This window comes from Ips typographus, linkage group LG1 (genome assembly GCF_016097725.1).
Source record: "Ips typographus isolate SLU linkage group LG1, UJ_Ityp_2.0, whole genome shotgun sequence".
NCBI lineage: Eukaryota > Metazoa > Arthropoda > Insecta > Coleoptera > Curculionidae > Ips > Ips typographus.
The window spans coordinates 13080323-13152411 of record NC_138422.1 but is presented as its reverse complement, the minus strand read 5'-3'; the positions used below and the strand labels follow the sequence as shown (position 1 = coordinate 13152411).

The 72089-nt window shown below is 33.1% G+C and overlaps 3 protein-coding genes and 2 long non-coding RNA genes across 8 annotated transcripts; 2 read left to right on the top strand and 3 right to left on the bottom strand.

The window, feature by feature from the left end:
• Positions 1–3861: 3861 nt before the first annotated feature.
• On the top strand, positions 3862–12192 carry LOC145740040 (uncharacterized). Its single transcript, XM_081995362.1, has 4 exons — positions 3862–3919; positions 9846–10182; positions 10294–11920; positions 12037–12192. Exons 1-4 carry the CDS (start codon positions 3862–3864, stop codon positions 12190–12192), a joined length of 2178 nt encoding a protein of 725 aa, XP_081851488.1.
• Positions 12193–19619: 7427 nt separating this feature from the next.
• On the bottom strand, positions 19620–26749 carry LOC145725453 (cytochrome P450 6a2-like). 3 transcript variants are annotated; one of them, XM_081974229.1, is made up of 4 exons: positions 26605–26749; positions 20200–21269; positions 19898–20143; positions 19620–19844 (listed from the first exon to the last, which is right to left on the bottom strand). In XM_081974229.1, exons 2-4 carry the CDS (start codon positions 21248–21250, stop codon positions 19681–19683), a joined length of 1461 nt encoding a protein of 486 aa, XP_081830355.1. In that variant the 5' UTR covers positions 21251–21269; positions 26605–26749; the 3' UTR covers positions 19620–19680. The 3 variants fall into 3 exon arrangements, with proteins under 3 accessions (XP_081830355.1, XP_081830346.1, XP_081830364.1); XM_081974220.1 differs by lacking the exon at positions 26605–26749 and adding an exon at positions 23001–23155; XM_081974238.1 differs by lacking the exon at positions 26605–26749 and adding an exon at positions 23001–23105 and having other exon boundaries at positions 20200–21264.
• An 18352-nt stretch (positions 26750–45101) lies between these two features.
• Positions 45102–50950, bottom strand: LOC145728401 (uncharacterized). The gene is made up of 2 exons (XR_014178082.1): positions 50707–50950; positions 45102–45241 (listed from the first exon to the last, which is right to left on the bottom strand). It is a non-coding gene; the product is annotated as an uncharacterized LOC145728401 (long non-coding RNA).
• On the top strand, positions 45324–48141 carry LOC145728393 (uncharacterized). Of its 2 annotated transcripts, none has more exons than XM_081978610.1 (5): positions 45324–45853; positions 45913–46142; positions 46326–46416; positions 46471–46733; positions 46898–48141. In XM_081978610.1, exons 1-5 carry the CDS (start codon positions 45726–45728, stop codon positions 47557–47559), a joined length of 1374 nt encoding a protein of 457 aa, XP_081834736.1. In that variant the 5' UTR covers positions 45324–45725; the 3' UTR covers positions 47560–48141. The 2 variants fall into 2 exon arrangements, with proteins under 2 accessions (XP_081834736.1, XP_081834725.1); XM_081978599.1 differs by having other exon boundaries at positions 46886–48141.
• A 698-nt stretch (positions 50951–51648) lies between the features above and the next one.
• On the bottom strand, positions 51649–52266 carry LOC145738974 (uncharacterized). Its single transcript, XR_014180891.1, has 2 exons — positions 52001–52266; positions 51649–51925 (listed from the first exon to the last, which is right to left on the bottom strand). It is a non-coding gene; the product is annotated as an uncharacterized LOC145738974 (long non-coding RNA).
• Between the last annotated feature and the right edge of the window lie 19823 nt (positions 52267–72089).

Below are 72089 nucleotides of genomic sequence, written 5' to 3'. Positions count from 1 at the left end.
TCACTGACAGAAAATAAAATTTGTCATTAATAAATAAATCGTTGCTATAGACACACTACTCGTTTCTTTTTTTTCTTCGGGTTGCCATAGTATATCTAGTATCATGGATATCTATGTTTATTATTAAGCGCACGGAAAGAGGGATCGGGAAAAAATTTCCGTGCGCTGTTCCGAAAATGTCATATTTACTGTATTTTATAAACAGTTGAAAATGTAGTATTTTCTGTTAAGTATAATAAAAAATTATTTTTGATGTATACATTTGTGTAAAAACTTAGCGCCAATAGGCCAATAACCAAATTATAAAGAACACAGTTGTCCACAATACAATTTATTTAGCTTTAGCAAGAAATGATCAACGTTTCGGGCTTAAGAACCGATCATCAGGAGCAAGAAGATTAAACCTAATACTTAAAACATGTGCTTAAATTGTGCTGAAGAAATTGAGTGTCAAAAAAACGTTATCTATCTTTATACACAGAGAAGACAAATAGACCCGTGTTAAGTATGAAAATGACCATTGCAGATTGCAGGTAATACTAAAATTAAATAATTACTGTTACTCTTTGTACTTATGAAGGAGCAGGAATATTCCGCTCTAGTGGGAGGATACCGGTTAAACCTTAAACTTCAAGAGTTGACAGTAAAATCTAAGTAACACAGATGACAAGTGAAGTCAGTTGACACACCGTACGTTTTGGTTTACATTAAAATTCTTACAAACATTCCTTTGAAGTTTTCACCTATTATTACATTTTCTGGTTTTGTCTCCTCTATCAATGTTTCTCTGTCAGTTACACGGTTTTCCTATAGCCGGTTTAAGCTTTACCACACCAGTATTTTAAATGTGTCAAATAAGGAAGGAAGCACATACAGAACATTTACCTTTCTAAGGTTAAAGTGTATAATCCTCTACAAATCACTGGCAAAACAAAAATATAAAACCTGAAATCACTCAAATTTCTTATAAATTACATAAAAAATGAATAACTCAAGTAGTCGTTGATAATACGTATTAGCCATATATCGGTTAGCATTAGTACATGTTTATTAATGCTGTATTCCATTTAGATTCTACTTTATTATTCAATAATTTGAGTAAATCAGTCGACTAAATTACTCTTGATAACAGAATAGGTCCTCATCAACCGATCATATAGACGTTAGCTGTTTGGTTCAGTTAATTTCTGTTTTTGTCTCAGTTTGGTTTTAATTACACCAGTTCATTACCAAATCGCAGATTTAATTCAAGACGAAATACGTACAAACTTTTTCTAATATGGTAGCTTTAAGGCTTTTCATTGATTCATTTGTATTGCTGAATGTGAAAAATATGATTAAAGTAATCCGAGCTGAAACAATAGAGCTTGTTGCAGAAAAAAAAACCATAAAGCAATGGAAAATGCCAACCGTTACTCGTGCAAACTTTACGATTCGTTATCATTACTCGTCGAACTATCGCCGCGAAGAATAAACAACTTTTTAATTATAGTAACTTTGATGAACAATTGAAAATAATGCATATTGTTGCTTTTTAGTCGAGGGCCCCTCGGGGCTGAGCCACCTACTACAAACATTGTTGATGTGTTTAGGGCGTTGGGCGCACAAAATAAAAGGAGAGGCGAGGCACAAAACAAAAAGAGATCGTGCCGATTTGTTCACGCGTGCATGTAAATAAGGCGATGTTCTTTGGAATTAGTTTCGAATAGATAAACGACGTGAAAGTTGCCTTGCAATTACCTACGTTTTCGCCAAAAGGGCAACCGGAAGTTTCAGCTGATTACTTAAAAATGATCATTTTAGATGAATACAGTTAGTGGACAAATCTGCTATGAAGAACAGGAATCAAGGATATCTACTGCTGACAAAATGTATTATTATTGCTTTTGTTTAAAACGTTTATACAGAGTGCCCCAAGAAGCTATTTTAGAAAACTATTCATCGTGGGATTCAAATTTAGGTTTCAAGAACTGAACGGGAAAGTGTGTCCACTTACAGGAAAAGGACTAGAAAAAGGTTACTTAATTTTCTTAAAATTAGTCAATATGTCATTAACTGGCTCAAAATGCGTATAAAAAAGCTCTCAAGTTTGCAACTGCAGTCTCTCACAAATACGCAATCAGTAATTCAGTCATCAATTAATCTTCAGGAACAATACATATAACTAGGAAAACATCTAAAAATCCTCTACAACAAAATTTTAGAAACATCGGAAATATCTACAGAATGGCACAAAAGTATAACTGTTCCTATAGGTATTCAAGAAAGGACAGAAGACGCACCCAGACAACTACAGCGGCATAACTCTGCTGAATACAAGCATGAAACTCTTTACCGGCATTTTGAAGGAAAGGCTTGAAACACAAATAACAAACAGGGAAGAACAACAAGGCTTCAGACGAAACAGATCCACGACCGACGACATATTCATTATCAAACAACTAAAAGAAAAATCAATCGAATTTAATACACCAGCATATGTCTGCTTCATCAATTTGTACTGAAAGCGAAAAAACGCCAGACACCATCCTAAGAGCAGTCCGCAATTCTCAATTTGAACAACATGACTAAAGTAAAGGCAGGAGACACATATACGGAAGAGATACTGACACCAGGAGGCATCAGACAAGGTGACAGCCTTAACCACCGCCCTGCCCTCTGTACAAGAAAGCCAAGAAGGTGCATGCCAAAAATTCCAATATGGCCGAAATACTCGTTTGACAGTTTGCATTTGTTTGTATTGTGGAAATTGAGTTTTTCGATGATTAAATTAATTTTTAAGGTTTAAAGTCAAGACTTGGGATTACTTGCCAAAGTAATTTTTGTTCGCTATTATATATTGTTGTTTATATGTTTATTGTTCTAGTGAAAGTGTAGTTTGTGTTCATTTTATTGTGTTATCACTATTGTTATTGTTCCTTCATTGTTCTATAATTTGTGGTTGGTTTTTTAACTTAAATTCTATTGCCTCTACAATATGCCGTCCACTGGTTGTTTGCCAAATTTCTAAAAGCAATTTGATGAAAGGCCCAAAAGTGTCAGTCTTTTACTTTCCAAAAGACCCTGCTCGAACCCAACAGTGGTTGAAAGCTTTGAACTGGAATGATTTTACTCCAACACAATACTCAGTGGTAAGTACAATATGCTTTCTCATTCAGTAAACTTATTGCCTCTTACATACATTGGTATGTGACTTATGTGAGTTACATTTTGAGGCCGCCTGCATTTTGAGAGCAACAAAGGTTTACTCTGAAGAAACAGGACAGCTTTTAGAAGTTCCATTGGCACATTTACATTTTAAAAGAAAGGTCTTGGTAATAATATAAAACCCATTTACCAGTTTTGCTTACCTAGATTTAAGGATTTCCAAATTTTCTTTGATTGAGCAGTTTTTACATTAGTTTGTTGTAACTACTTTCCAAGACAAAGGGTTCTAACCAAACTTGCTTTGGCTGGACTTTATTGGGTATAAAAAGCCATATCTATACATATCTGGATTAGGAATGAAGCGTTCTTTGATTTTTCACTCACAACTTCTAATCAACTACACGAAAAAATAAAAAAAAAACATATTTTCTACTGCATCTCCATAGGTTTGTGTACAAAAAAAAATCCGATAACACCGCCATTAAAAGTGACATTCTAGGCTTTCTTGTACAGAGGGCGGTGCCTTAACCCATTTCTGTTCAATCTCTTAATGGACAAAATTATAGAGGAATTATCATCACTAAATTGGGATACCGAATGGGACAGAATAAAAGAATCAGCATGCTACGCCCATGATGCAGCTATTTACGTGGAAACGGTGACGATCTACAGAGACAACTACACAAATTCTGCCAGGTCAGCCAAGCGATGAACATGACCATATCTATAGAAAAAACGAAACGCAGAACCTTTGCTAAAGATCCCGTAAGATGTAAGCTGGTAGTTCAGGACAAAATCATCGAACAAGTCTAACAATTCAAATATCTGGGTATGGCTCTGTCGAGTTATCACGACCCAGTGAAGGACCTGAGAAGCCAGATCAACAAAGCGACTGCCATGTCGGGCAGCTTAAGGCAGATAATATGGGCGAACGAATACATGCGAAAGGATAGCAAGGTCAGGATTTATAAGACTTATATCAGGCCAATCATGACCTACGGAATAGTAACCAGAGAAAAAACCAACCAAACGAAAAAAATGCTTCGAGTAGCCGAAATGAAAACGCTCAGGACTATACTGGGAAAAACAAGAATAGACCGAATTAGGAACAGTGACATTAGGGAACAATGTGGGGTGCAAGACATCGTAAGATGGGGTAGATAAAGAAAAAGATATTTGTACGCTCACGTGAGAAGAATGGAAGAGGGAAGACTGCCACGCATCGCACTTGAATGGAAACCAATAAGGAAAAGAGCACCCGGAAAACCACCTACGAGATGGAAGAGCAGCTGGCAGTCCACCTCCCAGGAACTGATCCAGAGGAACCTGCAAAACTAACAGATCGCAAGATCTTAAATATGAATAAGAAGAAGAAGAAGAAGACTAGATTCCGGATTTCTAATCATTTTGCTGTTTGTAAATAATAAAACCAACCCATTTTTGACATCTAATGTAGGTGCGTATTCTTGAAACTTGAAAAGGGAAGAGAAAGGCCTGTAGAATGTGACAGGAACCCGTTATTGTCAGATTCTTCTGTCACATTCTATCAACACTTCTCCTGAGATTTCTGTTACCTGCTTTCAAGAATTAGGCCAGTGAACGATTTATGCAAAAACACGTAATTTGACAGATTTGTCATGCTTTTTTCTTCTTTTTGTGCTTATTTTAGTTTTTTTGTATAGTTTTCTTTTGTATATGTTAATTTACAGTTGCAATAGCTCTGTAATTTCTCACTAACAATATAATGAAATCAATCTTGAATCTACTCAGCTGAGTGCACAAAAATATGTATACAGGGTTAGCCACCCAACCGTTCATTAAAAGTTTATCAGGATCAAATATTTATAGAAATTCGATCTTTTGGATGTAAGATATGCTATGCTATATTTTAAAAATATTTCTGTCACTTCCAGTTTAACCGGAAGTAGATGTCAACTTGCTTATTTTAAATGGAACACCCTCTATATTGTATTTTTGAATAGTCCTATCGATATGAAATATTTTTGATGTATCATAACCTATAGCTATCTGTAACGGTTTTGGAAATATTGACGTTTGAAAAATTACATTTTTAGTTTTTGGAGTGTCATATCTCCTAATCTGAATAAGATAGAGCAAATCGGCGTGCATGTTCCTCTTAATTTTTTGAGACACAGACACAGACACTTGTCAAAATTAAAAATATTTCCAAATGACAGATCTCAAAAAGTTAAGAAATCTCATTCTGGTTAGGAGTTATGACACTTGAAAATCTGAAAGTGTCATTTTTCAAACGTCAATATCTCGAAAACCGTAGATATAGGTTATGATACATAAAAATATTTGAAATCGATAGACCTATTCAAATATACAATAATATACAGGGTGTTCCAATTAAAATAAGCAAGTTGACATCAACGAAGTGACAGAAATATGAAAATATTTTTAAAACATAGCACTCATCATATTTCTTTTAATTCCAAAATTTCAAATTTCTATGAATATTGGATCCTAATAAACTTTTAATGATCGGTTTGGGCGGCTAACCCTGTATAAATATCAACACATCAGTTCTTTTGACAGTAATTCCGTTATTTTTTTACGTTATTTGTGAAAAATTTGTTTGCTAACAGTATTAACGTTAACGAATTATGGTATTTAAGGACAGTTCCCGGAATGAATACCGTACCGAAAAGTTACGTCAAAGTTGTCAACTCACTCAAAGTTTGGTTAGTTTACCTGTTTCTGTTTAAGGATAACGTTTAATGTATGATTATTTTTTGTGTGCTCTTATTATCGCTCACTTTGGCTTATACAATATTTGTTAGTCTTCATAGTCTTCATCTGTAAAAATGGAAAATAAAAAAGCACATCAAATTGCCTCAAATTATTATGAAATATACTAAACGTGTTGAATACAGGGTAGGTTAATACTGTATATCTTTTTTTTTACCTACAAACACACAGTTTCTTTGCAGATAGAGATCGCCAATTTAAAAATTAAAAAGTCTGGGTAGTTTCCCTATAAATATTGGTACAAAAATCCAAAATATAATATAGATTTAATACATGAATACATGAATTGAAAGAAACAACTAGAAGCTAGCAAAGAAAATAAATCAAGCAATTATTAGCCAAGAAATGTGCTATTAAAAAAAGAAAGTTAAAAATGTTGCATCTCTGAGAGTTTTGTGCTTTTTAAAGCTTTTTTTCAGATTTTTATGCTTTTTAATCCGGACTCTACATATAACCATTATGATATACTCGCTGAAGAATATACCATTAATAAGGTGATTCTGAAAAAATCCCCACTAGTCAAAAGATTCGAATATTATAATAATTTAAGTATTACTTGACGTAATTCTGTTACTTTTTCACACTTTTCTTTTAGCGCTTCTCCATCAGACGTAATTAGTTCCGCACCTTTTCACGCAATCCATTTGTGAATGAATCAGTCCATTCTTAACCCATGAAGTGAGATGGTAAGTCCACTGTTTTTCAAACCGCATTTCTATATGCCGATTTGCTACACCCGAAACTATATCGACATTTTTGTCACACGTGGACCGAACCCAAATTAGCTAACAGAAAATATATCGCGTTTTTGTTGTAGTTAAGAGAATTAGGGAATTTTGACAGGCCGTACACTTTCTCAGCTCGAACGAAAGTTTTTTTGGTTATAGCAGAAACCAGCTCAGTAGGTATTACAACTACTAAAACAGGAATAAATTAACTTTCTTTAGTATAAACGTGATAAATCTCCACAATGAAATATTGAAAGGAAAAAAGTGTCGGAACCGATTCAAAATAGCAACTTTGTCCTTTTCCCATATCTTTTACATAAATGTGCCGACGTTACGGTAACATTTGCTTCGGTTTGGTGATTAATATTACTTTTGAATATCATCCTGTAATTGAATTAACGACAAGGCGATCTCGTTGGACACGGTACGAGGTTTTGTTGATAAATAACGTTTTTTTTTTTGTTCTGCCAAAACCGTCTTCGATTTTTTCTCAAGCCTGAACAACAATAGGTTTTCTAACTAACTCTAAAAAAACAAACATTCAGATTAACAGTTATTAAAATAAACTTGGGGTAAGATATAAATTGAATTCGTTAATGAGGTAATCGGGGCCCTATGCACCAGATAATGAACCAGGTTTCACGTGATTTAACTTCTCGAATGCGAAGTTAAGTTTGCGATTAAAACTCTCGCCTGCATATCTCTCCTTGGATATTTTTGCGCTCATGCATTAATATTTTGGTAGATGAGAGAAACAAATGGGCTGAAAATAAGGTCTGGGCGAATTAAAACTTCTATACAACGCTGTATAATGTGAAATGGGAATACTTGAATGGTGCATTGTAAGCATTGAAAGTTGATTATTTTTCTTGTAAATTGATGACTTCTAGCTTTTCACATTGAATAAAATAGGAAAGGAAATCTCCTGTCTTTAACATGTTGTGTATATCCGGCCATCCCCTTTGAACACACCCTAATCTGACCATTTATAGGAGAATAATATACTCCACTTATAAGTCAAGCTGTCTGGAATCACTTTTATATTGATATAAATTATAGGCCTCTAACATATAAGGATTTGGAAGGCGGGACTCGGTTTTATCATACCTGCTAATGTATTATTATTATCCGCTTGACGAATGATATGTAAATGCATTATTAAGTTTTTTTGACAAGTTTACCTTTGATTTCACACAAGTTTATAAAGGCATACTGCTTTTCTTGTTTACAGTTAACAGGGAGGTTAACAATGTCGGATTTAGAGGGGTGCTTGTAGGACTAAAAGCACCCAGCGGCAAAGTTTTGAAGGCGGTGTAAAGTGGAAATACACAAATTTACTATAAATAATCAGGAAACAAGCATACAAAAATGCAATAAGTCATATTAATAATATTTCTCATTTAGACCTCATGAGGATGTAAATATATTGAAATAGTATATGAGAAAAACACCAAATGTCAACTCTTAACTAGCTTGTCAAAAAGAATGAGACAACCGCTGTTTCTTCAAATGATGATTCAGTCGATTTTAATATTTTTTTTTTTGAGGATTAAAAGGTATTTTCTTCCTCTTTCTGATGACCTAAATGATCTTTTTAAAAGTTGTCACGAATCCGAGTATACAGGGTGTGACTGAGGTGTAGTCATAACATGAAAAATTCGGTCTAGCGCCAATTCTCGCACATTTTTTGGATTTCACAATAACCTTAAAATCAAGTTTTGTGGTTGTTTGGCGATTAAGGACCGTTTACAAAATTTATTGTAATTTTTTTTAAATGGGGTTTATTTTAATTCTTTTGTTTAAAATTCACCAACCATTATTATCATTATTATCAAGTTGAAGATGAGATTCACCCAAATCCATCTCTTTTCCAACCTGCATGATAATACCATCCTAACTGGCATCAGATTCACTCTGACCATTCATTCTGATGCAGTAAATAAAGAAAATTTAAATAAATAAAAAAATATATATGATGTCAAGCTATTTTTCCGGTAAATAACTAAATATCTAACTTACTTTCTATCTAAAAAAAAACTTGCCTCTAAATATATGATAATACAGCTATTTTTTATAAACAAATTACAAACTTCTTACACCTAATACTCTTTGCCAAAACAGTACATAACACCCCGTCAGTTGACCAAACTTTAAATTTTTCCGCTGAGATGGATGCTCTGCTAACTGCAAAGGGCTGCTCCTTGGTTACAAATTCAACAACTTCTGGAACCGACCTTCTTCAAAATCGGCTTCACTGGACAAAGTGCAATAATTTTGGTACAGGAGCTAGTAGCCCTTGATATTACTCCCAGTAACTCCGGATCCGGAAGGAAATAGCTTTCTAAGATCTCCTGATCTTCAATACTGTGATTTTCCTCGAACTTCTAAAAAATTTACTTTCCAGCCCTCATTTAAAAGTTTCTCTTGACAATCAACAACCAAAAACTTTTATCCCACCTTCTACCTCCACGTACCACCTTTTTTCACATTCTTTAAAGTTTATGAAGTAATACTCGTACTATTAATATACTAATGACTACATATACAACCGTACTAAAATTAACTATAATGGAAAACACTTGACATCCCTACAAACGTTTATCTTTTCTATTAAAAAAACAAATAAATTTTATTTATTTTCTTGAAAAATGGTTATTTTCAAGACAAGATTCTTTCCGAAAGAAGAAAGCGGAATTAGCAAGATTACACGTAAAACTACTCAATTTAAATAAAAAACTTAAAAACTGTTTATTAAAATTACTGAACATGCTAAAATTTATGATAAAACAGTTTAAGTTTTTTACTTAAATTTAGTAGTTTTACGTGTAACCTTGCTAATCCCGTATTTCTTCCAAATAAGATTTAAAGAAATTACTAATTAATACTTATTATTTTGTTATTATTTTGTAAACGGCAGTTAATCGCCACACTCTGTCATCGATCAGTAAAGCTTACTTACTGTTCTTGATACTTCATATACTATTACATTATTATCCTTTTTACTTTTAAACATTGTTACAAAGACAGCGTAACCATTTGAGGTTTTCCTGAAATATAGGGAAATCATTTATGTGCTCTTTAAGTTTTTCCTTAAATTTAAGGAAATCCTCAGATAGTCAACCAGCGTCAAGACCAAGCTGACTCTTATCAGGACAATTATCCAACCACACCTGACATACGCCTGGGGATATGCAGCGAAGACCCACTTGAAGCGCCTTCAAGCAGTGGAAAACATAGCGCAAAGATCAGCCATAGACGTCCCGTGGTATGTCAGAAACAACACCATCACCAGAGATCTCCAATACAAGACAGCGACAGAGAAGATCAAAGAAGTGGGAGTCTTCCTGGATGTGTCAGCTGCTTATGATAACGTAAGCATTCATAAATTGTATGATATTTTGGGAGAAGCTAGCATATCTACCGATATTAAAAATCTTATCTTTAACTTGCTATCTAATCGTGAAATTTACGTAGATTTGCTGGATAATAACATTGTGGGTCCGCGAAAGGTTACCATAGGATTGCCCCAGGGGTCCCCCCTGAGTCCAATTTTATTTAATATTTACACCCGGAAAATTCATAAAATTCCAAAAACCAACATTAGGATAATTCAATATGCTGATGACATTGTTTTATATTGTAGTGGGCCCAATATTCCAGATATTATTAGGGAAATGAATGAGTTTCTGTTGCAGCTGGGTGCCCTCTTTTCCTCATTGAACCTGCATCTGTCCCCTAATAAGTCAAAGGCAATAGTTTTCTCGCCAAGAAAATCATACAACTTTCCAATTGACTGTATTACTTATGAGGGAAGTGTAATCTCATGGGTCAAAGAATATAAATATTTGGGTATCATACTGACTGAAAATTTGAACTGGTCTAAGCAGACTGATCGGATGTGTATTGGGGCTAGGAAGGGCATTAATGTTATGAAGGCTGTTACGCGTGTGTGGTGGGGAGCGGATCCGATCACCTTGCTCTCTATTTATAAGGGTCTAGTTCGGTCTCATCTTGACTTTGGTGGGTTTCTATTGAGTCCCATCACTAAGAAAAACCAGAGCAAATTGGACAGGGTCCAATTTGAAGCCCTGAGGGTTATTACGGGATGCATGAAATCCACTCCAACTAATTTGTTGCTGACTGAATGTGCTGAAATGGCTTTGGAGTACAGAATGGGATTGCTAGCAAAGAAATTTGTGTTGAAAAACTTTATGTATGATAATAATCACATTTTGGATGGTTTGGGGGAAGTCTTGGAGCTGTACAGTTTTAGGGGATATCTGTCTAACAGACCCCGTCCTTACTTGGTGCGTGCGTTTGAGGAGCTAGGTGATTTTGTTGAGTACATTAAGTCTTACTCGGTTTTTCCTGATTTTTGTTATAATCTTGATTATCAAATGATGACGGTCCCGCTTGTCAACATAAACTTGCGGAAGGATGATCCCAGGGTTAGGGAGTCTTTTCTGGAAAAGATTAATGGGAGTTTTTCCGATTATGTCCACATTTACACGGATGCCTCCCTTGACAGGGATGCTGCATCTGCCGGTTTCGGCATTTTTTGTCCCCAGTTGGACTACAGTTTTTCTTCGCGCCTTCCTAGGTTTATTCAAATCTGTACAGCTGAGACGGTTGCCATACACCAGGCGGTTGAAATGTGTCTTAAAAAGAAGGTTAAGAAGGCCATTATATTTAGTGACTCGCAGAGTGCCATTCAGAAGATCTCCAGGACATCATCCAAACACCGTCTGGATCACATTTCCTTTCTTACAAAGCAGATTATTATAGAGGCAAATGAATCCGACACGGTCGTGAAATTATGTTATGTGCCGAGCCACTGTGGCATTGCGGGTAATGAAAGGGCGGACCTCTTGGCCTGCCTGGGTAGGAATTTGAATGTACCCTTGCCCATTCAACTTGACTGGGATGAGTTTTACCCGGAGGTTAAGCGTAGGCATTTTGCTGGGTGGCAAACTGCTTGGAGGCGAACATTTTTGAGCAAGGGTCGTAGATATCTTGGCGAGTCTGATGCGTTTCCCTCTAAGCCTTGGTTCTCTGGACTGACTTATAAAGATAGAAGGCATATTACCACCATTATTCGCATTAGGACAGGGCATTGTTTGGTGCCTCAACATTTGTTTATGTTAGGAAGAGCGGACTCTTCATTATGTCATTGTGGTTCGCAGGGCACGTTGGAGCATATTTTGTTCCAATGTGACCGAATGAATGGAGATTTGTACCAGGAATTGATTAAAAGTGGAGTCCAGGCTCCTGTATGCCTGCGGGGTGTGTTGGGTTCGCCGTCATCCACCATAATTAAACTCATTTGTCATTTTTTGAAAGTTAACAATATTGATTTATGATTTTAACATTATTGGATCATTTCCAGATCTCTGACACCTTCCTTTCCATCCGAGGCTCTTCCAAAAGTGTGTCAGCTCCTCCAGAGCCCGGGAGCGTGAAGAGTTTGAATCCTTTGTTGTGTTGTCTTGCTAACTTCTTAATCAGACCTAAGAGGAGGAGCTTAAGCTCCGACGTGGCGTAGGCCACCCTCGACCTAACCTAACTTGGCCTGGCTGAATACCCTAGTGGTGAAAGCCATAAAGAAAGTTAAAAAAAAAAAAAAAAAAAAAGATCAAAGAACACGCACACAAGTTCTTTGACAGGATGGCGGAACACCAGAATCCACATATCATAAATAACGCCATCGACTACGACCCAGAAATCGAAGCCCCCCATAAACGGCCAAGACATCAGCTGCTGGACGATAGATGACAGCACTGAACACCAGATTATGACCACACCCGGATTTGACAACACCCCATCATGACTTTAACTTCATTTTTGGAGTAAGTTATTACTAATGTTTCCTGTTTTTATGTTTCAGGTAACAGCCAGGACCAATCCAGCCAAGATGAAGAAGACCCCCACCAGACCCCAACGACTTTCCCCCCTCGTGGCGATAATTTATTCTCAAAACTTGGGTAAAACCCAGCCGTAGCTAACTCGGTGCTAATCGGGCTCTGGCTACACCACCCAGATTTCCCCCCGCCTGCCCATATAGGCTACAGGTTACGGAAATCAACCTGCTAACCTCTTGGAACCTCGTTCTTGAATAATTAAATGATTAGCCCACTAACTCTTTTGATCATCCAAAAATATGCCAAGACCTCCAGCATGATGACCAGCTGACGAAGAGAAGAAAACAAGACAAGAAGAGCGCGGAAGAGCCCCCTAGGTCAGCCGGGGCACCCCTCACCCAGGGCAGGGGACGCCGTTGCAACACTGGTAATTTCCGAAAGGGAAACGCCAGTGTCTGTTAACGGAGTCCTTTTTCTGGACCTCTCCTTTTGGTCTACAGCGATGGAAGGGTAAAAAGCAGTAGTCTTGCTTGACCCGCTGATCTGAGGCCACTTTTCCTGTCATGAATAATGCCGCTCAGATAGTCACGTGGTCTTTGTAACAATATACTTGACTAGTGACGAAATGAGCAAAAATAGATAAAGATCTTTCAAACAAATGTCTACAATGCAATTAAAAGTTACTTTTTATAGTGTCTACATATTTTCATATTACATTGTTTTACAAAAGCTTTTGATAATTGCTTGTTGCAATTGTTGAACCAAACCACAATAACAAGTCCTCGCTCGAAAAACAAACTGATGCGATTTCTAAATAACATTAAAGTTAATCGCGCCAACATTGTATGTCTGACATAATAACCATCCTAATTAATAAATAACATCGACTTTCTTTAGAAAAATATCACGCGAAATGGATCAGCCTAACGCCGAACAATTAAAGGTGCGGTTTCGACTATTAAAAGACCTCCTCACGTTTGCCACATATATAAATTTAATTAGTTTTAAATGACTTGCATTACACCGAGATCGGCTAATCATTTTAACCATTTCAATTGTTAAGAATTCAATTATAAAATACAATAAACATGCATGTATGTTGCAACAGGTCCTTCCCCAGTCGAACGGACGAGAAATCGAAAAAAGGACTAAAAAACGAACCAGAGTTTGATTGGCCCCCGACTTTGTTGTTTGCTGTGTAGGCGGCTGTATGATTATTTGAACTAGACAACGCTTGTTTTAACTGTTACTTTTATTTGCAAACTGCTGATTGATAGTCAAAAAGTACAATTATTAGACAGCATTTGCGTAAATTGCAGCACGGTTTACAGTTTGTGATTGGTCAAGAAAAAGCAGTAAGCTGAAAGCTGCTTTTTTTGACCAATCACAAACTACTGCACTGAGATTTACGCCATTGCTTCATCTGTCGACTCAGCAATAGGATCAATGTTGTCGTCTGTTTTCCGACTTATTCGACTTAGAAAGAGACATTTGGCAACATTTCGCCTAAGAACTTTTTTTTAAGTTGGTGTCTTTGTCTCGTGCATGCAATTATCAATGATGCAGTATCTCGATAAAATGAAGAGCTACAGAGGCGAGTTTTAGTTCATTTTGTAGAATTTTTTATCCCTTTTCTAATGGCAATTTAGCGAAATTGATTGGAGTTTAAATAAAAAAGTTACAACCTTTCAAAAATGGAAAAAATTACATTTTTCTAATTTTGGCATATAAAGTGACACTTTTCACAAAACGTTTTAGTAACTAGTTACGAAAAGTATCACTTTATGTAACTAATTATGAAAAGTTCATTTCATGACTCCCTGTTTTTATGCATTTCCGTAGAAACATATGGGCGACATCCATCATAATATGTCGTTGTCACAGTTTATACAAGGTGCTATGAAAGTAAATATTTGTGTTAAATCACTTTAAAAGATGGTTTTTACCGCTTTTTGGTCAAAATTAGAAAAAATTATGTATGCAACACGTTTCGAAAATGTCTTATTGTGTAACTCATTCAAATTGTAGGACCTCGCTGCGCTCGCCCTACAAACATTCATTCGTTACACAAAATCGATCTTTTCGTAACTGGTTCCATAAATAGCTATTTTGGTCAAAAGTGTAAATTTGGCAAATTTTTATTTTGCTCCATAAGGGTTCCATTGCACAGCAAAAGGTATATTTATACCAAAGGACCTTAAATTAGGTAAAATAAGCGCAAAAAAGTACTTAAAATTTTTTATTATTTTTTTTTATTTTTCAAGAAAATTGAAAGAATGGAGTGTAGGGTCTTTTTTACTACTTTTTGAAATTCAATACCTCAGTAACATGAAGAGCTAGAGAGGCCAGTTTTGGTTCATTTTGTAGTATTTTTTATCCTTTTTCTAATGGCGGTTTAGTAAAATCTATAAGAGTTCAAATAAAAAATTTACAACCATTCAAAAATTGAAAAAATGCCATTTTTACAAAACGTACAATTTTGGCAATTTTTTATTTTGCTCCAGGAGGGTTCCAATGCACAGTAACAGGCATATTTATACCAAAGGACCTAAAATTAGGTAAAATAAGTACAAAAAAGCACTTGAAAGAATGGGGGGGGGGTATTAAAGATCTTTTTTAACTAGTTTTGAATATTCAGTATCTCGGTAAAATGAAGAGCTAGAGGCGAGTTTTGGCTCATTTTGTAGTATTTTGTATGCCTTTTCTAATGGCGATTTAGGGAAATTGATTGAAGTTCATATAAAAAAGTTACAACCTTTCAAAAAAAAAATGACATTTTTGGTCAAAAGTGCAAATTTGGCAAATTTTTATTTTGCTCCATAAGGGTCCCAATGCACAGCAAAAGGTATATTTATACCAAAGGATATTAAATTAGGTGAAATAAGCGCAAAAAAAGTACTTTAAAATGTTTTATTTAAATTTATTAAGGGTCTTTTTTAACTACTTTTTGAGAAGCAGTATCTCAGTAAAATGAAGAGCTAGAGAGGCGAGTTTTGGCTCATTTTGTAGTATTTTTTATCCTTTTTCTAATGGCGATTTACCGAAATTGATTGGAGTTCAAATAAATCTAAATCTCTTGGAGTTCAAATAAATCTAATCTCGTCAAAAATTTAAAAAATTATATTTTTGGCAGAAGTGATTTGGCAAATTTTTATTTTGCTCCATAAGGGTTCCAATCCACAGCAAATGGTATATTTATAACAAAGGACCTTAAATTAAGTGAAATAACCACATTGAACTGTCCGTTACACGATTTTTCTATGGTCTGTTTTTCGTTTATCACACCTGTACATTTTGATTATTAATCTGAAGTCAGTTATTTTTATATATGTATGTATGAAATCTAATTTGATATAAAAGATGCAAATAAAAAACATACGAATAAGATATTTTTGATCACCTCTAGTGACTAAACATTTCGTGTCCTGTCAGAAGATCATCCGGTATAATATACCATTTTGCACGGTTTTAACAAAGAAAAATATTAAATTACTCTGACCATCTTGTGTTCCGTCTTAGTATTATTAGATTTCTTTAAGGAAAGCATTAATTATATGACAAACAGGCGGACTGAAATTATAATATTTTCGAGTGGAAAACAAACATAATTAATTCGCAAAATAATACAAAGTGTTCGTTTCTGAGGACGACCGAAAATTAATCACCGAAAAGAACGTTTCCGGGCATACATTTCGTGGAAACACTCATAATTTTCGTTTGATAAGTTGTAAGCCAAAATAATTACATGTAATATTTTACGTCTTTCTTTGTAATTGTGGTATAATTCTAAGCATTAAGAATTTGAAAATCTAAAATCCTTTCTCATTTCGTATTTAATTCGGCTAAACCCCAATGGAAATCAGAATTAAAACGTAGTTTTCTTGCCTAAGTGCATGGACGTTGATTATCCACCAGTGGTTCTCTCAGCTAATAAATTCTGTAGAATTTTTTTTTTGGAACTCACCCACATTGTAATGTTTGTATTTGGGTTTATTCAAGAAAAGTGTTTTCATTTAGTCAGTGTTAAATAATTCAGCAAGTAACAAAATTTAAAAAGTGTACAGGCATTAATCAACATGGTGTCCTGTAGAGAATCGCTGGCGCAAACAGCAGGACTCCATCCTCAGATTTCCCCGTCCGGCTCTTTTTCCTATTTAAATATCTCACTTGTTTTATAATCTATCTCTGTCCCTTATTCTTAAATCTATCACAATTCTGCGTGAGTTTTATCGCAGTCGCTCCAACAAATTACTCCCCAGGTTGCGCGGGGGAGCCGAGCCTCCACTTTCTTCTTATAAGATAGAAGAGTTGGGGTAGAATTTTACGAAATTAATGTTTATAATTGCATTGTTTCTCTCTGCTCGCGGAATAATGGAATACATTGATTAAGTTTCTTAAGTCACTAATGAGTATTTTCTGAAACTAAGATATACAAATTGAATTTCCTGCAGCTCGAGGAAAAGTTTTAAATAATTAAAAATGCCCAGACGATGCAACGATTTTGCATACTTTAATCCGGGACTTTCTAAACCGAAATTCAACTTTTAAAAGGGAACGGGAATTATTCGCAACGCAATTTAATTTAGGTATATTTAGATTGTATTGTCAAGCATTTTAATAGAGCAGTTATCACACTGAAGTGGGAATGTGAATGTGAAATTTAAATTAGTGTTCAATGTAAAGAAAGCAGGAACACTTGGAATTTGAGGAACTATCCTAGTAAATAGTTGTTTTGACCAATAATATTGAAAGTAGCTCATTCTAGCTTCTATTTGGAATCATAAAATAAGTAATTTTGCTTTCTACTAAGAATCCAGCTAAGAACGTACTAACCAAATTTTTTTTTTTTTTTTATTATTTTTTAAATAACCACATTTGTAGTAACGTACCTCCGAGTATAGCTTCTAGAGGGTATCATCGTAAAAACTTTTGTTCGGATCCTTGAATCGGATTAAACTCTATCCATTTGAAAAACATCAATACAAACGCGTAGGACTAAAATTTTGATCGGATTTAAGTAGAATCCTATTTTTCAAGTGAATTGAACCAACGGAGCGGATTGAGGATCGTATTTTTCGTGAGGTTTGACTAATCCGCATTGAAATAACAACAGTGACATGTGACCACCATCAAATAGATCCATTCTGTTCAACCTACAGTCATATGAGTTTTACTAGTTTTAGTCCGTTTTATTAATTTTATTAATAATATTTCAAACAAAAAATTAAAATAATACAAGACTATCTTGATCTTTCTTTATATCAGTTCTTGCCTTTTTCTAACTTAATTTAGAGGGAGGATAATTTTTGAATTCGGTTGAATAACAAATTTGATACGGTATGATATAGACAGGATTTAATCGATTTTTACATGTGGTATGATGGTATGATTTCACGGTCTTTATAAAAATTATCTTTGGAATTAGGAGTACTGGCATTTAGTATTAATATTAGTAAACTCTAAAATAATAGTATTATTTAAAACACTTTTTCAAGAAGATTATTTTTAAGATTAACCTAACACGTGTTAGGGTATTTTTTACTAATTTAATGTTTACAGTAAAACCACTACAATTATTAACAATTCAGTAATTTAAATGGTTGAATGGTTGCATTGTATAATTATTGCTGTTTTTTTCTCTTCAAAATAATTACTCATGTAACAGCTTTATTGTGTGGTTACCACAAACTTATTATGGAGGTTGTTACAAAATATGTATTACAAATTTACATAGGGCATGTACCCCATTTACTTTACGTAAATCTTACAAGCTCTGTTAAGTGAAAGAAAAATGAAAAAATAACTGAACTTGAATATAACAAAATAACACTTACAGTTACGGATATATTGCAGAAAAACAGTCAAAAAGAGTTTTTAATATTTTATATTTCACATATTCATTATCGATACATAATACCTTGGAAACGATGTAGGTTATAGTGTCTGTACAACCTGAGGGCATTATAGGCGGACGTTATCATAATGCCCGCTTATAAAGCCCTCAAACCTTTTTTAATATTTTCAATAGCATTTTCATTGTTGGCAATGACAAACTTTGCATTTCCTATCCTAGGATGCTCTTGACTTTTTAGGTAATAGACTTTCATTAAATTGTGCTGCATTTTCTTTTATATTTTCTAAAATTTAGAATTGAAAGATGTACCCTAAAAGGTACTTTCCTACCCTGAAAGGTATACCCTATCCAGGTCAAAACCTATTCCTCGGGCCATAGACCCTCTGGCTGTTTTGGCCTTCAGGACATTATGTTCTCTCTAACATGACATTCTAAAACAAGTCTGCCAACTGCCAATTTGCCTAAAAACAATGGAAAAATTTACTACAGCACACATTCTGGATATTAGCACTAATTGTATGTTTTTTATAGTTCGAATAAGAATTTTTTCTCTTTTTTGCTTTTTGGAATAGTTTAACAACGTTTGGAAGTAGATTGAGCTTCTGAAATATAACTTTACTTTTTTTTAAATACGATCGGAGCTTAATATAGTAATATTATTGATAAGGGTTGAATTAAATGCTGTTTTTAGGTTTTCATCTTTTAAACAGTTGAATTTTGCAAAATTTGGCAAAGTCGAACTGGTTTGCAATAGCTCATTTGGTTCCTTTCAGTGTAAAACCTTTATACTTATTCAAAAAATTTACAAAAAGAGAGATATGCATTATCTACTTGGAAAAAGTTAACATTTTTTCCTAATAACTAATTTTTTGCTCTGCCAGTTGTGACCGCAGAGTTCTCAATTTCTGTATCTCGGTTTTTTTTACGTTTTAGGGACCGTAAAAAAACTCAAAATATTTATCTAGAACTACTCTTTTACCCCTCCTAAGCTGCAACACGATTAAACAAGAACAGTGTGTCTCAGAAACAAAAAAAAATTAAATTTGAAACTAACGCTCTTCTAGTTGTTAACGCGTTTACCCGGTTCTAGGTGGTGAACCAGTAGACAACTGAGGGCAGAAAACAATTCAAATCATTTTTGATCTCTTGAAAAATGTCCATAACTCTAACCGTTTGGGAGATACCATTATCGGTTATTTTTTAGATTTTAAAAGCTGTAAAAGCCCAAAATGTTTGTCTCAAACTACTCAAAAACAATATTTTAAAGTAACTTTAATTTGACATAATATTATTAAGAATACAATTGTTTTATTGTTTTTCAAAGCTCTACAGCCTTAATCCAAATTCCTCCCTTGGGAGTTAGCAAAATACTCCCCCCTTCCACCTCAACAGGCAACTTGGTTCTATCACTTGGAGAAAACTTGAAGTGCTTAACTAGAGCGGTTAAACCCATTTTAGCTTGTAAAAGCCCAAATCGATATCCTAAAAATGCGTTTTTTAACTAAATTTGAAAAGTATGAATGAAAGTATTCTACCTATGCACATTCGAGGTCCTTCACCAAAAGGTATGAAGCTGAATTCAGGTCTGGAAGAATGACTTTTAAACCTATCTGGATCAAACTGATCGGGGTTTGGGTAAAATTCTGGGTCTGAGTGAATTCCCAAAATTGGTATGTTTAATACAGTGCCCTGGTCTATAGTGATATCAGTACCAGGTACCTTATAGTTTTTGGTGCATATTCTAGGCAGAACTGGTACTGGTGGATGTTTCCTTAAAGTTTCTACACCAAAAGTGCAATTAAGTTTTGTACAATTATTCTAATTAAAGTTTGAGTACCTTTAACAACCATATCCAGGTACCTCATTTTAGAAACAGCTTCATAACACAACTTTCCTCCGTTTTCTTCCATAACCTCTTCAATCTCATTTCTTAACTGACTCTGAACATCTTCGTTGTGGGCTAGTTCAAGTAAGGCAAAACTCATAGTGGTGGCGGAAGTTTCAAAACCAGCAAAAAAGAATATAAAGCACTGAGCTATGATATCATTGTGCGATAAACCGTCATTAGTTTGACGTCTCTGCATCAAAAGCAACTCTAATAGATCTTTTCGTGGAGTTGATTGGTTGTCTCTACACTTGATAGTTTCTGTCATTAATTTGGTAAAGTATTCACTGACTTGGAGACCAAAATCTTTGAATCCCAAGTTTCCTAAAAGGTTCCAAGGCAACAGAAATTTGAGTCCCAAACCAACTCCGTTAGGTTCCAAAACTTTGGTGGCATATTTTCTGAAGTCGCTATCATTATTTTCTAAAGCGTTACACTCAATTCCTAATGCACAACTTCCAATAACATCAATTGTAAAACGTTGCAATATTTCAGTCATATTGATGGATGTGCTAGAAGTTTGCATTTTTACCAGTTTAACCAAACCTACAGTTTTCTGATCTACAATTTCAAACATGAGTTTCATTTTACTTGAAGTGAAACTGGGCGACAGTTTTTCTTTTAGTTTTTTCCAATTATCACCGTCCAGATTGAACAGGTTCATACTTAAAATGTCTTTAGGATGGTGATAGGTGCCGTGTGATGAAAAACTGTCGAAATCCGTTTGAAGAATTCTCTTAACTAGTGCCGGCTCTATTGGAACGTAGACAGGGGATAGAAAAATGTAGATTCCTCCATGTTTTGCACCCATTTTCTTTAAGTTTCTGTAATAATCCAGGCTGCATTGTCCTAATGATGCTTGTTTAGTGACTAATTTTTTAACGTGACCAAACAGGAACTCTGGGCTTGTAACTGGTAGTTTTTTGCGTTGCCAGTAAGTTTGTAACCAGATGATGTACAAGTAGAAAGAGGAGACAATGCAAATTAAGACTATAAGAAACATGTTGTCCAGAAGTTCTGTGCTGAAAAATATAAAAAAATAGTGAGTATTGGTAGATAAAAGCTGAAAAATACTGTCAGCATCTAACATGCAATAATTTAATAGCGGACGTAATAGTGGATAGATATATGGAAAAAGTTACGCACAAAGCCGCGTAGCGGCGAGGGTATAATTCCATGAGTGCGTAAAATGCCTTAGAGCACGTGTTACGTACTATACTTTACCTAGGACCAAATGGAAAGTCCTGTTTTCGCAATTCATATAACTCAGAGTAACTTTTCATTAAAAAAAGTATATTTTCAACGTATTGACATCCTATTTGTACTAATCATAGGGCCACTAAAGAAAAAAATAATAACGTTATAAAAAAATTTACAAATCATGTTACTTAAATAATTATTAAAGTTGTTCTTGAAATAATTATTTAAGGTGACATTGCAGTTATTAAGAAGAAAGAAAAAACTTTCAGTAATATTACTTGATGTGTTTGCTATTGCAGATAAATATTCTAGACAAAGTGATAAAGGACGAAATGTAAACAAAATCAATTTTTCCCAGCATTAGAGCGATAGTTTGTGACCGATCTTAAAACTGTGCGCTTTTTTTACAGCTGTGCGTTTTTTTACAACTGTTCATTACATAACGAAAAACTATGCGTAAATAGCTATTTACACTGAGGTCGCAGGTAATTAGTATATTACGTAACTAGTGCTGTAAGAGTGACGAATTTAACTCATTCTAAACGTAAAAACTGTCATGTGACGTTATAGATTACATTTTAGCCTTAAATATAGTCATGTGATTGTTTGCTTGTTAATTTGTCTTAAAACATTTACCTGTCTATTACCTTGTTACATCATACTATTTTATCTGGTTTTTCGCATATATGTTTTAATTTTTAACTTTCAATGCCATTTATAAATAAACTATAAATACATGTTTACGAAAAGCCTGAAAGTAATTACACCTACCAGTTTATAATTAATGCACTATATGCTCTTAACTACAATTAAAATATGTGCGTTTAGTAGTCATCTTAAATTTTGTTTTTCCAATTTTTACGTATAAAGTGACACTTTGCAAAACTGTTGACACGTTGATATAAACTTGTACTTTTCGAAACTCTTCAGGAAATTTAAAATTTGTCAATCACTTCTTGCTTCAACAGTTTATACAACTTTGAATTAAAAGGGAATATTGCGTGAAATAAATAGCATTTTCCTATTTTTCTAGTCTTTAATTGTGTAACCTTGGGGGCATATTCTTGAAAGCTGGGAACGGAATTCTCAAGAGAAGTGTTGATAGAATGTGACAGAAGAAGCTGACAATGGCGGGTTCCTGTCACATTCTACAGGCCTTTCGCTTGATAATTCCCTTCCCTCGTATCAAGAATACGCACCCTGATGGAACATACATGCACAAATATTCCACTTTTCTAAAACAAATAATAAATATTTTTTCTGATCAATTCACCGACATGATACCGTATACACAATTTAACTACAAACACAAAATATGCATGAAAATGTTTATGAGGCAACTAATAAACGCTTACTTCCAATATATTTGCATTCAAATGAAACATGCATCTCAAATCAACGGTTGGTATAATTGGTTGGCTTTCAAGCCAGGAAAATGAAGACATAAAATATGTTACCGTATATGATGAAAAAGCCCGACAAAAACGTGACGACGAGTAGATTTTTTCAAATGTAAAAAGGTAATTGGTAAGTCGTCCGATTGAAGTACGTACCGTTCGGTTGTGGTGCACGCAGTAAATATCACTACGAACTGTATTAATGAGTAATGATGCACGACCGAGTCGAGCACACAAAATCATTAGTAACAAATAGCAATAATAATGCTCGCAATGATATATGTCGAGTACTAGATCGTAATCATATCGTGCTTTGAACTAGAATTGTTTTCCAGTACATACGACTTGATTGTTTGCTTTTTTTGCGACTATGTTCCTGAATCCTTCTCTCTACAATAGCAGGAGTTATTGTTTAAATATATTTGGTGCATACGACGGTTAAATTATTTGTGTAACATAACCTATATAGACGTTTGAAAAATAACATTTTTCTAATTTTGGCATATAAAGTGACACTTTTCAAAACTGATTAGAGTGACAAAACGTTTTACTTTATGTAACTAGTTACATAAAGTATCACTTTATGTAACTAGTTATGAAAAGTTCATTTCATCACTCCCTGTTTTATGCATTTCCGTAGAAACATATGGGCGACATCCATCATAACATGTCGTTGTCACTGTTTATACAAGGTGCTATGAAAGTGAATATTTGTGTTAAATCACTTTAAAAGATGGTTTTTACCGCTTTGTGGTCAAAATTAGAAAAAATTATGTATGCAACACGTTTCGAAAATGTCTTATTGTGTAACTCATTCAAATTGTAGGACCTCGCTGCGCTCGCCCTACAAACATTCATTCGTTACACAAAATCGATCTTTTCGTAACTGGTTACATAAATAGCTATTTCACAATTTAAACTGTGATAGCTCTTACAAATGAAGAGAGACTATTAACTTTTTTTGAGATCTATCACCCGGTAACATTTTTAATTTTGAGAAGTTCTACAACTAGCTAAGTGTGGCTGATTCTAAAATGTTGATGATGTGATCCATTGGCAAAAACCACTTAACTGAGAAGTTCAATTTCATTGATTTAAAATCTGTTAGAGGCAATTCCTAACTGGTTTCTGACTGAAAACTCGCGTGACATTGACATCTTTTGACTAATCTCTAATAGCATGACCTTTCTTACGATTTAAATTGACGTAACCGTCATTTCTCGCCTCTGTTAAGCACGTCTGTTAAATGTTAATGGTTACTGTGACAGATCGTGCAAAAAAATGTCACAGTCAAAGTAACAACTTGCTCCGCCATATTGAAATTTACGCACGTCGTTTATTACAAGCTAGGCTATCCATCTTTTTAATCACCTGTTTGGACGTTGCCGTATTGACAAATTCCTCCTTTAAACCTCAAAATATGTATCTTTCATTAAGCAATTATAAATGAAAATGAGAAAACTACATTGTTTTGAAAAAAAACATTCTAAGAATCTCACATGTTTTGCATGCAATAAATGCTTTTTTTTCGAAATCTGTATAATTCATCGGTCCGTTTATTACTGCAACAAACAATACACCAGGTTCACATCTGCTCGTGGAAGATGTGGCAACATAGATAGGGCACAGTCCCAACTGACAGTCGGCTAAACCTTCTAAACAACATTTTGAGGTTAGGAATTTTAAAAAGTTTGAAACTTAATTTAGGGTTGTTTAAGTTTATTAATTAGTGTTGTTATTGCGAGACCTTCGTAGAATTTAAGATTTTTCTTCACCAAACTAGAAAACTTGCAACATTTGGTGGTAAACAAAGACGGAAAGTTCCAATCAAACTTTGGCTTGGGAACAACAACCACATTCAATTTAAATTATCTGGAAAGAACATCACAGATAGGTGCATTCAAACGAGTCATTAACAGCCCAATACCAACGTTTCAAGAATTATTCCATAAAATTTGGAAGAAAGGAAAGGCAATGTGTCTATCCTGGGGACTATTAAATCCTAATGCAGTGTTTTAACTTATAACAACAGAATTGTTGGTGTTTTAAGAACTTGCTTCTTGGTTTTGTGATATAGATTGCTTATTTATTTCCTTTTGTAAATTAACCCAGCATTAAATACATATCAATTTGGTTTTGTTGTGTGATTTATTTAACATGTTTTTTCAATTTCAGTTCAATTTATTGTAAGAGCAGGTAGGTACCTCAGTTAAAGAAATTATCTAAAACTAGACTTCTTAGATAAAAAAGAAAATTGAGTATACTTTTTAAAGATTTTATTTGTATATTTCATAATGTGTAAATAATACAATTAAAATAGTATTTTAACCTACTATCTGATGTAAAAGTATTTAACAGTAGCACCGTCTGTTTCTAGCTTGTATCTTTCTAATATTACCTGAAACTTATTAGAAATTTGTTTTTTCAACACTCTGCATATGAATTTTGACAACACCATTATAACCATAGCTTCAAACACCTTTTGTTTAGAGTCTTTTAGAGCAATTGATAATGGGACTTTTTAAATTTGGACCCTTTCAAAGCATGATAAACAAACTCCAGATTAGGCAAGGTACCTGAAACATAAGCTATTTAGTATTAGCAGCTCATTAATACCTCTACCAGAGTCCTTTTTATAGTATTAGGTAAATCACCTTGTCAGCTTCTGCTAAATATGTACACCTTTACTCTATATCCATGTTTCTTCGAGAACCACTGGCTTGAATAAACTTGGTTTTTGTAGTGTTCTTGTAAAAACTCTTCTTGGGAGTAAGTAAATATATGGGCTGTTTCATTGTGACAGTGTTTTCTATTAGAAAAGGCATCCTTTTCTGTTCCACAAACTCTAGTTCCTTCCGAATGTTTCACTGGGCCCCTTGATAGTTGTAAAGTGTATTAAGAAGGTGAAATTTTCAAAACTGACTACCGAAACACACACACATTATCTAGTCTCACACGTAGTATCGCAGTTAAAAACAAGTTAAAACAAAATACTCCTTAAAATATTGTAAAATACACATTTTACACAAAAATAAAAAATGTCTCTTTGTTTACTTTTTGTCAACAATGGCCGCCGATTTTCCGAGCCTTGTCGTCCTGATTCATTGCCGACGTGACTAGATGACGTCAAAATTCTATCGCGCTCGGAACGCATGTAATAGACAAAAAAGGCAAATGATGACGTAACCGCCACGGGAAAGTAAATGGACCATACGTACAAATCTAAAGAAATTTTTGGAAATACCAACAACTGCCGTTATATGTCAAATCATATTTGTGGTATGTAATCTACTTGAAGAAGTAATTTCCAGTTTTCCATTTCAATTTCATTCGTAAGTGCACTTCCGATTCGGTACTGAGCGGGCTTGAAAATTAAAAGCTCGTGAAGCTGTAAAAACAGTAATATGACCGAATGAAATACTATATTATTTTATGTGAGCCGCGGTCGTATCTGCAAGAGATCTCATTAGAACCATCGGATGGCCACTGTCGGTACATCGATGGACGTACCAGTCCCTGCAAGCAGTAAGTTACGAAAAAATTAGAGCAGTACACGTTTCCTCTGTACTAGTTAGTTATAATTGATATGCTATATAATACTTAAGATAGTATTTTTTAGGTTTTTACCTTATCTTCTACAGTCATTTTTACATTCATTTCATAAAACCTATACTATTAGGTATTAGATATTATGTGACATATAGGTATGTCACACATTGTTACGTCAACACATTTTACTTTGATTTTTGCCATAGCTTACCTTATTTTTTTCACCAGGATTAAGTGCTATTCGAACACTATGAACCAAAGTAGGTACTATATTACATTTAAATTGACATTGTTGTTCTGGTAAGTACTGATATCAAAATTAGAATTCATTTTAAGTACGTTATAGAGATTAAATTTATCTCTGTCTGTTGGGTTCGTGTAGATTGTTGACTATAGTCCAATAAATGTTTTAATTATTAATGCATTTATACAGGATGTGCTATAAGTTATGATACATTTTTTTTTTTCTATTTTTTTACCAGAAAAAACGATTAAAAAGTCTGACGACACAATGATTGCTTAATTATCCTATAACACGTATTACCATAGCAGCTAAAATACATGGAATATAGAAACTAATAAATTTATTATAGAACTTGAAGAAAATAATAAACTAAATTTTTTTAGATATTACTCTACATCAAAAAAAATTTTACAAGTTAATAATAAGTAGAGTCCGGATTAAAAAGCACTAAAATCGTGAAAAAAACACTTAAAAAGCAAAATTTTTTTTTCCTCAAATAAGCATAAAAATCTGTAGAAAAGCTTTACAGAAGCACTCTTTCAGAGATGCAAAATTTTTTAAGTCCAGTTTAAGAATTGAAGCATTTAAACTGCTTTAAAAGTATACGGAAGATTTTGACCGTTTTCGAAAATTTCAAAATTTCTTTTAACTACTTGAGAAGCATTTGGAATGATTTAGAGGCATTTGGAAACTAGGCAAAGGCTTCTAGACTAGTTGAAGAGCATTTGGAATCTTTTAGACGGTTCTAAAAGCAGCAGGAGCATTTGGAAGGTTGCACACCCCGTATGCAAACAACTGTATTGAAGTTCAAACGTTACGTAGTTTGGTTTAGTGGTCCATTAAGAACAATTTTGCACTGTTGTAATTTTTATGTAAATCTGATGGTTTTCGAAATATTTACTAAAAACCACTTTAATTCAGTAGGCGGTCATTTGGACAAAATTTCGGTGCTTTTTTCCAAAAAACTACGAATAACTTGATTATTTGAAACGTTCCGTATAGACACAATATGATCGGAAGTAGCTAATGATTAGAGCTATCACGTGACGTTGAGCGGTTACTGCTAACTTTCCCAGTCTCGCCGCTAGAGAATCCCGCTTTAAATATCTCGAAAACGGTTTGAGTTAGCAGGGTGAAATTTTCAGCATGTCGTATGCCCCTTCAATGAGATGCAACTTTCATTAAATATAACATTTTACGTACAACGCACCGGTCTACCTTGAAACGTAAAAAACTCGATTTTTTTAAATTTTTAAAGGGTAAACTTTGTTTGGAAAATTTTAGAATTTTTAAAATTTCTTGTCTTTAACTGCCTTAGTTAGATTAGGTTAATGGTAAAAATGTGACCTAAAATGTCATTTGTCAAAATATAATTTTTAAGGGTGTTGAAAACTGTCAAAAATGTTCTAATTTCAAAGTCAGTGACAAAATGGCCGCAGTCTCAGCAAAACGGACACCAGATTCGTGTTCTCCATTAGTTAAAATGGCCCTTTTAGACTACTTTAGGAGCATTTGGAACGTTTTTGAACAGTTTAAAGAGCATTGAAGGTTCTGGACTGCTTTTAAGGCATTTGAAACCTTGTAGACGGTTCTAGAAACTTTAGGAAGCTCTTGAACTGCTCTAGAAGCATACGGAAGCTTTTAGAGAGTCTTTAAATCTTTTGAGAGCTTTTATAATTAAGTTGAAAAGCATTTGGAAGCTTTTAAACTGTTCTAAAAGCTTTTGGAAGCTTCTAAGCTGTTTTGTAAGCTTTTGCATAGTGATTTGGAATGTTTTTACATTTTTTAGACTACTTCGAAGCATTTGCAAATAATTTGGTCAGTTTATATTTGTAAATTTATACTTACCCATTTTGCAATAGATAATTGGTGTAATGTTTTTGTCTCTCAGAAACCTTAAATATCTTTATAGCTATTGCAATTGTAGCAGCATATATATATAATATAAACCATCTTTATTTCCGAGGAAAAAGGCTATCGACCTACCGGTCTTTCTGCCAATGTTACAGAAACAAAACTTATGTACTAAATACTTGTTAAAAAAAAAATATATATAATGTTTTACAAAGAAAAGGTTAAATAAAATTAATAGTTCGTTTTTTTTTAGGTAAAATGTTCCAACAGAGTATATTGAGGAAAGGCGTAGCGAGATTGTCTATTTGGTCTTGTGAGGGAGATGGGGTTTATAATTGTCCAGTTGTGGGGGTTGCCTTTCCATTTTGCCTCTAGTTTCGTTAATCGTTCTGTTATTTTTGTCATTTGTGTCCGTTCGTAGAGTAATTCGTTGGTTGGGTTATGTAGCGGGTTTTGAGGATGTCTAATCTTGGTTACTAGTCTAAGTGCAATTTGTTCTGTAGTTTGTATGTGTTTTTTTGTTTTGCTATTGTAGCATTGTAGCAGCAAATAAGCACAAAAATCTAAATTAGGCACAAAAACAAGAAAAAAGCAAAAAATGCATGAACAAATCTGTCAAATGACGTGTTTTAGCGTAAATCGTTCACATTGGATGTCAAAAGTTGGTTGCTTTTATTATTGTATATAAAAAGCAAAATTCCTAGATATCCGGACTCTAATATAAGCTTTGAGAATACAAAAATTATTAAATTTGAAACACACAACAGAAAAGATAGGAAACTTTCTAAAAACTTTACGCTGGTGCAAGATTTACAAAAAACAACACAAGTCTAGTAAACATAGACTTAGCAGGCCCCTGAAACCAAAATACTTAAAAAAAAAGATATTGTTGAGTTTTTTTTTATCATCTTTTCACAGTTATCAAAAATGTATGTATTACGGTTTGGCCAGACGTGTCTATGTTAATAATAACTTTTTTTCTTAAAATTGGTCAGAGATACACCTTTTAAACTTTGTACAAGTACACGGTGGCCAACTAAGAATGCGAGGTACTATATCTAGGAAACAAAATTAATCTAAAATTAATATTTTCGTGATTTCAGCGTTGCCGCATCTACATGAAGTCAGTGGCAACAACGGATTTTCGTTCGACAACCCTAGTAACTGATTTAATGTTTATACTTACTGTTCAGCTTCAAATATTTGTATTTTATTAAATAACATAAAAATTTGGATAATTTGCAGAAAGTCGTACAAAAAATAGTGTAAGCATCACGAACAGTAACAGTCTTACTGATCTCAGAAAAATTAGAGTAAGTAACACTTACTTACTGTTCCTGATACTTAATATACTATTTAAGACAACCTGTCATTTCTATAAAATAAGATATACATCAAAGAATTTAACTGCAAATCTCGAGATATTTTTTAGAGAAAAGAGTCGCACTTTTATAGATTATAACTTGTTAGTGTAAAATAATTCGTTCCTTTCAAATCTATATATCAAATTTAGACACGGTACTTTATTAAAAAATAATGCAAGCTTTTTTGTTAAATGTGATGTGTGATTAGAGCCATCTATATAAGTTAACTAGATATTTGTCAGGTTTGTTATGTGAGCCTTTGAATTCGTTATAAGCATGTCTTCAAATTATTCAAATGCATTAAACAGTTTCCTCCCTTTATATTAATTTAATGTTTCTTATTTTATTGCTTCAATTCTTTTTATTAGTTGCCTTCCGAAACTATTATCCGACTAAATGGGCATTTTGTCTTCATAAAAGAAAGAAAAAAAAACCAAAACAAACACACGGTCCGATATATTATAAAGCTACGTACCCGCACGACTTTTGTATAAAACTCTGTGGGAATTTTCTTCAACTCTAAATTATATGTTAATAATTTAAGAACGGAGAGTAGAATGACGATGGCACCGAGATAACTTCATGCTTCATATATCTCATTGGAGGTATAATTTTGTGCGTGCACATTCCTCAGTATTTCTGAACAATAACGTCCTAGCCATATCTCATACGTGATCTGGCAAACGTCATTACGGTAAAGCACGTGTGTTTCTACCATCGACCATCTAAACCCAAAGAGTTTTCATAAATAACAGTCTAAACTGACATTTATGAAACTATAAGGTTAAGCTTAATTCAGAACTATAACAGAAAACCGAACATTTTGTATTGATTTGATTAAAAGTTTCCGTTACCAATAGGCTAATCACTAATCAGTACCACACATCAGTCCTGATTAATAGTATTGTAGCAATGTAAAAGGATTCTTCCTGGTATATTAACAATAGAGAGCATATTATTGGGATTACCACACACTGTTTTCAGTTTAGTACGTTGATGGAACACCCACTCGGTATTATGCTGGTTTTATGCAAGAAGAATCCATGGTACTGCACCCATTTACTGACCTCCGGCTACTTGCCGACCTCCCACTGTACGTACCTTCTATTTAGATGATCTTAAAAAGTTAATATATTGTAATAAATAATTATTATTTCTTTGTGAATTCCATTAAATCATCCAGACAATGTAGTTCCTATTGAAATGCACATAATGTTTTGTATAAAATCAGATAAAGGCAAGTTTGTCAATCATATGAAGACACTAATATTAATTTTCTTTTTATTTTTTAGGTAAAAACTATGTGATTAGAGAAAGAGACCGCTTGTCATAAATCTAATATGTTGTTTAGATACATTGTCTGAAGACAAAATGTATTAGAAAAATATGTTGTATTTTGCTTAAACATTGCTTTTTATCTCATTTAAGAAAGTAGTGGAGATAACACATATTCAGCGTTTCCGAGTTCCTGGGGTTACAGTTTGATAAAGTAAAAAAATTCAAATTTATTAAGTACCTAAACATTTAACAAAAAAATTAGAATTTTGCGAAAGAAAAGAGAATGACAAGATCGAATCAACAATCGTCAACTGTACAGGGTGAGTCAACGATAGAGTAAAGTTGATTATTTCACTTGTGCTTATCTCTAACCGTTTTTGACATATTATTTTTTGAAAATAACAAATTTAAGACTTTGTAGGGCTATAGCTCTCAAACGGATCGAGTCAGAACAAAAAGGATTGCATGTTCCTATCTTAACTTTTCATGCCCTATCTAACCTTGGTATTTTTTAAATTTGACAGTTGTCAAAAAATCTTAAGAGTAAAAAAAATTACAGCATGAAGAACATTTATATTCAAAAATTAATATGTCAAAAACGGTTAGAGATAAGCATAGGACATGTTATATAAAATATGTTTATGATAACATAGAGAACCCAAATATGTATAAATATACAAGGTGTTCCATTAAAAAAAAAGTAGTTATACTTGCCACGCTTTATTGGACCACCGGGTATACTCAGAAATAATTTTAAACTATGCACCTGAACATTCTCTAAAACTTTTGTAAGCGATATTTTGTCCTAAATTTCGACACAAGTGAACTTTACTCTATCGTTGACTCACCCTGTACATTTTTCCAGGTAAACAATAATGTTGACTCTTTTTGACAATTTTTGGAAAAAATATCTGGTCTGACTTAAAAGAGAGATGACGTTGTCATTGTTTAAGAACATGGACTCATTCTACGTTTAAAAAAATCTTGTTTTTTTTAAGTTTCAATATTTCAAATATTCAAGTAGCAATTTGGAGACCATCTCAGTTCTATATCGCCTTCATTAGGTTTGCTCAAAAGGTGGAAGATTTACAGACCACTTGCCACCACATCGTGATTACTATTAAATGTCAAGTGTAGTTCGCCGATCAAACTAATTATCTATTGTGGGCCGATACTCGGGGCGCACCTTGGGGACAGTGGGAGGCCGCCTCACTTCCCTCCTCCCGCAATCATCCGCGCTTCCCTTTATTCCTGGTCCTCTGACATGTGATGAATCGGGCATGAAATTGGAAACACTCCATAAATTAATTTGGACGACGTTCGGGTGTTTGACCAAAAGTGGGACAGGCTTTTCGCTTCTTGCTGAGTAGTTTTGATTAAACTTCATTTGTCATTTCGAGTGTTCGGTAACAACTTTTTGTTCCTTAAAAAATCCAGGCTGGAAATAAGTTGATCCTGGTCTTATATACCGGAAGGAAAACAAGTTTAGACCATCACGTCAATGAGTTATAGTTAGAGTCCGGATTTCTAGTAATGTTGCTGTTTGACAACCAATGTGAAAGATTTACGCAAAAACACGTCATTTTGACAGATTTTTTTGCTTCTTTCTCCTTTGTGTGGTTAATTTAGTTTTTTGTGCTTATTTGCTGCTATTTTTTGTATGGTTTTGTTTTGTATAGATTAATTTACAATTGCAATAATTATATAGAGATATTGAAACCTTCTGAGAGACAAAAACATACCAATTATCTGTTGCAACATGGTTAAGTATTAATTTACAAATTTAAACTGACCAAATAACTTCCAAATGCTCTGAAGTAGTCTAAAAAAAATGTAAAAACATTCCAAAACACTATAAAAGCTCCAAAATGAAGACTAGAAACTTCAAAAAGCTTTACAGAAATGCTCAAAAAACTTCAAAAAGCTTTACAAAATGCTTCTAAAGCAGTCGAAAGCCTTCCAAAACAGTCTAGAAGCTTCCAAAAGCTTTTAGAACACTGTAAAGGCTTCCAAATGACCTTCAACTAGTCTAGAAGCTCTCCATAAGTTCCATCTCCATAAGTTTGTAGAACCGTCCATAAGTTTTCAATTGCTTTAAAAGCAGTCCAATGCTTTTTAAACTCTCCAAAAACCTTCCAAATGCTCCTAAAGTAGCCTAAAAATAATTCAAAATACTACAGAAACTTTAAATTGCTTCTAAAGTAGTCGAAGGCCTTTCAAAAGCTTTTAGAACAGTATAGAAGCTCTCAAAATATTTCATCATTCAGTCTAAAAGTTTCCTTTTCCTCTTAGAGCAGTTTAAAAGTTTCTATAACCGTCTACAAGGATTAAAACTTCTTAAAAGCAGTCCAGAACTTTCAATGCTCCTAGAAGTAGTCTAAAACGATTTCAAAACACTATAGAAACTCCAAAATGTTCCTAAAACAGTCGGAAGCCTTTAAAAACAATCTAGAAACTTCCAAAAGCTTTTAGAACACTCTATAGGCTTCTAAATGATCTTCAACTAGTCTAGAAGCTCTCAAAAAATATCAAGGTAGTCTAAAAGCTTCCGTATGCTTCTAAAGCAGTTTAAAAGCTTCCATAAGTTTGTAGAACCGTCCATAAGTTTTCAAATGCTTTAAAAGCAGTCCAATGCTTTTTAAACTCTCCAAAAACCTTCTAAATGTTCCTAAACTAGTCTAAAAAGAATTCAAAATACTACAGAAACTTTAAAATGCTTCTAAAACAGTAGAACGCTTTCCAAAGTTTTTAGAACAGTCTAGAAGCTTTCAAAATATTATAATATTTCATCATTCAGTCTAAAAGTTTCCTCTTAGAGCAGTTTAAAAGTTTCTAGAACCGTCTACAAGGATTAAAATGCCATAAAATCAGTCCAGAATCTTCAATGCTCGTAGAAGTAGTCTGAAAAGATATCAAGACTCTACAGAAACTCCAAAATATTCCTAAAACAGTCGGAAGCCTTTCAAAACCATCTAGAACCTTCCAAAAGCTTTTAGCTCAATACTCTTCAACTAGTCTAGAAGCTCCCAAAAGTCCGTCTAAAAATTTTCTCCCAGAAGCTCCCAAAAAAACCGTCTAAAAATGTTCAAATGCCTCTAAAGCATTCCAGAACCTTCAATATTCACGATTTTAGTGCTTTTTAATCCCGACTCTAGTTATAGCAAATGCTAATAATTAGGACGTTGGAACGAATGGAGAATGTAAAATTGCTGTCAGACATTGACAGTTCGTATCACCGCCATGTTGATCGTTACAGAGGTCTAGTTTTGACCACTGTAATCATCACACAAACTAAATACCCGAGCGTTTGGCTGGGATCGTTTATCCCTGACTACTTTGACTAGGGAGCACATTTCTGAACGATTTTGGACTCTTCGGAATAATGGGCAATAAATAAATACAAACAAAATTGTCATGTCCGTCAGTGGTATGTTTTACGAAATCATAAAGTGCATCAGCATAGTTGATAAAACATTCAGGTAAGGCAATATCTTCGCATTGGGTATTGATAACTCACTTGCAGATCCCACATTTATACTGCATTATTTAAAAAAAAAACAAAATTAAAACACAAATAATTTCAGTTTAGTCCTAAATTTAGTGTTTCAAAATCAATTTGAATATCAAAATCAATTGAAATCAATTGAAATACTTTCTGGAATATCACAATTGTTATCAAAATTGTGGTAAGGTATAATTATTTCGCCGTTTTTTATTGAAGTCCAAATTTGAATAACCTGTTCAGTTCGAGGTGACACAGTTATTAAATTTTGGGAATTTTTTAGTTTATGATATGATATTTTTATTTTAGTATAAAGAGTTATTAAGAAATTCCTTCAAAATCGACATTAGCTTTTAACTGTTTGAGGATGTGTAAACCAATATGTCCATTAAATAATTCATGAAATTTAAATAGATAAAATTTCAATTTAAAATTTTCTGGTAGATTGAAAATTTTAGGTGCAGGTATTATTGCACTGTAATCATTCTGAGATTGATTGAAAACTGTTGATACAATAAATGGATCGTTTACTATAGAATTTGGAAAAAACCTAAATGCAATTTCAGGGTCAATGAATGACTTTGTTGAGCCGGAATCAATGAGCACTCTAATATACTCAGGAAAAATTAAAATTTTTGAGGCGTTTGTGGTGATATTACGTTGTTCATTCTCGAGAGGCATGAAATTGAATATATATTGAAAAATTTTAATTTACAATTTCATTGTCAATTTCACAGGTATTTTGGTTAAACTGTCTTTTGGTTAACTTATCTCTTTCTTCATCATAAAAATATGCATATTGATCAGAAACTGCTCCGGTAAACTGTTCTTCCATGTTATTTACTTGTTGAATTTCTGTGTTATATAACTCCTCAGAAATAAAATTCTGGTGTGCAGGTGGGTTATAAGAAGTGGAAGGTTGAGGAAAACGTGAAAAACGAATGATTGAATAACTATTTCTAGTGCATAAACTCATTGGAATTGGTTTGTCAAGTTGTCTATTTGGATTAGGTTTAAACACATTTGTATTACGAATTGAATTGGAATTTTGAGGTCTTGGTGAGCCAAATACTTGAGAATTGGTAAAATATCTTTGAGGCCTCATTGAAGGTCTGAGCTGTATTGGAATTGGACCAGTGGGAAATGAATTTTGCATTCTGGTCAAATTATTTCCATTATTAAAAGGAAAGTTTATTGGGAAACTACTGTGTCTTTGAATTGGTTGATTTTTCTTTATGTGTGGGCGTGCTGGTGTCATATTTTGAGCATTTGATCCAAAAGAATTCTTAATAGGTGGTTTGAAGGAAGGATTTTGGAAATAATGAGCATTATCTTTGGCCAACACGTACTGTAAAGCTTCGCTAAGAGAAACAGGTTTTATACATCTTAATGTTGTCGCTAGCGGTTCTCTTAATCCAAAAAGGAATGTCTTATGAGCCAGATTTTGATATAGATCTCGTTTTAATTGTTTAGCTAAACCAGTAGTTTCATGAAGATCAATGTATGCACACAATAAGTTCAAAATATTTAAAATTCTATCGTAAAAATGTTGAGGAGGTTCCTGAGGATTTTGCCTCATCATACCAAGATCGCGATTCAGACAGCCTTCGTCTCTTTGGTCTCCAAAATTTCGAGTCAATGTACTTTTTACATCATACCAAGTAGCTACGTTTTGTATATTAATAACTAACTTAGCATTTGATTGTAGTTTCGAAATGAACGAATTTAGCAGATAGACATTTTTAAAGCTTCCGGGATTTGCTTTATCATAGCATTCATTTATAATGGCTTCACAAACTGCTAAGTATCTATTCAGATCGTTCGGGTTTCCATCGAAAACAGGAACACATTTGAGATATTCAGAGTTAAATGCTTGCGACATATTTGCTTCTAAATTACTATCTTGGTTACTATTTTGTGAAAATGTATTTGTAACGTTTGATAAAACGGATGGTTTTTAAAGAAATATCATATTTATGACTAACTGTTTCAAAAATTTGAGAGTCGGTTTCAAGTGAATCTTCGGTTTCAGAATCGGAAGACATCAAACAATTGTACTTACATAAAACAAACAATCAATATCTTCATTACGTTTAGTATTGTACTATAAGGCTAACGGTCTAAATTTGGCAATGGAGTCCTCTTCTAAACGTTATCATTGCGGAGCTGGACGAATTGGTTCCAAGTCCCAGTCTTCTTAAATGGCTGCTGCGTCTTCGATAGATCCAACACACCACGGCACGGAAAGTCTCAAAAATTCGATATTCGGTAAATCGTTACACACGAAAGTCTATCGTTCGATACGATCGACCCCAAATATCCTACCGACTGCGCCAAATAACTGTCATGCACCAGAAGACTTCTTTTTAAAAAACTTTAATAATACCAAAAGATACAGATAAATAATATGTCTTAACTAGATTAATAAATTTTACCGACTAACTAGAAAAAATATTGAAATGACCAATGTCCGCACTGACTGTGGAGGGTTAGCGTACTGAGCGGTGAGATAATTCACTTCTTTTATTGAATCTGAGTCAGTACCTTTCTGTTACACAACATTTTACTATGAAATATATGAGACGTATTCTAACCAGCAAGAGTGTGGTTTCACACAACTTAATTTGGACACAACAAAAAGATAACCTTAATTTTTTTTTTTTTTTTTAACGTGTTTGTTTAATAAAATTGCCCTGATAATGTCCAAAGTAACCAACCATAGAGTTTTGGGCACAACAAAGCGCACTCTTTCTGTTCGCTTCGATTGTTTCTGAACGACTAAGAGCCAAACTAAGACCGCACAGAGTAGAGTAAAAAAGTAGTATTTCTGAACGGTGCTGGGATAAGAAAACGCTCTCTTTTCAGTCGAAGCGTTGTTTCTGAACGAACCCCTGTGCTTTTAAAACACAGACAGTTGTAGCATTTACTAACAGTTAGACAGTTCACGAAATTTGCTATTTTAAATTTGATACCTCATAACTCTGCCATTTTGACAATTACGGAGATCTAGTTTTGACCGAGTTACGGACTGTCAAAGTGTCAAACTCTATTTAACTTTCGATAACGAGTTATAAGTTATATAAGTTTGTTAAATTAGGAAAGTAACATTCAAAATACAGTAACAAAAGAAAGAATGATGAAATTAAAAAGTTTCATAAAATTTGAAAGCGTAATGACGTACAGTCTCATTAGAAAATCTATAGTGATGATTTAAAAAAATTTTGACTGGTATTCATGAAAAAAAAGACGAAAAACAGAATAATTACCGACCCCAAAGCAATGCGTACACAAAAATCTTCCTCCTTGGGCGAAACAAAACGAAAAGCGACGTGGAGAAATAGACCGGGCGGTAGGGGTGGTAAATTTATAAAAGGGTTGAAACCCGTTTTTGTTCCTATCGGCTTTCTTCTCCTTACTTTGTAAGTGGAAGCGTCTACATACATTATTGTCATTTCTCATTTAGGACGATTATCATTAAAAATATTAATGGTCCAACATTCTTCAAGCAAGTCTTAATTTATTTAGGGAAAATTTTGTATACGTACTTTTCTTGGGATGAATAATGGCTTCGAGATTTTACTCCGCTTTCGCAGCGCCTGTGTGTGATTTAAAATTTTCCTGGGCCGGGGATTTGCGAGCCTTGTTTTGTTGGGAAGCGTCAATTTATCCGATTATTTTTGCGTATATTTGCATCACTTAAGAATGAATTTTCACACTTTTAAATCGAATACGAAATTAAAAGAAAATACCTACGTGCATATTGATCGATTTTTCCATCGGGGATGTTAACATGCCCACTCACATTATATCACTCCTATCAGTCTTTAGGGAGTTATCTTATTTGTGCTTTGTTTTATAAGAATATCTTTCGGTTGCAGCCTGACAAGAACACTTCTAACGTCAGCCACAATACCTCTTTAATCAAGTGAGCGCCCAAGATATGTTTATGCCGTATTGTAATTGTGACGCAGTTTATTTTATGGAAAACTGACAAAGGAATTTGTAAACCTCCACTTAAAAGCGGTTGTGTGGGGTTGAAACTCGCTTTGTCAGTTGAAGTTTTACGAGAAACCCTTTTTGTTATACCTTGGTATGATAATTAAACGTTTAAATGCCAATTGTGAGATTTTTCTTAAACGATTTATATGTTTTGTATGCATATCATACAATGGTCAAGGTCGGTTAAAGTTTACCAAAGTTAATTATGTCAAAAAATTCAGAACACGCAATTACCCAGTTCTGCTTCATCTACATTTTCTTATCTTCAGTGTGTGCACATTTTACATTTTTGGTCCTCTTGCTCTTCATTCTTCAGTTATGTGTGTTATTTACAAAGCTCCACTTATAAATATGAAAAAAAAGAAGAGAAACAGTTATTTTAAATGATGGCTAACTCTCTCTAGTTTACCTTTTGATTTTTGTGAAGATAAAACACAACAGCTTTTAAATCACCATAATTGCAAATAAAACACATGGTAGAACAAAAAATTACCTGATTAGTTATCTACTAAAGAAAAATAGTCATATTGTTTTATTCACTTGAAGAATTCGTTCCAAATATTGGCGATCATCCTGGATATGATGACTTTGTTCTTTGTTGACTAGTTTTTGAGAACCATGTTCTTTAGTTGTTAAGCCATTATATTCTTTTTCTTCCGACGGTAATTTACCATAAACTTTCCTTTGGAGAAAGGATTTTTAAAGTGAATTTTCTTTCGTTCTTCATTATATGTCCGAGGTATTCAAGCTTTCTTCTCTTGATGGTGTTCATTACTTACAAGTTCTTCTTCATTCTTTCCATCACTGCCGTGTTGGTCTCTCTGATCACCCATGATATTCTAAGCATCCTCCTGTAAAGACACATTTCATCCCAGTTGAGGGCGGCCCTTGCTTTCTCTATTCTACACCTGAATGGTCCCAGTTATCATTGATCATAGTTGAAATTTGCTTCTCTGTCTATTGGTGTATTGTTGATCGTTAAGCCGTATCTTCCACCAGTTTCTCTACTGATTACCATGAATTGGTTTTACTTGCTAATGTTAATTTTTAAGCCCTATTGGGTGCGTATTCTTGACACGATGGAAATGAATTATCAAGAGAAAGACCTGTAGAATGTGACAGGAAACCCGCCATTGTCAGCTTTCTCTGTCACATTCTATCAACACTTCTCTTGAGAATTCCGTTCCCTGCTTTCAAGAATTAGGCCCCTGACGTCTCTTATTTTGTTCATTAAGTCGTTAATTTTTTTCAGTGAAAACCACTGCATCATCTGCATACCTGGATCTTGTTCATTTGTTTTCCATTCAGCAAAATTCCAATTTCCGGTATTCGCAAAGGCCTCTTTAAAAATTTTCTCTGAGTAGAGATTAAATATGAGTGGCAACAGAATACAGCACTGCCTGTCTTTTCGAAGAAAGTTTGCCTACTGTTCGTTGATCTAATTCGTTCTAGTAAAGGTTTCGAATGATTCTTAGATCTTGATCATCCATCCCCGAATTCATCATGACGTCTATCATCTTTTCGTGTTTTATTCTATCGAACGGTAATTTATAAAACAGGCAAAAATATTACAGTTCATATCCCTACAGCGCTGGAACAATACCTTTAGACAGAAAAGTGCATCTCTTGTACCAATGCCCTTCATAAATCCAAACTGTGTATGTGACTCTCGCTCGCAAATCCCATAAATTCTTTAATAAATTATTTTGAGAAACAGCTTTAGCATGTGACTTATAAGACTAATTTGGTAACATTATAAGGTCAGTGGGGCCTCTCTCATCAAAAAACAACATATGTTTTATAATTATACTTCTTCCAAGTTTCTATAATATTTTTTCTGTCCTCAATCAGCTCTCCTGCAGCATTTACAAGTTTTCCCACATTTTTTTAAAACTTTTCTGTACCTTTTCTTACTTTTCTATGTATGGACTTGAATTCATCGAATTTGCGTTGCAAAACTTCTATTTCCTGGCATTTCTCATCCAATTCTTTTTGTTTGGTCTCACGATTTTCATCTGTATGTCCCTTTGTATATTGTTCTTCCATCAGTAACAAAATTTTTTCTTTCATCCATGATTTTTGTTTCGCTCCTTCATTATTCAGGTACCAATGTTTGACATTAAATGTTGTTTCAGCAAGTTTCATTAGTTCTTCTTCTGTGTTATCAGTCTCCTCTGCAATCAGTCTGCATTTGTCGTTTTTTACTTAGTTCCTTTCTGTGTCAAAGTTTCCTAAGATTATATTTTGGCTGTTTTGTTTTAGGTTTAATCTTAATTATAAGTCAATACTATTTTAAACATTATTGAATTCACTATTTTTATTCTTCATAAAAAAAATAAAAGTTGATGACGATTTCTAAGAAACAAAACGGTAGGCAAATATCATAAACCCTAGCTGGTAGAGCTTGAAAAGATGCAATGAAAAAGTATTTTTATTTTCTGATACATTTTGAAAAATAAATAATAACGAGAATTCCGAAAATCACATTCTTCTAAATATTAATAAAAACTTTTTTAAATTTATCCGATTTTGAATCTGTTACAAGGATTTCCATGCAGTGCATCTTTATCTTAAACAGCTGGTATACAAGGTGCATATATACGTCCAGGATAAGGAGGGCCACTATGGGGATCTTGAAAACGGTTAGAGATAAAGATTTGTTTAAATAAAAGTTGCGTTTCTGTGGATGTGGTGGGTATTTAAGACTTTTTTAACTACTTTTAGAAATTTAAATTGACCAATAGTAGCGTCTGATTTCCCATTTTTCATAAATTTATCTTTAGAATAAAATTATTCCAAAGTACAAGTACTAGCCATAATAAAAAAAAACACTTTTTTACTTCAGTTTAAAGTTTCTTTACTTAACTTTTTATTTGTACTTTATTGCTTCAGTTTTCCATTTATAACTAACCCCTTGATCGTATCAGTACTAACTCAATATTCGATTGCGAAAGTTAATGCTAAGACGAACGAACAATACCTCGTTAAAGTTCAGGCAAGGCTTAAACATAATAACATATTTCAATTTTCTGGAGGAGGCAAAATTGAAAAATAATACCATTCGAGTCTTCATAAGTCAGGCAAGAATCTAACAGTTTAACGAATATTTGTCAACAAAGGTCCGAAAAAAAAACTGGAAAACTAATTTCCATTCAACACAAAAGTATAATAAAGGGGTTGTTTTGTATCGGTTATGGGGTATAAGTAATAAGGTTCGTCGAGGGGTTTCCCGCATATCGATTGTGACCGTCTTCTAGTTAACCCAGCAACACGCCAGCATCTTGTTTGATGTAATATATTTTTTAATGCCCCTTGTGATTATCGAAATGTTTGAAATTGTATTATTGTAAACTCGTTCCACCACCACGTGGGGCGCCAGTGGCCGGATTGTGCGACAGACACCTGCGAGGCGCATTAATTAAAAACCCCGCCTAGCGCCGCGCCCCTTATAGTCCGGGCAAATTTTCCATCAAAACGGAAATAACAATAATTTTTATCAAGTGGAAATAATTATGTCCAAATAAAATTAAATGTGAAATTACAAATTAAGTATTGTTTTTGTTAGTTAATGGTTTTTGTAACAATACTCTACCAAGATCCGTTTTATGGAAAAACCCGTAATGACCATAATTTTGAAAATTATACCGGAAGTAAATAAATGCCAACACTCTGTATATTGTTTCTTTTCCTGAATTCTATGATCTCTTGATCACTTGATTCTATTTTGTCCGGTTACAATGTTGCCAAACCGACAATTTATCTAATTTTTTACGAAATTTTTTTGAAACGTTTCCAATTTGTCCAGTTTAGATAAAATTAACCATAACCTCAATTCTACATTTATTGCCAAAATTACACTTTTTCTCGCATTTTGTACACAATTTTTGCCAAATCAATGATTTTTATAAAAATAAATTAATTGACAATTTTTCTAATTATTTAAGAAATTTTTGTAACATCCATTATCGTGAAATCGAACAATAACCACATTTCTACAATGTAGCCAAGCTGACACTTTGTTTCTGTTTAAACGTTGCCAAATCGTCCACTTTAAGAAAAACGTGCAATACACACATTTCTACAGCGTGGCCAAACTGACCCTTTGTTTAATTTTTTTTTAATTAACTGATTAACTTGCAAATAATCCTATATTTACATCGTCACCTATTTTCAAAAAAACGAACAATATCCAAATTTTTACAACGATACCAATTTTTCTAATTTTCTACGAAATTTCTGGAACGTTGACAAATCGATCAATTTTGTAATAACGAACAATAATATGTCCGCAGTGTTGTCAAACTGACAATTATTCTAATCTAGTACGACAACGTTTTTCAACGTTGCCAGATTCATTTTTAAAAGAACGAATAATAATCACATTTCTACAGAGTTGGCAAACTGACGTTTGAAGTTTTCCTAATTTTGAACAAACTTTCGCAACGTTGCCAAGTCATCTATTTTCGTAGAAATAAACAGTAGGTACCTCTTCTAGTAGGTACATTTCTACAATGTTGCCAAACTATAATTTTTTTAAATTTGTATTAAAATTTTTTGTGACGTTGCCAAATTGTTCACTTTAAGAAGAACGAACCATAACCACATTTCTACAACGTTTTCAAATTGACAATTTTTCTAATTTTGTACAAAATTTATTATTATGTTGGCAAATCGTCCATTTTCGTGTAAGTGAACAACTGACGTTTGAAGTTTTCCTAATTTTGAACAAACTTTCGTAACGTTGCCAAGTCATCTATTTTCGTAGAAACAAACCGGACCCACATTTCTACAATGTTGCCAAACTAGAATTTATTTTAAATTTGTACAAAATTTTTTGTGACTTTGCCAAATCGTGTAAATGAACAATAATCACATTTCTACAACGTTGCAAAACTGTCACTTTTTATATATAATTTTGCAACAGCCAAATCTTCCTTTTTAGGAAAAACCATCTTCAATTTGGTTTTAACGCAACACTGTCAAACAATAATCACATTTGTCCAATGTTGCCAAACTGACAATTTTCCTAATTTTGTACAAAATTTTTTCAACGTTTCCAAATCAAACATTTTTTAAAAACTAGAAATATTCACATTTGTTCAACGTTGCCAAACTGTAGCTTTTTTCTAATTTTGTACAAATTCTTTTGCAACGTTGACAAATCGATCATATTTGTAAAAAATAACCATAATAACATTTCTGCAATGTTGCCAAGTTTCCGAATTTTGTTTCACATTCCTACAAAGTTGCTAAACTGACGATTTTTCTATTTTTGTAGGAAATATTTGCAAAGTTAAAAATAAACAATAGTTATATTTTTTGTGGTGTTGCCAAATCGACCATTTTCGATTCTATTTCGGCGCAGGAACAATATATAATCATGTTTTTTGTAGAATCTGTTTTTTATGACGTTTATTTTTTTTTATTTTTTAAAATCTCTAATAATAAATTATTAATATCGCCTGATTGTTTTAACTTAAATAAATTTGTCAAATGCGTAATTAAAAAATAATAAAAAAAAAATGTTGATACTGATCTGATACTTTTTTAAGATCACGTGATTAGTCAAAATTCACATGATTTTTTCGAAGTAGTGGAAGTGTATCAAGTTAAATAGGTTTAATCGTTACAATGGATCGATGTTACTAATTGGCTAGTGCTAGCATTTCATAGCAATTTTGTAAGATAGCTGAATGCTTGATGTTTTGTTGCTGTCTTTCTGTCAACGTTGTAAAAACTGGCACCCTTTAGAATATTTTTAGTTTAAGAGGTACCTCTGTCAAGTCTAAATTTATTTTAGAAAACTCAGAAAATTTTAGAATATTTATGAAAAGTCTTGGAATTTAATAGCACATACAATATTTTTTCTACAAAAGATTTAAAAATTTAACAACTTTAAAAGGAACAGTCAAACCCGGTCAAACCAGTTCCATTTGTCAATAATTCCATAATGTTCATTGTTTCTGTCATCCAATTTTAAAGTTTTTTGTGAATAAATGGGTGTTAAAAGTATTTCTAAAAAAAAAATGATTTTTGGGAGGTTTGCAGAGTTTTTAGTGACTCCTGACATAAGATTTTATTGAGAATTTGTTTCTACATTTTTCCAATCCTGATAAGTTTTGCCGTTGTGACCGTCAGTCTCTTTTTGTTTGATTTTCAATATATACAATATAAAGTAAGGGTAACAGAATTTCGGGACAAATTATCTGAAACGACCGGACTAAACCGGAGCTTCCAGTGGACGTAGGTGGTGACTTTACGACCGAGAAATGCATTCGAGGTGCGTCGTCCTTCCGCATATGAACTAGTGAGCGGGTGGAATTGCACATCTAGGCGAGGTCTACTGTCCCTTGTTTTCTATTGTTCGGAATTTTCTTTTATTTCCTGTTCCACTGCGAATATATTATGTGCACCACTCGAAATAAAGGCACTCGTTAAAGTCGAACAAAAAAAATATCCGAGATATATTTTTGCTTTTTTGCTGAGCAATTGTTTATTTAAATGTTTACCTACTTACAATTTGAAACAAGTTTTAAATTTTTAAGAGTTAATCCGTCAGTCAGGGATGAGGATATTAGTACAGCAGCTTTGGCTAATGTAGAGTTAACTAATTTCAAAAAGAAAAAGTATGAATAGTTAGGTTAAAATAGTTGTATCATGTATGTAGAGCTCGAATCAGATGAGAAAAGGCCACCGCATCATCAATGACGCAGTTTTTAAAACTATTTCTTTCTCCTTCTACAGTTGCCGTCGCATTAGATATAATCAGAGGCGTCCTATTAAAATATTCCCGAAAATAAATTCTTAAGCGGTCAAAAAGCCACTTGGCAACGTAGTACGGTTTTTTACTTGGGCACAATTAAAACAAATGCGGGTGCGGCCAGGGACAGATGGACCCTTTTACATGCTTTTACTAGCCGGCACTCTAAACGATGTTGCCAAGTTTAAAAAAATGTAGTGGCGGACAGGTTGAGTTTAAAAATTAGGTTAGGTTAGTTTCCGTTTTAGTCTGGTGTTTTGGTTGTAATGGTATTGTTGATGGTCGCAGTTTGAGTTCACGTGTTATAAGTAAAAATCGTTAATTTGTCATAATGTCTCCAAAAAAGATTGGGAAGAAAGGTGTTGTGATACACAGCCAAGGGCGTGAAATTGTAAGTAACGTCTTAGAATTTATGAAGAAAGAAGCAGAAGGAGTTTCCATTCCTTTGAAAAACTACAGGTATTGTCTTTGATTAAAAACGACGAAAACGTTGAATAATATAATAAATATCATTTTAGAGAGAGAACTATAGCAGCTACAGGGGTGTCTAGATCTACTGTGCAGAAGATATCTAGAGAAGCACTACATGTTGAATGGGGAGGGCCAAGCTCATCATTTCAGACTCCTACAAAGAAGGGACAGATTAAAAAATTAAAATTGGATAACATCAAACCTGATGAAATCAAAAGAATCAGAGAAATTATTTATGATTTCTATATTCTTGAGAAAAAACTTCCAACATTAAAAGGTAAGTTTATAATACATTAGGTATACCTACAGAGTCTTCAGAGTTTTTCTAGCAGAACTTACCATGTTTTTTACAATTAAATGTAAGCCTAGTTTGCTATATGTATAAACCTTGATAATGTGTTAATTGAAAATTTAAAACAACAAAATTTAGACTAAAATGGGATTATTTTTTATCTTACAGGTATTTTGCAAAAAATTATTGACCAGCAAATCTTGACTGAATCCATTAGTGTAAGCAGCTTAGGGCGATTGCTTAAGAACATTGGATTTAAGTATGTTTTACATCTTGGCAATCATGTACATCAAAATAACTTTATCTTTTGTAGGTGGCAGGAGACACCAGACAAAAGAAAATTCTTGTGTGAATCATATGACATTCGCTTAAAACGAATAAATTTTTTTAAAAAATTGGTGCAATACCGCTCAGAAGGTCGCAATATTGTATATACAGATGAGACATACATTCACAGTAGTCAGATTCATGACAAAGGACAAAGGAAACCAATTTCTAAAGGACAACGCCTTATAATAGTGCACGCAGGTGGAGAAAAAGGATTTATTGAAAATGGATTGCTTATATTTAAGTCAGGTAATATTTATGTACACCTCAAACCTACTTAAGTACTTCCTCCTGCTTAAATAAAATAAGTTTATATAACAAGTAATTAATAAGTTTAACCACATTTTACACATCATATAAGACACATAATGTTTGTACTATGATTTTTTTTTTTTTTTTAGGTTTAAAAGCAGGAGATTATCATGATGATATGAACCATGAGAATTTCATGACTTGGGTAAAAAAGCAATTGCTTCCTAATTTACCTGACCGCTCAGTCCTTATTATAGACAATGCAGCCTACCACAATGTTACTGTTAACAAAAATATTACAACGGCTACTAAAAAAGGAGATATGTTAAGTTGGCTAGTGGAAAAAGGAATCCCAGCAGATCCTCATTTAACAAAGCCAGAGCTGTATCAAATCATACAAGAAAATAAATTTAGATTTCCTCCACAATATAACTTAGATAGGCTGTTAGAACAACATGGGCATCTTGTGTTGCGTTTACCACCCTACTATCCAGAATTAAACCCAATAGAAAAAATTTGGGCTTTGGTTAAAAATTGGGTAGCAGCTCATAATACCACTTTTAAATTGTCTGATACCGAAGCTTTAACAAAACAAAAATTTCAAGAGGTGTCTGAAAAAGAGTGGTTTGACATTTGCCAGCATGTAAAAAAGTATGAAGAGGAGCTCATAAAAAAAGAGCATATTTTTGATGATACAGTGGACCAGCTTATTTTTACTGTTAACACTGGTTCATCTGACGATAGCGATGAAGATTCTGGTGATGATGATGAATGTGATGCCAGTTTATCCGAAGAAGAATTAGGATGCTCACTCCTAGACTAAGTTTTGGATTTTTGTTTTATGTTATGAATTCGTAATTTGTATATGTATATGTATTTATAAATAAACAAAATTATCAAATTTATAAAAATATATGATTATTAAATTTAACAAAGATAACAAATTTTAAATATTACCTCTTCTTCATGAAACCCTGTATATCAAAAACGATGCAAAGGCAAGCTGAAAGTTACTTTGAGACTTCATTTTCAAGGTCTAGCTGCACTGTAGGACCTTCAAATTAAGAATAATTGAAAAAAGAAACCAGCTGCCTATTTTTATCTTCCAATAATTGATTAATTGCCCCAAGACAATGTTTTTTTGTGGTTAACATTGCCCTAAGTTAAGTTATATAATTTGGATTTAAACTAATTGGTATTTAATATTCTTCATCAATCATCACCCTGCAGCTACAGCAGAAAAATAATTTGCACAGATCTTTTTAACCGAAACACACTGTATGTTTTTTTAATTTACCCTTTGCTTGTTTTCTTGTTTATTTTTTAAATTAATATTTAAAGAAATGGGACCAGAGACCTAGGCCAATTTTGTTCTCAAAGCGTCAATATTATGTATGTATATGTATTTGGTTTGTTTTATAAAACCTACTTACCTATCCTGTTTTAATACAATTTATGAAATGAAAAAGCAAAAACTACACCTATTTACGTTAATTAAATTTCATTTCACTGAGCAGAGAATAGCACGCCATTGACTCGCTGCATCAACTTGGAAAGTAACGAAGGCAGCAATATTTAAAGCGAGACGTACAGAGATCGTGACATCATCGTTTGATGACGGCCGTGGCCTTTTCTTAGCTGATTCGAGCTCTATCAAGGGCTGACGTATAAAAAAAACATTTATTTTTGTTGTAGATTGATTCAAAAAAGTACTTTTTTATTATACTTAACAGAAAATACTACATTTTCAACTGTTTATAAAATACAGTAAATATGACATTTTCGGAACAGCGCACGGAAATTTTTTCCCGATCCCTCTTTCCGTGCGCTTAATAATAAACATAGATATCCATGATACTAGATATCCTATGGTAACCCGAAGAAAAAAAAGAAACGAGTAATGTGTCTATAGCAACGATTTATTTATTAATGACAAATTTTATTTTCTGTCAGTGAAAATTAAGTATTTATGTATTTACTACATTTTGCAAAAATGAATTCAGATTGTGAAGAAAATCGGGATATTCCCGAAAATATCTTACAACGAGCGGCAGAAGTGAGTGCAGATTTATTACCAGTGAAATCCAGGTTGAGATATGAACAAGAATATAACAGTTTTACCGAATGGCGGACTCAGAAACGAATCAAAATTGTGAGTGACGATATTCTTTTAGTATATTTTTCTGAAAAAGCCAACACTATGAAATCCTCCACTTTATGGAGTCGATTCTCTAGGTTAAAGAGTTGTTTGGCAATAAAAGAAAATACTCACCATCAATATCCAAAAACGATTGCTTTTTTGAAACGACAAGCTGTAGGATATATACCAAAGAAATCCAAGATTCTTACAGCAGAACAAGTAACCAAATTTTTATGTGAAGCTTCAGATGGAGAATATCTACTAGCAAAAGTAATTTTAGTGTTTGGCATCTTCGGTGCATGCCGCAGAGATGATTTAATACGTTTGAGTTTAGATGATGTGGAAGATAATGGGCGTTTCCTTGTCGTGTTCTTACGAGATGGAAAAACTCACAGGTCAAGAAGTTTTACCATTACCAATGAAAATTGCAAATTCGATCCCTGTACAATTTACCGTAAATACGCAGATCTCCGCCCTAAACATATGGAGAGTAGAAGATTATTTGTTGCATACCGAAACCAAAGATGTTACGCTCAACATGTTGGGTGCCATACTATCAGTGGTATTCCAAAACTTATTGCAAAATACCTAAAACTAAAAAATCCCGAAGAATATACCCGACATGGGCTAAGGCGCTTTTCGGCAACCATGTTGGTGGAAAACGGCGGTGATTTGCTCACTTTGAAAAGACACGGAGGATGGCTTTCTTCCAATGTAGCAGAAGGATATATAGAAGAGTCCATACAAAGAAAAATTGAAGTATCACGGAAGTTGTTTAGCCCTTGTAACTTGGAAACTACAACATCTGTAACAGTCACTCAAGAGAACCAAAGCACACACGAACACTCCGCTTCAACATCTTTAGCAGAGTCTTTAGTTCAACAAAAAGAAATGCAAAAGGGATTGAGCTTCAACAATAATACGAATTGTACAATAAATATTACTATTAATAATAACGGTTCTGTCCAAAATTAATTTTCTTAGAATTACCTACTTGTATTTTTTTTGTTAATTTGACTTGTATGTACTTACATTTTTACTGTTTTAAAAATAAAAATAAATATTCCCGATTTTCTTAATAATTTTTTGCGATATTTTTTGTTTATGTTGATTTCAGGTACCTAAGTATAATAAAAAATATCGTTCATTACTCGTCCAGAAATGGATTTTCCGTTCTTGCATGACTTCCCGTGTTCGGCTGCGCCTCACACGAGAATTAGTCACGCGCGCACGGAAAAATCCTCATTTCTGTACTGGTAATGAAATATACTATTTTCGACGACTTACTTTGAAAGTACCTCATGTACGCTTCCATTTAGAAGCAGAAAGGGGTTATTTGCCGCGCGCGAGCAGAAAGAGAGATTTTCTGCTCTAGAGCGTTTTCGCTTTCTACTAACAATCTAGTCACCAACTTTTTTCGGCGTTTCCATAACAACGCTTGACATACCTGTTTGAAATAACCACATTCCGTCAAAGTGATTTATCGGTGACAATGAGTTCGAGCGACGAAAATGATGTGAGTTGTCCTTCTAATCCACCCCACAGCAGTCGTCGAAAAAATATCGTCTATATTTCGAGCCAAAAGTACTTTTGCCGCTTTTACATGATTGCAGCGTTTGGCTTCGCCTCAAGCTGCAAATTTCATGTGCAAGCGGCAAATATATACTTTCCGCTCTTAATATAGAATATACTATTCCTGACCTCTAATTCCAACTGCAAAACTAATGAATGGTATAATAACAACATTCCAGTGGAACAAAATTAAATACAAAAGTAAACATGATATTCAGGAAAAACGCAGGACAAAATGTATCTAAATTTTAAACTCACGAGTCATCCACACAGAACTTCTTCACCAGCTTGACTAAAGCTGGAGCAACTGAAAATGCATTGGTAAAAATGACAGGATCACAATCGCACCTCTAGCTGGATCAGGAATATCGTCAAACTCTGATGAAGTTGAGAGGTAACGATGAAAAAGAACTTTCCCCGGTGGAACCATCATCAACCAGACACACCATGATATCATGGTGCTTATTCTTGACACGAGGGAAGTTACCAAAAGAAAGGTATGCAGAATATGACAGGAGGCTGGTATTGTCAACTCTTCTGTCACATTCTATCAACACTTCTTCTCACAAATCTCGCTCCCTCTTTTCAAGAATAAGAGCCCAGGAGCTGCTCGACTGCTAATTCATTAAAATAACAGTATTTTTATTGCACAAACTTTAATAATTATTAGTTAGATAGCTAGTTGCTAGTAAGTAGTTATTATACGTTTAACACAAACAGCATCTTATAATAAAATGCTGTTTGGTTGCATGAAATGAAACTTGATATTGATAATATTGGCTCCATGGCATGGTGATTGATAATTATCGGTAGTTGCACGTATGCAAAAAAATTACCAATATATTTGCCTGAAAACTTTTTATCTCATAACTTCATGAATTTATCTTCTTTTGTAGAATTTTAGAATCATCAGAGAATTTTTAAGCACAAATGTTATTTTGGAGAATATTTTTCGAATGAAGAAAATTATTAAAAACAGAAGAAACTTGTCGCATAACGAATTCAAGCGATGACTTTTCCACACAAAAACTGAGACTGAGTTCTCTTTCAATGATTTTAATGCAAACTTTCACACAATTACAAAGTTACAAAGTCAAAATCTATCCATCGTACCTAGATCATGGTGTACATATTTTTGGTCTACGTGATTATTGGGGATCTAACAGAATCCAACATATATTAAATAAATTAAAGTAACAATTTAAACATTACAAGATTCTTTAATCAATTAAAACTTTTAATTGTTATTAAAAATACAAATTAAATTATTGCTGTAATTTTCGATAACACCGCTCCTCATATGGGAGATTTTACATATGAGGGAAATATTTTCTGTAATTCGCCTGTGATTGGATCAGAATAATAATGAAATATAAGAAAACGCCAACGAAAACTTCATTCACGTCATATACGATCATTATGTCATAGATAAACAATGTCGCCAAACTTCTCAACATTTTGTAAATGCGACATTTTGCTAAAATAGGTTATTTGTCAAATCACATTATTTGAGTTGGTTTAACAAATTTTCATCAGGGATTTCGTTTATTACCTTAGTTTTTTCATAAATTTAGAAGAAATATGCTCCTTTGTACATACTTGTTTCATTTAATTTAGCGAGTTGATCAGCGTTAGTGAATGGCTTTTGAAAGTGCGTTTGCTCCTCTTTTCTCCATAAAATTATGCTGCCAGGACGTAAACAGATCTTGGACATCCAAAAACTTGAAACTTGTATGATTTTGTTAGGCTACTTAAGGCTATAGAAATTTGAACTTTGAAATGAAATGACTGTAGATGACATAAACTGTCACTTTTGAATTTCTAACAATATGGCCTCTGCTATGAAAACTCAATTTTTGTTGACAACGTTTTATAAACGTGAATTGATACGTTTACACCCGTTAGAGTAATATAGAAATAATACTGTTCAATAATACGATAAACCATCATTTACTCAATAAACTGAATCATAATTTGCTTCATAGTTACATTGAGTAGGCTTTTTGTTCTCTTTTGCATATTATACGGTCATAAAATGCGAGAGAAACCTTCCTTTACCAATTTTTCGGGGGTAATATCCCTAGTGCATTTAATTTTTCCACAGGAAAAATTAGATGCACGAGGGATATTTGGTAAGATTATTTCCTGAGTTAAATAAACATTTTATTTTAATTAAAACAATAAGAACAATAATTAATAAGAACAATAACTTTCAAGCTAGAAAGGGTAACACTATTCTTTATGTTGTTGTGAGGAGTGTGAAATTTTTTCGAATTTTTTTCCGGAAAGACTGCTGACAGCTAAGTTGACAGTTGTTAAGTGATTTTTCCACTTAAAATTTACATTTGTTATACTAATTCTTGATAGCGATTGGTCAAAATTGATAGGAAGGAAATAATCATTGTTAAAACATCAAATTATATTAGATGAAGGTATAATTCTCATATTACTTTTTTGACAAATTTTGATATATCAGTTACTCGTCGAATATGTGGTGGGTTTCCTGATCTGATTCCGGTCCTGTAAAAAGGAGGCCTAAAAACTGGAAAGAAGGGCTGTTGAGTTTTAAGTTCTCTCGTAAATGAAGGAGATTAGCTAAAGTTGAAGGCGGCATGAATGTGGATTCTTATTTTAGGGAGTAAAAGTTGAAGGATCAATAAGGTTTGAACGTGGAGTAATGCAATTATAAGCCATTGCGTAATTAGAACTGCCACGGGGAGAGCGCTTTATCTTCGGATATGTTATTTTAGAAATAATTTTAATGAAAAAGTTTCGGGGCGTCGGAAAGGGAGTTTTATTAATGGCTGGAGCTCGATTAATCAAATTATTGCCTTCTCCGTATCAGATAGAGAGTATCTGAGAAAGAGTTTGTAAATTTTATAATAATTAGCGTTACGTTGCCGCGGAAAGCAATTCAGTGGGCCATCAAAAATTCGACGACCCAACTTCGATTATCCATTCGTTAGTAAGTTTTATAAGACGGCCATAAGTAAAATATTTGCTATATAAATGTTTTCCAACTGATAATTCAGATTTAATGTCTCCAAGAAGAAAAAGCTCGGGGCCATGCCAGAAAGAATAATTGCCAAAGAAAGGGTTGTTAGGCCGAAAACGCTCCGAAAAGTGCGAGGGGAGAATTTTTTACAGGGTTGGACTGCTTAATTTTTCTGAACTCGTCACCGCATCAATCAGGAATGCTTTTACAGAAAAGTCAGGGACGTTATTCGATCTGAAATCCTTATATGCAAACGAAGGTGTAATCCTAATTGATGGTACACCAATTAGTATTGGGTTTCTGCATTAAAAGAAAACGGGATCCTTCGGCTTCACCCTTTCGGTTCTCAGGCCCAGAAGTTTACAATCCGGCCATTTGTAAATAAAGAGGAAGGGTTAAAAATAAATATTTTTCTCCCGGATAGCTTACATTTACATGGAGAATCTTAAAAGCTGTATAAGCAGTGGGACCAAACACCAATCGATCGATCTAAAATGTTATATAAGCAATATCAATTACGATACAGAACTTTTTAAATGTCATTTTGTAGGAGGTGACAACGAAACCTACCTAAACTGCACAACAAATTAATAACCAGTACAACACCTATTAAAAATAGAAAATCTAATTTTGCCGCTATTTTGATTAGGCGGCCACTGCGGAAGTCTCGTTTTTTCCCTGCAAACATAAAGCAAACAAATGCAAAGAAAAGAAAAGCGCTACGCCTAAGCAAGTTTGATTATCAATTAGTCATTATCTGCGAAAATTGCCTGTTTACTTTAAATAGCCAATTAATTAGTCAATAATGGGTGTAACGCAAATAGTGTTTCATTTTTAACTGTTTATTGTGCAAAAACATTATTAGATAATTTAATTAAAAGCATATTTAATCTTTTGTTGTTCTATTCTTATCAACAAAAAAGTATAGTTGCTATTTAAGTTTCAATGGGGGTTAAGAAGAAAATATTGCCTGGATAACCTATCTACAGGGAATTATATTGGTTATTACGTCTAGAGTCAATATTATGACAAAAATAAGGTGTGTTTTATGATTCTTTGTCATAAACTTATTTAGTTTAAAAATTTGATCTTGAAAATGTCCAACTAACAGTTTATAAATCTTTTTACACTTCTTTATTTACCTTTTCTTTTTTTTGTATGTATTTAAAGTCTATTTTTAGTGATTATCAATATCCATTTTTATGGGACTTCACTTGACACCAAATTATTGTGAATCATATTTTGACAACCAAACCAAATTAAGATGAGATCAGAGGCCGCAAAAGTTGGAAATAGTACAAAAGTGTAGAGAATAGTATATTGTACAACAAGGGTGAATAAGACGTCGCACTAGGACGAAAATTTGACGACAAATGTATTGATGCCAACTGTCAGTGAGGATGACAATCAGAAGAATTATTTGGTTTACGTTCAAGATTAGCTGTAATTGGTCTATTTCATATCGCACAGTTGCGGAAAGTCTAGGATTCTGTATTCGTTCAACCGTTGACAATTGCCTACTTATGCGTTCTCTAAACTGTTGAAGGAATGAACCAATATCCCTATAGGAGTAGAAAAAAATATTTTCTATTAAATTTGCATATAAAACATTAAGGCAGAGGTCACTCAAACCTTTTAACATTTGTCAGATGCCTCCACAAATGTTCTATGCTTTCCAAGAGATTTTTAAAATTTGCGAGAAGCCTCTAGAATTTTTTGGAAATGTTTGAGGCTTCTCAATACTACTGCTAACCTGATAAAAACAGCTAGAGGACTTCTACAAAGGTCCTAAACTTTCCAAGAATTTTTTAATAGTTGCCAAAGAGCTCTAGAATCTTTCAGAAACGTCATAGTTCATTAAATACTACTCAAAATCTGCTTAGATCTACTAGAATTTTGAAAGTGCTCCCAAAAAGTGACAGAGGATGCTAGTATCCTAAATTTTAAGAGATTTTTTTTATAATGTCTTCTAAATCTACCCATAATTTTTAATTTACTAAAGGAGTCTAGAATTATTTTAGAAATGCCAGAGGCCTCGACAAATGTCCTAAGCCTTTCCAGGATTTTTTTCTTCTAAATACTACTAAATATTGCCAAAAATTTGCTAAGGATCTGTACAATCTTTTCGAAATGCCAGAGGATTCTAAATACTACCGATAACTTCTTAAAACTTGGAGTGTCCTGGAAGTGTCCAATGCTTTCCCAGAATTTTTTTAAATTTTTTTCTAGAATCTATCTATAAGTGTCTTAAACCTTCTAAAAGACTGAAATTTACAAAAGCACAAGTGTTGTAAACCTACCAAGATTTTACTATAATTAGGTTTCAAAAGTTACAGTTTTTTAAGTTGTTGAAATACTTTCAGAGTATTTCAACTACTTTATTTTAACTGAAAGGAATTTTTCTTCTAATTAAGTTTCTTGTGTCGTAAATTATTTTTGTTTTGTATGTCAAGACCTGTGAGTCCCTGAAAACAATTTTGATCTTTGATCTGTATATTGTTTTCTTGGCAGAATTCAGCAAAAGTCTAAAGTTAAAAATTGTAGGTAGTTTAATTCTCTACCAAAATGTTAGAAAGACATTTTGTCCTTAAGAGCATCAGAGGGAGATCTTTGCCTAGGAATGTTTAAGTGAACCCAAAGTGTCTGGACGAAACTTCAATCTTTATTCGTTTGCCTAATTTAGGTTTTTTCTCTTTCGCTTGTGTTTTTTTATGACAACCGTACTGCTTGTTATCAATATACCATTAAGCATTACATTTGGGAAAAGAAAGAAAAATTAAGATTAAATCTTATGGTAAAATTCAAATTAAGATAGAGTGAGATAACAATTCAATAAAAAAGAAAATTTTGTGAATGTGATGTTTTCTTCTATATTTGTCACATTTACCATTCTGTTACAATATTACGTCATTCCATTGTAAGTTTGGATATAGTCTGTCTTGGTTTACTTAATTTGTTTGAAATTTTTATGTTGGACACACAAACTTTTTCTAAATTACTATAACACTAAAAATAGTTGTAAAACAAAAGCACATAACCAGTAGACCTGGCAACATTGACCATCAGAACAGAGGAAACCATTCGATTTTGGTCCTCGGGGCAAGAGAACTTAAAATATTACCATTGTATTGATAACATCGTCTTTAAAACGGTCACACATGGGTAATTATTTAATCCATGTGTGCGGCTGAACCGATTATTTTGTAGGTACCATCATGGCAAATACCGAAGGATCTAGAATCTGATTAGAGGCTTTGGTTTTCGCTTGCGTCATTACCATGACCGTATCGTTATGGTTTTGCCTTTAGGTCAGTCACTTTTCTCTGTTGTATCGCAAATCGATTATTACTATACATCTATACGTCTGTTTATTTATGACTGGTGGCTATCGTAAATAATAACGTAAGAAACTAGACTAATTTGGATTTTTAACGAATGGTTAAAACAGGAAATATGAAAAAAAGATTAATGAACCAAGCGCAGTGTGAGTATGTTATACATAAATCTAAAGACCAATTGAATTGACGAGTAATAGATCGTAAATGCAAACGTAAAGCAAACAAAATAAATCTGACTGAGGTTTTGATGTTGAAGTAATTATCAATTAGTGCACCGGAGAAAATAAGGGGGATAAGATAATTAAGAAAATTGATGATGTGTGGTTTACTTTAAATTACCAATGATTGGCGATCGGTCATTCCGATGAATAAATCCCACGAACGTATCTGTGAACAGATCTACCGTCCACCTTTGAAACAAAGAACCCGCCAGATCGGTATGTCATACTATACCGATTCATCAATTATTATTGTTTGAATAACTTGATGTGTGGTCATGTGCAACTAGGTTCCTTACAGATCACATTCTTCACCTTAGATCAGTTGCTTTAACAAAAATTTTTTTCTCAACTAATATAAAATATGAAATGGCAGAAAACCAAAGTAGGTCTAATGAAACATTTTTATTGATTCCAGAAACGAAAGCAAGAATAAGTTGATATAAGTAGATTTCGCTGATTCTCCGGAATAGTGACATAGAGAGCAAATTAAAGATTTATCTTACAACTTTGGAATAGTTTTGCTCCATATGCTAAGCCTTTTTAAAACATATTTTTACTTTTCCGGAGAATCAGCGATTTGTTAAATTTATATTTGATTTCTGATTTTTAACGGGAGTGGTGTGTCAAGTATTGAAGACATGGGCGATTTAAGTCTTTTGAGAAGATCCTGATCGCAAAAAGCAACAGTAATATACGTTTTCCGACATACAACAGCAAACTGGTAGCTACTCTATCAGCATTATATGATTATTCGGTCTTTCTAATGCTTTTTTTAATATTGTTAACAAAAATCACCACTTTCAATACTGTTTGGGAGGAAACCCAATTCTTTAAGCAATATTTCCTTACCATTTTTAATCAGTGTTTTGTGTTAATTTTCCTATAAGGAACAGTATATTATTACTTTTTGCTTCATATTAGAATTCCATACATTCATTTTCACTTTTCTGTTTTGTTTCTTAGAACTTTCACTTTTTTCTAAGTTAATTTCAATCCTGTTATATGTATTACGTATAGTGTTCAAATTGACTACTACACCATTATCAGAGCAAATTTCCATAATTTGTTGTTTATAGTGTGTTTACAGTCTATTTCATTTTAACTTAGTCTGTATTAAAACAGTTTAAAACTAAGGTTAACACTTTCACCAAAATACGTTTTTTGACTTCTTCTAAATTTTTAACACACATTTTTTCTAGTTTTTTTTTATTTACGTTCTTTTACTAGCCAAAAATGTATTAATGATTTCCAAACATAGACAATGTAATTTTTGCGCCAAAAATTATGTTACAGCCAGATTAAAACAAGAACATTTAGGTGGGAAAAAATTTAGGGTTAAGGTTAAAAAGAGAATAACTAAAAGCCAGCAGAAGAAAATGAAAAAAGACACTAAATTAACTGAATAACTGAAAAGAAAAAAAGGACAGAAGATGTCAAAATTAAAAAACAAATTTTCGCCAAAAATGGTATTTCTACCAGATTAAAAAGAAGCCATTAAAAAGTCAGAAAAAAATTATTAAAAGATGTAAAAAAGTCACCTAAATAAAAAAGTGGAATAAAATAGATAGAAGAAACAGAAAAAGTGGTGTTTTGCGTGAAATTAAAAGATATATAATTGAATGAAAAGAAGAAAAAGCGCCAAATAGATATAATAATCAAATAGATTTTTGCGTCAAAAATTGTATTCTACCAGGTTAAATAAAAAATAATCGAAATGAAGAGAAAAAGCGTCAAAATTAGAGGATATAATTTTTGCGCCATAAATTTAGTTTTAGTTTTTTTTAGTTAGTAAGAGAATTAAGAGAAAAGCCAGATTAAAAGAACAAGGATTCAAAGGAAAGAAGAGAAGGCGTTAAAAATTGTATTCTAACAGAATTAAAATGAAGTATTAAAAGAAGAGAAAAAAAGAAGAAGCCGAGGTGCCAAATCTTCTTCCAACTTTCTTCGAAATTCAGGTCAATGACATATTTAACAGTTTTGCTTTTTCGAAAAAAGTTTATCGTAACTTTTTAATGAAAAGGTGAGGAAAAAGTGTTTCAAAAAATGTATTGTTTGCTCAAATGTTGAGGTTAGAATTTAGAAGGAGTATGTTAATTTTCAATGTGTTTTAAGTGTCATTTCCATTTTTACAATTCGTTTCATGAAATTTGATTTCTGTAATGTTTTTGTTATGATGAACTCTTTTACCTTCTACAATTTATGTTCATTCAATGTTCTTGGTGTACTAGAAGAAAACTCTTCTTTTTTCACATGTTTTTCATTAATTTCTTTTAAACAATATCAAATTGACCAATCTAAAAATTTCTGACAAGATGTATAAGGTTCTACTTTTTTGCCTAGTGGATGTTTACTGGATTCATTAATAATTAAAACACACTTTTACGAATCTAAGTGAAAATTGTACTTCCGTACAGAAGAAATTGCCATTTCCAATATGGCAAGGCTTTCGTTTTAAAATAAAATTAAATTAAAAGCGAGCAAATGAAAAGCAATTTTAAAAGCTCGTTAAAGAGAGAAAGAATAGCATGGCGTCGTTCTGATTATTCAATAGGATCAGCCCAAGGTTTTTGTACTAATTTTCGGTTTAGTTGTACTATTTGATTTTCTTTTAGTATTAAATTGTTCACTGAACATTCTGACCAGCAAAACCTACTAAACATTCCACAATAATTAAAATAATCGATACTCTAAAATAGTTGTAATTGAGTTGTGTAAAGAAACATTGATTGTACTGAAATGAGTACAATTTAGTGGTTTTGTACAACCGCCCATGTAAGAATATATACGCAAGACTTGATGAGTGTACACGAGCTGCCAAGAAAGAAGGGGGCATTCATTAGCGTTTTACAGAAGAGAGAAAGAAATTAAGAAATTCTATCTACATTTTCCATGAGACTTTTCCGTTGCCTGTCATGCAGAAATCTCTCCCCCACCTTGTCCCCCGAATGCCGCCTTTAGAGGGGCGATGTGGGGGTAGTCAAGACGCTACGGGGGGGAGTATCTGAGGCGGTTGTAACCCTTTTACAATGCTACAGCAAGTACGAAGACAATAAAAGTAATTCTTTTCCTTTTTGTCATCCATTGCTTCATAGATTGTGCACTTGTACCGCTTTAATTATTATTTCGAGCACTTTTATCGGTTAGAACGTTTTTGATTTTTATATTTATTTCTTCTGATATAAGGTAAATGATTAACAGTCGATTAAAAATTAATTATATTCAAAAAAGTAAATTTTCAAACAACTGTGATGTTTGGCAAAACACCCTTTTCTACCATAATTAAAATAGGGTTTAAACCCTTTAGTGATAATGTCCAGAAACCAGAAATGTTTTTCATCTTTACACGCCCATATCTACAGGGTAACACCCTTTATGTATACAATCAACTACATTTTGTATTGTCTATTTTACAGGGTGTTCACCATAAATTACGTGTTTTACTTTGTTGTGTGAACTGGTTATGCAAAAAGTATCAGTTACTATACATACAGGGTGTCTAAAAAGTAGATTACAACCAGTGGCTAGCAGTAAAAATGTGCACTAAATCTTAAAACCTATAGGAGCTACGAATCAAATATTAAAAAAGTTTTTTTTCAAAATCAAATTTAAATGGAGCACTATTTTAAACATGACATCCTGTATATTATTTCTTTGTTTGATTCAGATTTTCAAAGTCTACTTTTCAATCTATTATGTAGTGATAAAAAGCAAAAATTTCCAGAGATATACAGAGTGCACAAAGGGTGTAACAAACTGGCTGTACCAAACTAGGTTTAAATGCGTTCAAAGTCCAAAAATTACACTTTTTCAAACCGATCATCCTGTATATTATTACGTCATTTAATTTAGCTTTTTAATGCCTATTTTCTAGTCTATTATGTACTGTACAAATCGATCATATACAGAGTGAAAATTTCAACACGAAATTGTACTAAACTGGTTGACGGTGCGTTGAAAGGCCATATAGTGCACTACTTCAAATGGGACACTCTGTACACTTGTCTAACCTGTTGTTTCTGACAGTTGACAACTTTCAACATTGTACAAGATGTCTCAAAAACTCGTTTTTGGCTCGTGACGCAAATTTTCATTTTCAGTAATCATTACAGACATGCTCTTATACTATAATAAAATCGTAAGTAAGGCGAAGAAACAAAAATACAACAGTTTGCATTGATAAACGTACAAAAAAACTTAAAATAATACATTCCTTAATGTCGTACGATAAATCTGTTTTATCCAGCAAATTTGCGCATTTCCCTCGACCGTTTTCAGTCATTTACTATAAATATATAATATTCACGCGTTTATATTTCATATCTCATACACTCAAAACTAATCTATTTACGGCACCGCAAAAGAGTGTGACTAAAGCCCGGTGAAAATTTCACGCGACGTTATTGTGACTTATTTTCCCGGTTTCGGGAGATTTAAACAAAAGAAAATCCCCCAACGGTGTATTTTCTCCATTGTGTATAAGAATTAATATGATACTATTTTATATCTGGTTAAAAATACGTATAAGGGCACTCGAGAGGTTCGTTTCCTCATCCGGTCAACTGAACTTTCGGTCAGGGATTAATTGCATAACTCTATTTTCTTCAAAAAGAGTTTCCAACTTTTATTCCAACCATTCTATAGGTTCATAGATGATAAATTGCAATTGTTTTTAGTCTAATCACTAAACAAAGAAGTAATAATTTGTGTTCAAAAATTGAAGATTAGGGTTTATTGCTCGTTAGTTTTATGTTAAAATTACAAGAAGAAAACCAAAAATAACTCAAAAAATAAGATATTACTCAAAAAAGCTTATATGGATGGTTTACTCTCTAAAATGCATTATTAGAAGGTAATAAATTTTAAATTCTGTTATTTCTGTTGTTTCCTAATACAAATTGAGAGTAGTACAGTGTTGCCAAGTCTACGAAAAATTGTCTATCACAAAAAAAACTAATACTACTAATACAACGCTCCATTTTCTTTTATTCCATTCATTTATTTCCATTTAATTTATCCGTTAAAGCAGCATCTTGCCTATATACAGGGTTAGAAAAAAATTGGAACGTTGTGACGTGTATCTGTTTATTTTAATAATATTTCAATCTGTCATAAACTTGTAAACTATCGAATACTATCACTCCATGAAGCTATAAAACTACAAAATTTGTTTAAAATCAGTCTAAATAGTCGCGTATTTTGTCTATTGCAGATATATTTCGATCTGTCACAATGATGGTAACTGTCAAATACATAAAGCTATCAAACCATAAAACATTGCTTAAAGGCAGTACAATCAGTACAAATCATATTCAATGCTTGCTTATAGGTTTATGAATACATTTTTGACAGTTTTGACATACAAATGTGTTTCGAATCGAATTTAATCAATTACAAACATATCAACTGGCATAATCGGTTCCCAAAAACTATTAAACTAAAAGCATAACTTGAAAAGTGTTTAAATTAATGTTAAACTACGTTATATGGTATACTTTATAGCTTTGTAAGTTGAATTTTGATTTGCGATAAAGCTGTAAAACTACAAAATCTGTTTAAAAATTGAATCAGATTTAATTATTGACGATAGATTGATATAAATTACTTGCAGTTATTCGCTTGGATTCAGTCTTCTCCTAGAAAACTAATAATTAAATCAATTTACTTTAACAGTTTTGGTTTTGACGTTTTCAATACCGTCGTAGTGCTTCTACGAGGGTGTCTCATTACGGTTGAATAATAGCAACTCTAAACCTTAAAATTCCAATAAAAATTGGTAGGAAACCCTTGAAGTTGTGTGAACTAAGTACATTGCATCTTAATCTTATTTAGGGTTGGTACTTTCACCTCCGGATAAATTTATTCTTAGGATAATTTCTATATGGAAATGGCGGAATTAAATTATATCACCAAAAAAGTAAATCACCATATTCTACATAAAATGGATAAAATACATTAGCTATGTATTATTGAACTCGATTTTTTTGAGACATCTCAAAAAACCGTAAATTTTGAGAAAACACTCTCTAGCGACATAAGGGAGAAAGAAAACTTTGTTTCAAATCAATGCCTAGAACAAAATATGCTCTTTAAAACGCCGTAAAGATAAAGTCTCTATGATTTTCCGTTTTTTTGAGATTTTTATTACACAACTACGACTTTATTTGAAGAGATAAACAAATGTCAACTGGAACAGAAAAAAATCAAACAGAATCAACAGATTTTAATGTGGTTTGGACTGTCATTGGGCTTGGTTTATTTGCTTTTAACTGATGTAAAAAACTTTTGCTTTAATGCACTCTAACTGCCTTATACAGAGTGTGAAAGAAGTGCGTGCAAAAAAGTGAAATTTTTATGTATATTTTCTTACATAGTAACTTGTTGTCTAGGGTATGACCTCGGGACGTTTTTGGACGTTTCTTAATTAACGTCATATGTCCGAAGAATTATCAATTTTTCCGGAAAATGGATATAACACTGTTCAATCTTGAATTAAGACATATTTGAGAAAGAAAATCAAAGAAATCACAGTCCCGATTGAGAGGGCGTTCAGTATCTCAGACAAAGAAAACGTTTTGCTTCATCGCTTTGCTCAGCGTCCAAACTTTGTCATAGATCAGTAAATCTTCCTTATTGTCCTTAATACTTAATATACTTTTTTTAAACATTTTCGTTTACTGTCCATCCCGGAAGAGTGAAATATACGGCGAATTTTCGCCCCTAAATTATCCGGCAAGTTCTGTTTTATTTCCCGACTGCTTTGCATTAATCAGTGGTGTTGAAGAGAGCGCGAGCCCGGGCCACGGCTGTATATTAAAATTTCTCACACGATGTAAGAAGTGTGGAAGAAAGACAGAACCGATCGATACAAGACTTAATGAGACTTCGCGAAAGAAGGCTTGATGGAAAATGAGAGGTCCACTGTCGGTTCGACTGGGGAGAAAAAAGGTTAAAAAAAAACAAAAAAAAATTGTGAAAAAAAAAGTTTAAAAATTAAGTTGTTTTTTATTTTGTTACAGAAAAACCGAAAAATATTATTAACTATTTAAGAAAAAAATAAAGTTAGGTTCATAAGCACCTAAAATAAAAAATTGTTAAGGTAAAAACGGAGAATAAGATCGTGCTAGGCAGAATGTTTACACTTATCCAAGATTCAAGGATCGTTACTAATAATCTTCAAAATAAATGCGGTGTAAAGCTTACAATAAAATAATAATAATTTTAGTAGGTACTTTGAGATACTTGGAAGTGCACAAGAAAAGACGTTTTCAACCATCTGCTATACCGAGATTTTACTGTGTTCTGCTGTTTGTACGCAGTACAATTTATCCTTTAACGAGATTTACATTTTATTAATACTTTATATATTAATAATTAATGTAACTTAAAGTAAATTTAAGGGCTTAGAGAACCAATGCAGAACAAGTCCTCAATGCGTGAAGAGATTTATTTTAGGTTAGGTTATTAGGTTAGGTATAAGCCAGTAGCAAATTAGTACATTTTTTAAGAAGAACAACAGTACAATCATGCAAGTACAACATACTTTTGGTCTTGAATTTGAATCATCCTAAAAACATTAATTGATATCCATATACGCAACAGTCAAAAATATCCCAAATGCAGAGTTCTAAAGTAAAAATTTGGTAATAAACTATGTTTAATTCCTACTTTAATACTGAAGTAAACTTTCTTATTTTAAATGGAACACCTTGAATTTCATGTATCATCATAACCCATAATTATCTGCAAAGATTTTCGAGACATTGACGTTTTTAGATTTTAGACTGTCATAGCTCCTAACCTGAATAATATAGAACAAAACGGCTGGTCTATTAGGGGTCTTTTTTAAGTACTTTTTAAGGTCTAATATCTCGGTAACGCGAGGAGTTAGAGAGGCGAGTTTTAGCACATTTTGTAGTATTTTTTATCCCTTTTCTATGGACGGTTTAGCAAAATTGATAGGAGTTGAAATAAAAAAGTTATAGCCTATCAAAAAATAAATACAGAAAATTACAGTTGTTGTAAAAAATGCATTTTTGGCAAGTTCTTATTTTGCTCCATAAGGGTTACAATGCACAGCAAAGGGTATATTTATTCTAAAGGAAGTTTATGAATAACACTATAAACTTGTAAGTCGTCACACAAAAGTAGATATTTTAAAATTGACAAATGAAGAAGAAAACTTTCACAAACGTTACATTCAAAACATTTATGTTTTTATTAACTGTTGAGTGAGTAATGATCCACAAGTATAGGTAATGGATGTTATTATCTATTCAAAACTAGTGAATAATAAGGGTATTATTAAACAGTCACAGAAAAACTATTTTGTTACATAACTGAAATATTGTGGACTATAAGTTTGCAAAAATATTATTCATCAAAAAAATTGGACGAAACAGTACCAAAAGCATAAATTCTTCAGAATAACAATATCGTCTATAATTTTTTGATAAATTTGTGGCATCATGTTTTATTTAAATTTTGTTTGTAAACTAGAGGTTTTTAAGAAAAAAAAGTGAGATTTTTTTTATTTTTTTATTCGCCGCCATTGGTGAGTTTGTTGCCATGCCATGGGCCTCGGTTAAAACCGACTGGGCGGGGGTGAGCGGGGTGGGAAGCTAGTTAAAATAAGGGTGAGGACACACATCCTCCCCCTCCCCCCCACGGCACAGCCAGCCGCGGTGGAGCTGCAATAAAAGAATAAGAAATTAGCCGACGTCTCAAATTAGATTTCCTTGCAGTTCTTTGGGAGAAATATGAAAGAAGGGATGCGAGAAGCGTTGTGGTAATAATTAAAAAAAACAGGTCGGTTGGGGGATTATCCTGTACACAAGATTTGCATACCTAGTTCAGATTTTAGTAAAAGTTTTTTTGTTAAACTCAGTTGTACCACTTTTGTAGTTGACTTGAATTTTAATATTAACTAAACACGTTACTAAAATCGATTAATCCGCTTACTATTTATTATATCACTTAATAATAGCAAATCATTCAAGACCTGTTCCAATTCAAATTACAACAAAATGTTCTTATTTTGCGCTAAAATCATATACAGGGTGTATATTTTTCGAACCATTATAAAGATATCAGTTATTTTAGTTTAAATTGGTGCAGTTGCGCAACTTGCAGTACAAAATCATATTTTTTTTTTACTGAAAATAAGTGACAATTTCAACTTCTACTACCTTAAAATCATTTTTTAAATTTTCCACAAACATCCCTTACTTATTCAGTAAGACTGTACTAAAAATTAATGAAAATACAGTCAACCCTTACATTAAACAGACTGTAATAAATACTGTTGAAAATGAAGGAAACTGAGTTAAAATGCAACCAAACACAATTTCAGTTAGTATTTTTGAAATCTGGGAGTTACGGCCCTGAAATTTGCTGTATAAGTAGTAAATTGAACCTAAAATCCCAAAACGTACTGCATTTTTTTAATAAACCACTCTTACTATAAACCACTCTCTATACTTTTTAAAATAAAGAAAAGTTAGTTTAAATGCAACAAAACTTAATTTCAGCCAGTATTTCCAAAATCTGGGGGTCTTGAGATTTGCTGTGTAGGCAGTAAATTGACCTTAAAATCCAAAGACATACAGCAGTTTTTCCATAAACAAGCCGGTACTAAAAGTCATTTTAAAAACACAGAAACTTTAACAAACACACAATTTCAGTCAGCATTTCTCAAATCTAGAAAAATTCTGCATTTTTTCCATGAACAACAGTTATTTAACTCAAAAAACAAACTTACTTCAATCAATCGGTATTAGACTAGGATTTTTACTTTTAACAGCAAAGTGGAGGAAAATATCAGGGCTACATAACAGAACGAATTAGCATAATTTGTAAATCTCTTAAAATGTTTGCATTTTTAATAAAAGACCTTACCTACCTATTTGTTACAGGTACAGGGTCAGAAAAAATTCAGAAGAAGATATATACAGGGTGGTCCAGTTTTAAGTGTCAATAATTCACCATTTGATAGCCAATCAAAAAATAAGTTGACTTGCATTGTGTCATTTTTCTGAAAAACGTTTCCTAAGGAAGATACAGTTCTCCAAATTTCAATTTAAAAAATCGTTTTACAGTTTAAAACTGAACATCCAAACCTTGTGAAAGTCCAAATTTGTACTGAATCGTCTAAAAACTTTTTTACTACTAGGAATGGTCTTATGATTCGCTTCCTCAGACTGCCATCCTGGTTCCTGGTCTGAAACTGACATTCAAGAACAAAAAAAAATCCGGAAATCAAGACAAAGATTGTATTGTGCATGAAACTCATTTTTTACTACTAAAAATAATATAAAAGTTGACTTTTAATGCTAGAACTGACTTTACTAGGACTAAAGAGAGTCCAAAAGTATATTTTCAAGACTTTACTTTGACTTTTTCAAGACTTTTTTAATTAGTGTACAACTGAATTTTCTGGACTGGACAACTCTTCTGCATTTAGAAGTAAATTAAATTTTCGGACTATTTTATTTCTAAAAATTAGTTCTCAAGACTATTATTGTAGCATTTGATACCAACATTTTTTGCTTTTATTACTGAAGAAACTTGACTTTTGAAAATAGTCTTAAACTCGATTTTTCAGTCTTAAAAAGCACTAAAAACAGTCTGAATTTCTTAGAGATGCTACAATTTATTGCACCTATGAGTGTAGAAGTCAATTTAATAGTGAAGAAGCTTGAAATAACATTTTCAAGACTATGGTCAGTGGACACACTGGCTTTTAGGCCTGATAAGTCAAAAACTTTGTAAAGATAGTCTTGAAACTCGATTTGAGACACTGAAAACAGCCTTAAAACACTAAAAACAGTCTAGTTTATTAAGAAATACCCGAATTTTTAGCACTGAGGTGTCTAGAAGTCGATTTAATGGTGACAAAGCTTGGAATGCCATTTTAAGTCTATGAAGAATGTAAAAATTGTTTTTTAAGTTTGCTATGTCAATAACTTGGTGAAAATAGTCATGAAACTCGATTTTCCAAGCTGAAGAAAGATTCAGAATTCGAAGAAAATGAAAAGCAAAGTAAAAAGCACGAAAAGTTCGTTTTCAAGACAATTTTCATGAATCTAATGTTAATGTCCTGCATCTAAGACTATTTTCAAGACTAAAATATTGAAATTTGTCTTCAAATTATGAAAACTTACTTCAAATGCAAATTTTAAGCTTCTGATGTCACTTTTCATTAGTTCAGTCACATTTTGGGGTTCAAGTCAATTTTTAAGGTTTAAATGTATGAATTTGTAGTAACAAATTCTTGAAAAAGTACTTAGTTTTTATGTCTACAAGTCAATTTTCAGTATTAAAGTCTCTCGATTTGCATGAAAAGTCAATTTTCAAAACTAAGGTTTTTTAGTTTGTCTGGAAACTATGAAAACTGGCTACAATAATATTTTTTAAACTTCTTAAGTGAATTTTCCGTTTCCAAGACAATTTTTAAGTTGGGTTGGGTTAGTTTTGGGTCTTTGACCGTAATAACGTGTAATAAAGTGCTTGTTCCAAATTTGATCAATATTGCTCCAACGGTCTGACAGTTATGACAAAAAAAACGATTTTTTAAACAGAAATTTGAAGGACTGTATTTTCCTTAGGAAGCACTTTTCAGGAAAATGACATAATGAATGTCAACTTATTTTTTAATTGGCTATGGATTGGTGAATTATTGACATTTAAAACTGGACCACCCTGTATAATATATAAATAATCTTTATTTTCAAAATAGAAAAAAGGCTATCGACCACTTGGTCTTTCTGCCTATGTTTACAGTGGGTTTTTTTTATAGTTTTAGTTAGTATACATGTTAACTTATTTCCAATTATTTACAATTTATTTAGAAAAAAAAAATCTTAGTCTTAGTTAAAGTGCTCTAGTAGGGTGGCAGTGGGAAAGAAGTAACGGGATTGTCTGGTTTGTCTTGTTATGCACAGTGGGTTTATTATTGTCCAGTTGTTTGGATTATTTTTCCATTTGTTTTGTAGTTGTATAAGTCTGTCTGTTATTTTGGTCATGTTTGTACGTTCGTAGAGAAGTTGGTTGGATGGGTTGTGTAGTGGGTTTTCTGGGTGTCTTATTTTGGTTATTAGTCTTAGAGCAATCTGTTCCGTAGTCTGAGTATATCTTTTAGTTTTGTCAGTAGCGTTTGCTCTAAGTAAGTGTCCATACTCTAGAACTGGTCTACAGATGGATTTGTATATTTGTGTGGCGGTTTTCGTGCTAATACTTTTGTTTTTGTATGTCAGTGATCTAAAGTGTTTTGTCCGTTTAATAGTTTCAGTTCTTGCATTTTTTAAGTATTTTGTAAATTTTAGTTTTTGGTCCAGTATTACGCCTAAGTATTTTACGTCATGTTTGGGTTCAGTTATGTGGCCGTCCGCGGTTATGTTTGGGGAGTCGTCTTTGATCTTATGGTTTGGTAGTAAAAGTTGGTTTTTAGTTGCGTTGGGGGTCAGTCTCCATCTGAAGAACCATGTCATAGTATCGTCAGTAAGTGATTGTAGTTTTGACACTGCTTTTGACGTAGTTTTGTCGTGTACTATAAGTGCAGTGTCGTCTGCGTATTGTAATATGTATGCGGTTTTTTCAAAATGATTTTTGTCCTGCTTGTTGTGGTTGTATATGTCGTGGCAGTATAGGTTGTAAAGTAAAGGTGAGAGGGGTGATCCTTGGGGTAGTCCTTGTTCAAGACTGAAAGGAAAGGAAAGTGTGTTGTCTATCCGAACGTGCAGTTGTCTATTTTCTAGTAAATTTCTGATTGTGTAAAGTAAGTATTTTGGAGTATCAATTTTATGTAGTTTGTAAAGTAGTCCTTTGTGCCAGACACTGTCAAAAGCTTTGTTAATGTCCATGAACAAACAAGCTGTTTTGTTGCCGTTGAGGTTAGTTAAGATAAAAAGTGGATGTATAGTCGAGTATTTTGGTTTAAAGACAAACTGGTATGATGGAATGTGCTGTCCAATCTGTTCTTGACGTCTGTTTTTTATGATGAGTTCGAGTAATTTGCTTAAGTACTGGAAGTAGTGTAATAGGTCTGTAATTTTGAGTTTGTGTGTTGTCTTCAGAAGAAAAATTAACAGCTATTGCTAGATAAGGGGAAAGACAAAGATAATCATTTAATTCAAATTTATTATTTTTGCAGGAAGATTTAAGATAAAAACTTACTCTAGCCTAAACGCAGGTTTGAACATAAATTTAGTTTGTAAAACCGACAACAGCTGTCAAAGTTTGGCTTTTTTCAATATTTTGTTGAAAAGAATTGTTTGCTGTTTGATCCTTGTTAAAGGAAGGTTGTTTAGTTTAAAATAATATGTTTAATTATTGAATTTAAAAATTCTGTATACGTTAGGAACAAAAAAACCACGTGATATTTTTGTGTCATGTAAAAGTACCAACTACCATGAAATATTCTGCATTACGTGCAGGTAAAATGAAACCGAATCAATTAACTTCAAATCTGATTCCGTCTCTCATTGTTGCCCCGCGCAAGACGATTTAAATCCTATCGGATCGTCTTGCGATACTTTAACTATGAGTTTCTATACATTTTAAATATGACATGTCATTCCTAAGTGACGAGAACATTATCTTCATCTGAACGTGTGTTATAACACCGCCATTACCGCGACCAATAGGGGTCCGATTGACATCCACGATAAAACTGTATTGTACTAAGAAGTATGGACGAGATTATGTTATTGAACTGTATGATATTTCATTCTAAGGTGATTTTAATGTTCTCGCGCTATGCTTTTCTTTCGCATACGTCCTGAGTGTATATCAATGCTATATACAGGGCAATTAGTATATTACGTAACATTTTTGAAACGTGCAAAATTAAAAGCGAAAACGCACTGACTGGCTCAATCCTTTTTTTTTTCATTAAATTGGATCGGTGGTTAAGAGGTTCCACCCTCTCCGCTTTATGAATATCGACATATTTGCATATTGGATAGAGGAGGAATCATAAATGCCGAATGCGAACGGCACAGTCACGTATTGTCCGACCATTAAAAGTAAGACCGAGGAATCCGATCGTAAGGTGCATAACTTATGAGTCGGAATTAATTCGCTAAGAGAATCTGGAATTTTGCAAATATCCAATAATCCATTGGAAACACCAAAGTATTTAAACCATACTTAATTTTACTTATTTAATCGGTGCTTAAGCTCAACTTCTTCAACTCAACTTTCCCCGACACTTCCAAAGCAATTTTAAGTACAACATAGAGTATAGAGTTGAGGTTTAATGTGATAGATCAGATGCAAAATAATACAGTCTAATTTAAACTTATTTAAGCTGTCCTTAAACTACACTTGTTGCCAATGTTGAGGAAACGGACATTAGTTGCCTAGATTGGACAGTGTTTGTCACTTACTAAAAGTTTGCTAGTCCAAAAATTGAATATTACTACTTTTATTAATATTATTTTTGACAACAAATTCAATTTGAACAGGTTCATTGCACTGGTGAACAACTTTTGACAGTGATAGCCATCACGTGATTATAAACAACTGTACTGACACCACCTCAGTCAAATTTGGCACTGTCGAGCTATAAATTCAGCTTGTAAAGCGATTTAGCGAAGGTCTGAAACCAATTTGCTGCAATTTTATTGCATATACAGGGTGTCGAAAAATAGGAGAGTTTTGAAAATTTGACAATCTAACTAAAATATTTTCAAGATGGTTGCACTTCCGTTTATACCGGAAGTTGATCACAACTTTCTTATTTTAAATAGAACACCCTATATATTATTACATATTTGGATTCCTCACGAAATTCTGACCAACTTTTGTGTACAATGCCCTATGCCTATCTCTAGCCGTTTTCGAAATATTTGATGTTTTTCCAAAAAAGTGACAGTTGCAACGCTCAACAAATTTTTGTACTCTGTCAAAACCGTATTTCGATTTGCAATGAAACTTTGGGTTATTGTAAATAAAGGATCATTTTATTAAACTGATGGTGCGTAATAACTCATTTGTATACAGGGTCGTCAAAAAAAAATCATAAACTTGCCACTAAAAAAAATGAAAAATTTCAAGTTTTTTAAATAGAAACCCACATTTTTTATGACG

Coding starts and splice junctions, on each gene's coding strand:
- LOC145740040 (XM_081995362.1), top strand. CDS start 3,862: ATGACCATATCTATAGAAAAAACGAAACGCAGAACCTTTGCTAAAGAT. Junction 10,183..10,293: donor ACCATAGGATTGCCCCAGGG/GTCCCCCCTGAG, acceptor TTTATATTGTAG/TGGGCCCAATATTCCAGATA. Junction 11,921..12,036: donor AAAGTGGAGTCCAGGCTCCT/GTATGCCTGCGG, acceptor GATCATTTCCAG/ATCTCTGACACCTTCCTTTC.
- LOC145725453 (XM_081974229.1), bottom strand. CDS start 21,250: ATGTTTCTTATAGTCTTAATTTGCATTGTCTCCTCTTTCTACTTGTAC. Junction 20,144..20,199: donor CCTGGATATGGTTGTTAAAG/GTACTCAAACTT, acceptor CTTTTGGTGTAG/AAACTTTAAGGAAACATCCA. Junction 19,845..19,897: donor AGGACCTCGAATGTGCATAG/GTAGAATACTTT, acceptor ACGCATTTTTAG/GATATCGATTTGGGCTTTTA.
- LOC145728393 (XM_081978599.1), top strand. CDS start 45,726: ATGTCTCCAAAAAAGATTGGGAAGAAAGGTGTTGTGATACACAGCCAA. Junction 46,143..46,325: donor AAAACTTCCAACATTAAAAG/GTAAGTTTATAA, acceptor TTTATCTTACAG/GTATTTTGCAAAAAATTATT. Junction 46,417..46,470: donor CTTAAGAACATTGGATTTAA/GTATGTTTTACA, acceptor TATCTTTTGTAG/GTGGCAGGAGACACCAGACA.